The following is a 72,089-nucleotide window of genomic DNA, read 5'->3' as shown; positions in this document are numbered from 1 at the left end:
AAAGCAGTCCTCTGGGGGGGAAAAGAGAAAATAAAAGCTCAGTTAGCACACACTTGCATTTCGAATAAATAACAGCACCTAAATTGTTATAAAATATTTTGCTTTTAAGAGATGTTATAACTTACAGTAGTACCTAAGCTTATATGTTATTGATTCGCTAACAACAACAGTCTAAGCTTAGAAACTACATTCTAAAGCTATAAAACATACATTGTCATTCCATTATTTAGTAGCAAACATAAATAAATTCCTAGCTGAAAAAAAATGAATTGATTTCCTAGCTCATCATGGAAGTTAATTCTATGGTAGCATTCTATAATCTTCTCTCATTCTAAGTTGTGAACCTGCAATATGAACACAAAAGCACATAGCATTGAGTTATCAATGATGTACGACGTAAATGTCATTAGCAATGAACTTTAATATGAACCCATGAATTATCACAATTTTTTAACAGGGCTTTAACGTTTATACATGACTACAAACCTGCAGGGTAATATTTAAAACAAAACTTTTCAACTTTTTTATTTTTTTGATAATACCATCCCCCTTTTCAATTGCACACTATAGTAGAAGTCTGGTATGTAAAAGCTTTATATGACGTACGGTGGGTACTAAAGCATATATATACATACCTTTCATCCAAAGTTGTAACACTGCTGCAATGAAACTGAGCATCTTTATCACCATAATTTAGCAATTATCATCATAAGTTACCAATGAAGGTCAAATTTTTAACCAATTTTTAATATAAAACTTCATGACTTATGAATTGCCCCCTACTCTTGTTGCATAAATAAAAAAAGAAATACCAATGTTATTGTTATAGAAAATGTAATATCGACGAACTAATGAAGATAAAAAATCAACTGATGTCCTAAAATTTGTAAAGGAGAAAACAGAGAAGAAGATGCTTCCTTAAATTGATGAACAAAAAAATCAAATGTATATGTTGTTGTATGAAACATAAATTTAATCAATATATATCGAAGTTGTTGGTTATGAAAGAAACAACATTGGTGCATCAAGTAGTATTAGTATACAACACATGTAATAAAACTGATTGAGTGATCAATAGTGTGTACATTTTTAGTGATTGACCTAATTTAGAAGCCAACACATGTAAAACGAAGTGGTTTTTCAATGGTGTGATATATTAAAATTTTTGGTTGGACCGACTTCATGTGCACCAAAGATAGTATTTGTGCTAAAATCAATGAAATAAACCAACCAAAATGTAATACTGAGTATGTACCAACGAATGTGAGTTTTTCTATTTTGACTTAAAATATGTGTTTCACGGCATGTCAAGACAATGGTAGCAACCTATTGAGCAGTTTCATATGCAATGTCTAATAGAACTCTGATGATATGATGCAAGAGGGAAAATATAATATGGGTATCACATTCTATCTTCTATGAAGTACCTACCACCCTTCGGAGACAAAAGGGAAAGCGAATGATTATAGTTCAAATTATTAACACTATAACCCATACAGGTGCATACATGGTTAACTCTCACCCACTTCAACTTTAAATGTTGTATTTGTATTTGTCTGGGTTAAGTGGTAGAGAAGAAGATAGTTAAATAGGGTAATGAGGTAAGTAGTAGGAGAACAACACCTAAAATATGTAATTAGAAAGAGATAGTTTAAAAGAAAATATGAACATAAAACAGATATCATAATTGAGGCAATAATAGCAAATCAAACAGGGGAAGAATCTATATATTTGTTATTAGTCCATAGAGAATAGCTAGAAACTCAACCAATGTCACTAACTTGACCTTCAGAACCGCTCCTACACTTATACCAGAAACCACTTACAGAGCTATATTGATTGGTGTGTTGATAGTACTGCACTCACCTTGTATGCATGTCAGAGCTTGTCTCCTTACTTCATTCACTTGAACCAGCCGAACATTGATGCATGGCGGTGTTGGTATGATTTTGAAAGTTATCTGAAAATGGAAAAATTGAGTTAGAAACTTATAACTAAAGTAGTTATGCGGTTCCCCATTAAAAGAACAGAACAAAGAAGTTGATATTATCTATGCATTCATTTGTAGGTGCCAAATTACACTTATCAATGAGGTAGTTTGGTTCCTTATATCTTTGATGTAGGCCAAGGTAAACATGATTGACAATTTGAGGAATGCATCTATTGCTGGTATATAATACAAAAGTCAAATGGTACTTGTATCTAAGTAGGTTCTTCTCCTTGAAAGACTGAAAGATAAAAACATTTATGAAGGGCATACAGTAGTAAAAAATCGACATGAACATACCTGAACTTCTTCGTTTAGAAAAAATTGAAAGATGTTGCGTGAAAGAATTTCCTCTTTGAAGCCTGTAAATGAAGAGAACAATTTAGGCGGCCAATTATAGTACTATCATGTGAAAGGGCACCAGCGTGAAAAATCCCTAATCAAATTTTTTAAAAATAATAATAATAATAATAATAATAATAATAATAATAATAATAATAGTAATTGTTAAGAAAAATGAGAATGTAATCTAATCTATTTTATGCATATCAAAGCAATTTGTCGAAAGCACAAGAAGAATTTTTTGAGATGAAGAAAGATGGTTACCAAGATTTTTTTTGTTTGTTTGTTTGTTTTAACTTAAAATCCTCTTTTATTCATATAATTGGTACATTTATTTGGGAACTGTACCAAACTTAATAGTTGTAATCATACGTACACATACTGAAAAAACTGCCATTCTTAGTTCGATCGCTAATAAACCAATGAAAGTAAAAGGAAAATTAGAGAGCTTGAGAAGAGACAAAGGAAAATTTACCTGAATGATGAGGGCTTCATAACTTAAAAAAAGTTAATGATGAAGAGAGAGGAAGAAATTAGTTTTAAATAGAGGGGATAATAAGACACTGACTTTCGAGAGAGAAGCACAATATCTGAGCGTATTATAGACGAGACGAACTAATGTTGAGATTCGCGCGAGAGAGATAGAGATGAAGAAGAGGAACAATAGTTGTGAAGACCGAAATATTTTCTCTTTGTTCAGTTTCCATAATTAATATCTAATCCAACCGGCTGGGGAGAAGTAGCGAAAGTGAGAACCAAGGTTTGCACTATGAAGGGTTTTCACAATTAAGACCTTTAATTAATTCCTAATCCACATGGCCGAATGGTGGCCCTCGATTTATACCTCTGAAATCGAATCCCAGCCGGGAGTCAGAAAACAGTCATGTTTTGTTAAGTAGACTAGTTAATGCTCGTGCCTTCGGCACGGATTGCATAAAGTTATAATTGCATTTTAATAATTTACATTAGCATATGTGAAAAATAATTGTTGCTGTTATTTCTGTTTCCATATAAATCTGTTTCAACTTTCAAGTAAGATTAGCAAACGCATATTGACTAACAATCACAAAACTATTCTCAAAGGTAAGATGGTGATGATCGAGTTCAACATAATAAAAACAACCGAACGAAGGAGAAATATTCTTTTAGAAAATGTGCCTTTCGCAAGAAAAGTGAGCAATATTATAAATAATAATAATAAAATTGGTATCATAAAATTAACATCAAAAGCAGTACATCAGTAAAACATGTAGTATGGTATAAAAGGCCACTCCAAAGCTGTAACAAATTGAGCAGTAAAATTGATTCCCAAAATGTCCATGTGAGCCTCCATTCTGTTATTTGAGCATAAGGTCTTTGCCACCATGCTCAGAACTTCCAAGCCACATCTTGTTAGAAGCAAGCACCACTGCACTAATGTCAGTTTCTAACCTGTTTCTGTTTCAATTCTTGCTAGCTGCAACCACCAATGGTAATGTGACTATGGCATTATATCATGATACCAATTAAGTTAGCATCATGACCTATGCAGACTATCCTAGCACCTCCATGACCTGGGTTACCTAGAACTTTGATTTCAATTTGTTAAGGCGGATGCCATGAAAGTTCCATTGTTCTTTGAAGCATCCCAGTTCCACATGTTATACCAACACCATTCAAAGATTCACGTTCCGATGTTGAGCCCTGCAAATCTCCTGTCATAAGCTTACCTATGATTCACATATCGTTTATTACTATTACTCTGAGTTAGCTTGAACATAAACTGTCTTAAAAAACTGATAAGTTACTAACTTACCAAATATGCACCAAGAGGTAAAGAACTTTAGCGAACAAAAAAAACCATGAGGTTTTCTAGCTGAGCAGGCCGGCCTATTTGTACGAAAAATTTTAAGTTTTGGTCGCAGCTAGAATCTCTTGTACATTATAATTTATTAGTCCTCAGGATGCTAATTAAAAACCATTAAAGCAGTATCATGAAGGAATAGAAAAAAAGAGAATACCCAAGACAGTACATACAAGAAATTCATTAACACAGAACATTTCAAAAATGCTAATTTCATTAATGCAACACTAATAATGTCTGTTATACATAAAACCCACAAGAATGGTGTTTAATATTGACCGTTCAACTATAAAAAGTACAAATAATGGTAAGATAATACACAGATAGTCAAGGCTAACGGAGTAGCTCCTACATACCTTCAAATACTTCAAAGTTCAAACAGTTGCAATTGGAAGACTCACAAATTGGCTATATGGATGGCCCTTAACCACATCGTATAGACTCACAAATTGGTGATTAAATTTTTTGGAGAATATACCAACTGACATACAGTAGGTGGGATTGAGGATTGAATAGAATAGTGAATAAATCATCATCTCGAGATCAAAACTCCCTAAAGTAAATGGTAAAATAGAGAAGAGAGTAGAGTAGTCACGAAGAATATATTACTTGGGATTTGGTATTGCACAGGTTGTGATTGGTGAGCCACATAAAACTATGATCATTTCAAGAAGTAGCATAATCAATACTAAAAGAAGCAATGTGTTACATACGGTAACCATAATATTCAAAGCGGTACCCCATGATTCCATTAAAATAAAAAAATGAATGATAAAAATATGACAGTATTGTATCATTCTCTATCCATGTTCAATACCACCTCACCTGCCAAATAAGTTCTGAAAAATACCAAAGAGAAAAAAAATAAAGTAAGGAAAATTAACATTTAAGGATTCTAAAGCATTTTATTATCTTAACAAATCTCTAGGCAGTTTAAATAGATAATCACTTTTGTGAACTTTCAATTTCATGTTTAACTTGCGGTCTTGAGGGATGAACTTGTAGAACCAATCAACATTATTTTCAATTTTTATGATTCATCGCCCTAAGTCTGTAGGATAAATAAATTGATAAAAGAGCTAAGTCCAACAAACCTATCCCTATATGAGCAGCCTAAATTATACACCTTCACGACAATATTTACCTCCAAAACTTCTCCACAAAATTTTGTATGAATATTTGGTTGTGTATTGTAAGAAGGACAAACAATATTGGAGAGCATGAGGTTACATGTATCGATTTAGTGAGTGCCAGGGTTCTAAAGGAGTGCAAACCACATCAATGACTAGCATATTTTCAAAATGGAAGAGCAAATCTAGAAAAGGAAAGGGGGATAAGTGTAAGTATTAGGTATGTGATAACCCATAAAAACTCAACTAGATTACTCTAGTTTTATTCTTACGGTATCAATTATTTATTCCTACTCTCACATATAGATTTATGCAATGTATAGAGTATGAAATCGTTCCACTCCTAAACTACCAAGACATAATATAATCCAATTAATCAAACACAAGGAGACAATGGTGAGAGCAATATTTATAGAGGTAAATTTACACTATGAAACTAATTATATGAATTTAATTATAATAATTTAACTAAGCAATTGAATATGAATTGAATAAAATATGGAGAAGAGATTAGGGGGATTTGATTTCACTTAGATAAAATTCTAATATGCTAGTGTAAATTATTGCAATCTTAACCAATTAAGATTAAGTATTTGATCCCTAACTATTTATGACAATCTCTACCAACTAATAATTAACATGTGAGGAAGTTCAACCCATTCTCATGGCGAATCAACTAACCTACTAGAGTGAAACTCTTAACAAGTAATAATTCTAACTAACATATCAAGTCTTCATCAAATCCCTCTAATGGAGATTTAGCTAGAATTCATTAGACTATCATAAACATAATAATAAATAGAAGACATAATGAAGAACAATAACTTGACTTTTATTAATCTAATGGAGGCTACAAATTAAACTAATTAACTAAATCTAATTTAAACTAAAGAGGGAAAAAAAGAAAACCCTAATTTAAAACTAAACTAAAGAGGGGAGTAGCCAATCTCTGTTTTAGTCTTAACCCTCTTTATATAGGAGAGGGTTAGGTTACAATTTTGTGCATGGGCTTTTAGGCTAGGTTATGGACCCATGAATCAAGTCCAAAACCCAATTTGTTGAATCCAAGACTTCCAATTCTGGTCGTATTACTGTAGCACGAGTTTTCACCAAATTATACTGCTTTGATCGAATCAAGGTCTGGACCATTGGAAAGAGATTTCTAAACCGGTCATTTTGATATAAAATGGGCCCAAGTTCGAGGTCTTAACCCAAAGATATGGCCTTTTGAAGTTCTGTTGACTTTTCTTTAACTTTCTAATCTGGTTTGACTTTCACTTAGCAGCTTTAACTTGGGCTTTTTTTCTATAAAACTTGGGTTTTCTTCATAGAACTTTCATAGCAATCACTTTAGCTCCTTTTAGCGCCTAATTAGTAATGAATTTATATTTATTCAACTCTGAAGCTTGAAATACTCAAAAGCACGTAATTAGTGATAAACCTATATTATTAATAACATAATTGGCTAAATAGAAATACTATTAAAGGGTTTAAACTACAGTTTTGGGCTTTTATCAAACAACCCCCAAATAGCATTTTGCTTGTCCTCAAGAAAATATGTGGAATTAAAATAAGTGGCCAAAAATGTATTTTTAACTAGCCTCGTTTCACTGAGTGCGACTGCATTGACCATATGCAATAAGGCCTTAAACCACTAAGAATTCCCTAGTGGACGAGTTATGGCCTCCTGAGAGTTTTCTAGAGAAGGTACACACAAACTTCATTTATACTACAACAACTAAGAAATAAAAGTAATTGTTCCCTAATTTATCTCAGAATCTATATATCTTACTAGTATTTAAACAAGGATGATCATTCTAAAACTTAAACTAATACATGCATAATAATCAAATCATCTTAAGATAAACATCTATACAATGAACTATGATATGAAATGCAATGGCAAGTCCGTTTCTGAAATTTTTGGGTAGCGTGCCTAAGTAGGTTCTCACAAGGAATGTGTCAAAACACATAACACTCTAATTTTTCTACTCAAGTTTGCTAACTCCAATGTGCAATGGGCACACGTTTCCTCACAATCTCAATGACAATCCAAGGAAGCCGAGGTCGATCAAACACATCTACCACTTACTATCACACCAATCTTTTCCTAATTAAACTAGAGGTCTTTATTAGGTGATACGAGGCGTAGGTGTTGGTTAAAGAAGGAAGAAAATGGATATTCAAAAAGATGAGTCTGAGAAAATAAGATCTTCATATTATGTAACTAGAGAAAACCTTGTTCTTTTGCTTCCACACTTTGTTTCCATCCTTCGCCTTTTTATTTTTGCTTTTTGACTCATTTTATTCTATTTTTGGAGTTTTTATTTTATTTCTATTTCTATTTTTATTTTATTTTCTTTTCTTTGGATGAAAACTTCTTTTCTTTTTCTTTTATGAAGCAACTAACTAATTTTTGTTTACATAGGTTTTTCTCTTCTCTTTTCTTCACTTATCCTATTTCTCATACTTATCCAAATAAGTAGGCTTATTTTATTTTTTTATTTTGTTTTATTAAGTAAAAGATTTGTTATTTGTGAAAAGGCTAATGAAAGGCTCAGTGGGGCGACTAGGGGATAATAAATTTCATATCGGTGTGAATTTCTAGCTATATCGATCCAAAGAGGGCCTAAATTATCACTTAGGATATGGTATATATAGTAATCAAGCAAGTGGATATGTGATTTCTCTACTCGGAATTTACTTCTCCCTTGTGTCATCACTCAGATATTTCATTCTTATGAGGCTTTTAGGGTAGATGCTCACAGGATATGTATTAAGTACTCTAACCTAGGTCTCAGAAAAATACTGCCAAGTACAATCAAAGATGCTCATGCAAGATGTTCGTGAAAAGATGCAATGACTATTACCTATATATTAATCTAAATTTCAAAAATTAAATCCTAAGTCAAGTACTACATGAGATTTCTAGACTAATATCATCATGGAAAAAGGAACAATACCATTATCACTAAGTGTATAGCATAAACTATTTATTTATATTTTTAAAATTTTCTAATAATACTTCATATACAACCTAATATGTGCTTAAACATTTACAACGTGTTTCTATACCACCCCCAAACAATTTGGGAGAAGGGGGTTCATGAAACAATTCAATAACACAATTAAATTATGTAAATAACTAATTTTTATGATTTTTAATATTTTATAAATAAAAGTGTGTAATTTACATCCTAAAAGTGCCTAATTTTTGCAAATGTTTCTAACCTACCCCCAAACAATCGAACGTTTTGTCCTCAAAGTGTAAAGAGATAAGGAAAGAATTTACCATAGAAACGTGGTAAAAATTGGCAGTACCTGTAACAACAATATTATAAAGATAATATGATAACATGAATCACAATAAAACTGTTACGTACTAACTAACACAAATTCTACTGGAGTAAACATGACAGGCAAAGGGTGGCAAAAAGATTTGAAACGAAATACCAAAATACGTCACCCCCAAATAAAATTTGAAAACTCTATTTAAGTTTGAAAAAATTTGTGGCTTATACTCCATTAAGGTGGTATTTTACAAAAATTATATGGGTCTTTTAAAGTCAGATTCCCCTAAACTTAATATGGGGTCGTTTTAAGTCAGATTCCCCTAGACTGTGCACACCCCCAAACAAGCAAGAAACTAAGGTGGCACAAAATGGATGATGTGTGGTCAACTATAAACTAATAGTCGAAAGAGTTGGGGGTCTAGCCATAAAAACATGATACTAAATGCACCCCCAAACAGAATGAAGATGTATAATTAGAAGCAATCATATAGAAGAATGAAAGAAAACTTATGCAATCAATCAAAAAATATATGCAAACCATCTTGTTGCAGCTGTTTTAAAGAGTTAGAATGACCCAAAAGATGAATTAGTGATATTTTATGTGAGAAAGGAATGAAGTATGGATCTTGATGTCTTTCATGAGGCTTAGATGAGGAAAAATAAGACAAACTAGGTTTCTCACTACACTCGATCAAAGCTTGGCTCTCAACTAGAGGGATGGTGTACTCATGGGATTATGTACTAGGCAAACACTCTTCACCGTGAGGGTTGAAAAAATTATAGAGGGTCTCTGAGGCAATAGGCTCAAGTGCAAATTTGAGGTTCTTCTGAAATGGTGGGTGAATGGATGGCTTAGTTGTGGTAGATGGTTGGATTGTAAAAGGTGGTAACTCAGGTGGATGGTGGTCAGTTGATGGTTCATCAGTTGGTGGGTCCTCACATGCTCTTAAGAAATCATAGAAATATTTATCTAGCTTAGCTGAATCCAAAAAGTTGTGGTTCGTGGCTTTATCTTTAAGAAATTCATCTATTTCTTCCATTGTTATTTCCTCAGTTGCCAAACTAAATTTAGATTCACATTGTTCTAAAGATGTTACTTCCTCATTTTCTTGCACAGTAACTTGTTCATGCCTTAGATTAGAATTGTTAATCTCTATTACCTCACCCTCTTCCTCTTCCTCTAAAACACTATAAGTATCCTCAATGACATCATTCAAATGTGTCGAGGAATCGTCCAGCCGAGTGCGGTTAGCAAACACAAAGGCCTGCACATGCTCAACAGGAGGGTCCATACTAAGAGAATGCCAATAGTTATCAAATTCTTCCTTTGTCACACCTTTATAAATATCTTCTAATGTGACATCATTATATTCATCTTCAGATGGATCAGTGGGAGGTTCCTCGGAGGCATCTCCCAATTCTGAGTGGTCATCCAAAACAAGTCCTAAAGAGTCGTCTTCAATAATTTCCTCTTCCAGGAAGGGTGTGGAGTCAACATACTGGTTAATGGGAAGGTCATGGGAAGGTAATAATTCAGGGTAGGTCTTAACTAGGTGAAAAGGTGTGGTTATGGGAATAGGTTGTTCTATTTGTGTGTCGATCTCTGGCAAAGTTGAAAGTTCTGTGGTAGGTGAGGGGATCATGGAAATCATCTGGGCTATAAATTAAAACATAGTTAGGTTCTAAAGCATAGTTTAGGAAATTCAGTCTGGGAAGGGTGGCGAACTAGATGGTTAGATAATTTCTGGTATGGTGGAAGGGTCTGGCTGGTATGGTGTTTGATAGTCATAGTTATTTGCGTTTGAGTGACTCTAGGTGATATCGTACTGTGATGGGTTAGGTTGAGACTGAATAAATATGGGACATGAATGAGCGGTGTGGTCTGGATTTGAACAAATTGTGCACGAAAAAATGTTTGGTTCGTTGTACACACTCATTACGGAACTAGAAGTAGACGACACTGGATGACTAGAAAACTCTTGATTGTATGGCTCACTATAAAAAATTTAAAATTGAGGCTCATCATTATTATTATAACCTATAGTAGGCTCAAACTCTTGATAAGATGGGCAATGAGAAGCCCAATGGTAAGGACTACCACAACATGAACATGGTGAAGGGTTTTCATAATAATCACATGATTGCTCTTGATATGATAGGCAATGAGAAACCCAATGGTAAGGACTACCACAGCATGAACATGGTGAAGGGTGTGCATAAGAATCACATGATTGTTCATCTATATATTGATATGCCATATTGGTTTTAAAAATATATTCTAGGATAATTAATATACAAACAAAACTCTAACTATAAGTTTCTAGATAGGCGTGTGGTATTGCGTTTACAAAAAAAACAAGCCTGATTATACTAGAATTAAAACTCCTCTGACAGAAAAAACGAGGAGTGGAAGAAAAAGCACCTGAATGCCTCCTAACTACGCGTTTGAATAGTGTCTTGTATACGCGATCTCACTGTATTTAACAAGTTAGAAACACTGAATAACTTAAAGAAATAGAAGTTTGTACTAACCTGTGAAAATCGGGCTGTTCAAAAAAGGGTGCGGGGTGCACCCAGAAATTACCTAGGAAGGGTGCGGAGTGCGCTCTTGCCTGACTCTATGTCCAGGCACTTCAGTGCAGGGTGCGCTATGAATTTTCCTTGGAAGGGCGCAGGGTGCGCTCTTGTCTGACTCGATGTCCAGGCAATTTAGCTCAGGGTGCGCTCTGAATTTGCCTGTATAGGGCGTGGGGTGGCCGCTCCAAAAAATTTGAAATTTTTACAATAATTTTTTAAGACATCCAGTAATTCTCCTGTAAAATTTCAGATCAATCGGAGTTGTAGAATTCCTTCTAGTGCCCTGCAAAGTATGTGAAACAGTTTTCAGACACAACACAGACAACCGAATGGTTAACCAATCAAAACAGAGCCAAAAATCGCCAAAGGTTTATTGGAGAATCCTGACAGATCATGCATGTTCTTGTAAAAAATTTAGAGCAATTGAAGTTCTACAAACCCTCCTTAACAGTTGTTGTTCCAGAAATTAAGTGTTGCAAAAATGCAGAAATACACTCGAAACAATCCACTAGTTAGGTGGTCAAAACAAATAAAAAACTTGTCATATTTTTACTGGAAACTCCTAACTTATGATAGATACTCCTGTAAAAAATTTAGAATTTTTGGAACTGCCTAAGTAACCCTACTCGTCTGTTTGTCCAAAAACTTACGGTTTAGAAGCTGAAATGCAGCACTGTAAAGATCGTATTAATTCACTAGATAAAACAACTAGTAAAAATCTAAAACAATTACAGTAAATCAATAACACCTTAAGGATTACGCCTGTAAAGTTTTAGATTTTTTTGAAATTTACAAATACCTTTACTGCAGTGTTCTTCTCTGTGAATCCGCAGCCTCTATGCCTAAAATAGTGAACAGTACCGAAAATAAAAGAAATAAGAATGAAAAATTAAAATGGTGGGTGGGTTTAGAATGAGAGATTGCCACTTGGATTCAAGCAATTGAATTCTTGTCCTAAAAGAGTTTAAGATGGCAGTAACGCCATTTGATAACCCATAAAAACTCAACTAAATTACTATAGTTTTATTCTTACGGTATCAATTATTTATTTCCTACTCTCACATATAGATTTATGCAATATATAGAGTACGGAATCGTTCCACTCATAAACTACTAAGACATAATAGAATATAATTAATCAAATACAAGGAGACAATGGTGAGAGAAATATTTATAGAGGTAAATTTACACTATGAAACTAATTATATGAATTTACTTATAATAATTTAACTAAACAATTGAATATAAATTGAATAAAATATGGAGAAGAGATTAGGGGGATTTTATTTCACTTAGATAAAATTCTAATATGCTAGTGTAAATTATTGCAATCCTAACCAATTAAGATTAAATATTTGATCCCTAACTATTTATGACAATCTCTACCAACTAATAATTAGCATGTGAGGAAGTTCAACCCATTCACATGGCAAATCAACTAACCTACTAGAGTGAAACTCTTAACAAGCAATAATTCTAACTAACATCAAGCTTCATCAAATCCCTCTAATGGAGGTTTAGCTAGAATTCATTAGACTATCATAAACATAATAATAAATAGAAGACATAATAAAGAACAATAACTTGACTTTTATTAATCTAATGGAGGCTACAAATTAAACTAATTAACTAAACCTAATTTAAACTAAAGAGGGAAAGAGAGAAAACCCTAATTTAAAACTAAACTAAAGAGGGGAGTAGCCAATCTTTGTTTTAGTCTTAACCCTCTTTATATAGGAGAGGGTTAGGTTATAATTTCGTGCATGGGCTTTTAGGCTAGGTTATGGACCCATGAATCAAGTCCAAAACCCAATTTGTTGAATCCAAGACTTCCAATTCTGGTTGTATTACTGTACCAACTTATAGTGCTTTGATGGAGTCAAGGTCTGGACCATTAGAAAGAGCTTTCTGAGTCGGTCATTTAGATATAAAATTGGCCTAAATCCGAGGTCTGAGCCCAAAGATATGGCCTTTTGAAGTTCTGTTGACTTTTCTTCAGCTTTCTAATCCGGTTTAACTTTCACTTAACAGCTTTGACTTGGGCTTTTTAAGGGTTTTTTCTCCATGAAACTTGGGTTTTCTTTATAAAACTTTCATAGCAATCACTTTAGCTCTTTTTAGCGCCTAATTAGTAACGAATTTACATTTATTCAACTCCGAAGCCTGAAATACTCAAAAGCACATAATTAGTGATAAACCTATATTATTAATAACATAATTGGCTAAATATAAATACTATTAAAGGGTTTAAACTACAGTTTTGGGCTCTTATCAGTATGCTAGGGACAATAAGAAAGTATACAATACCACTATACGTATAATATATAAATGGGTCATCAATCTAATATTGACCTCAGTGGACTTTGCGCAAGCCCAATACCATCCTTAAATATCAAAAATTGACATGTTCAAATGTTCCAATCATGCCTTATTATGGGGTATTATTCAAATGTCAAGAGTTATTATTTGTCGCTCTGGAGAAATTATCAATGGACGTGGGCCTCTAGAAGGTATAAAAGAAGTGGACATATATTGACATCTGTAATAATGCACAAATGAATACTAACACATTACACACTACAATGATGCAATGAAGCTACACTATCCCAAATCAAAGGTCGGGATCATTCCCTCAAGCCAGCAAGTATAACATGATGTATCAATATGTGTGTCCATACCACGACATTAAATGGTAACATGCCTCAAAATGATAATTTTATCAAGTTAAAGCGGATTTAATACACTATATGATTTTTAAAGCAAACAAAGTCCAAAGTCCAAATCTTAGAGGAAGACCAATCCATATTTTTCTTTAGCAAAACATGCAAGCTGCTGAATACGAATGTTGCAAGACAGTGCATGCCAAACATTAATTTCAAACATAATTATTTGGCTAATTTAACTGCCATTTGGCATATGGCCACCAATAAGCTAGGGCAAAAATTAATTTTACAAAAAAAGTTAAGACATACAAGCAGTGGGAAAAACGAATTTGCCGAGAAAAGAATTATATGCATATCCCAACTTCCTTGACCATTTTATAGAGATGTTATTAAGGAAAAAGGAAGACGTACATACTTTAAGTTCATTTGAAATTTGTCTACATACTTTAAACAAAATCATATATATATATATATACCTCAGTTTCAGTCACCATTACTGCAGGATCGCTAAACTATTCAGTTTAATTTTTTTGTGTAGAAAAGTATATATATTACCTGGGTTTTTCTATCATAGTTTAAGCTCGAAGTTGCTCCCTCACCCTTGCTCGATGAATGTGTACATTGGACTGTTGTTACAAAAAAAAAATGGGTAGTTTATATAGGGCAGATGCCTCCTAAATAGTAAGGGAGATAAGACATGCTAGCATTGGAGTACATAAATTTTCCAAGATAAGAATAGTACGCATACCTCATCTTTAGAACGAATATGTTTGAAATTGTTTAAGGGACTTAACCAAATAAATAAAGAGCTCCATAAGACCATCCAAAACACTAACAATGAGCACCCATGAGAGAGGGGGCATTTAAGCAAAACATTATCTAACCGACTTTAATGTCGAATGCGATTCTAAAACAGAAAGGGAAGGTCTTGCAATTGCCTATGAAATTCAAATACTGATATCATCCAGTTTCTAAGCAATTGGAAGTTTCAAATATTCTTTAACAAAATACTAGTCAAAAGTTAGAACACAACTATAGTGATATGAAATGGTACTTGCTGAATGGTAAATACAATAGCATCCGAAAAGCAAATTCACATGGAGTAATACCGTTAAAACTAATTGAAGCACAACCCAACAATTTTCTTTGCGTGGAATTTCCAGTATAAGATCTCATTAGACCTGACATTTCTTTTCTCTGGCATAGTCACATAAAGAGCCTTCTCTTGCAAGAGCATTGGGATAGTAAACAATTCTTAGATTTGATAAAACTTAGAATTCAACAATCTAATCAATAAAAACCAAGTTTAATAATTTTCTATGATTACAACTATTCCAAAAGCCAACTGAAGTTTTGAAATTTAGAGAAGTAACGAACGAACAAAGACTATGAACATACCCATAGATTATGTGATTGAGAGCATGAAGTCTCCCTGGACTTGCTACTTGCTACATGAGTAGCATAAAAAACAATAATCATAACATTTGAAATTTAATATGTTTCTAGACTCTTCAATATACACGAATCAGATCGACCATAAAAAATTCCCAAAATTCTTTTATTCCAACTAAGATACCTACTCACTTGTATTTTATTTGGCAAGCTCACCTAGTCCCTTTGGAATTAAACCATTCATATGATTCTTTCCAAGATCTAGTGCGTCAATGCAATACAATCAGTAATCTCATCTTGTATCACCAATCACCCCTTCGAAAGAATTCGAACTCAACGATGATCCGAAAGTGAAGTGAGATTCCCAATCTCCTTGGGTAAGGTCCCATATAACTGATTGTTACTAAGAATAAGCCTCTGCAAGCTTATTGCATTACCAATATCAAGTGGAAAAGTACCTTCAAAACGATTATTAGCAGCGGAATATTCCATCAGATCAGTTGAACTCCATAGACTACAGTTATTTGAATCTATATCAAGCACCATGAGAGAAATCTCAAAGAAGTATGCTCAAGTTATTTAGCACCATTACGGCACGGAGTCACAAACTGCAAAACTCCGATTTTCTCCTTTCACAATCCTTTGTTAGAAGATAACAACCGATAATTGACCAATTGATCGAGACATCAACTGATCTTCCCTTGCGACAATCAAGGAAACAAAATAGTAGGGACTAACTTAAGTAACAGTTATGAAAAACTAATTTCATAGTTGTATATATAATTACGGGGAAAAAAAGAAACTTAGAGGAATTGATTGATGAGAGAAAAATAAGTACGAAGATATAAACAATTGACTGGAAATTAAAAATAAAAATAAACACCTCAATTGATGAAACCCATTTAGAGAAATTAGAAATTGACCTGCAAAAGCCCCGTTGTATCATGCACCATTTTTATTTTTTTTTTTTTTTTTTTTTTTTTTTTTGCCTTCGTTGAGAACTTCGAGCTTTGGAGAACGAAGGGTTTTTGTGAGCTTTGGAGAATGAAGGGTTATTTTGTTAATTTTCACAATTAAAGCTTTGGAGAACTTAACCGAAGGGTTCTTTTTTATTCAATTTCAGAATTAAAACTCTAATTAATTCCTAATCCACATGGCAGAATGGTAGGTCGCGCTCCATTTATACCCCCTGAAATCGAATCCCAGCCGCGAGTCACAAAACAACCCTGTTTTGTTAAGTAGATTTGCACCTTATGAATTGCAATTATTTCTTTTAGCTCTTGAAGAATACACACTTTTTGGTTCGACCACTTGTAAATGTTAAAAAAACATTGCCAACATAATCCTCTATGGGTCCTCCATAGCCATTTACTACACTTGATACTTCTCCATCCGCATTCAGCTTATAGTTGTGTTGTAGTGGTGCTCCCAAGCAAGCTGTTACAATATGTTGTTTGCTAGTGAATAGCATGGGATACTTATAAGTTCATCCAATGTATTGCAACAGAAATATTAATAATAAAAGTGATAATTACCTCAATGAAAGTATTCATCTCATCCATTAAATTGCTGAGTATAATCTACCGAGGAAAGCACTGACTTTCCTAAGATAAGGTTCATCATAAAATTATATATGCAAAAAGTAAAGTATAAATTTTTTACAACTACGACTGTGGTAACCCCAAAGATTGTAAATTTCAATCTTACGGCTTTCCTAAGATTATTATTTGAAACGCTCAACTAAAACTTAAAGCAATTAAAGTAAATAATGGTTTTCCTAAAGTTAGGTTCATCATAAATAAACTATTTGCAAAGACAACTACGACTATGACAACCCCCAACATTCTAAGTTTTCATCCCAAACTTTTACTTGTGTAATCCTTTTAAAGGTTGATCAACTAAACCTCAAACGTATTGCAGATCAACTAATTATGATAGCTTAGATGTTCTGTGTAAGTAAAATTAATTCACTCTAAACTTCCATTAACATGTTTCAATTTCAATATATTCATGCATTCGAAATCTCAATTATATTAAAACTGATAACACTTGAAAGCAATAAACAAAAGGAGCGGATAAACACAAACACTAATATAATAATAAAAGAAATAGCACGAATAAATTCTAGATCATACACCAAAACTTTATCGGTAACAGTTAAACATATACAATATATGTGTATCTTTTTATATATTATTTTTCTTTGCTGCTTGTGGTAATATATATTTTTTTAAGCAATGTTGAACATGAAAGAGACACGCCACGCCACATAATGCATATTACTGAAATCTTGACTTTTAATTATTTGTTTTGTAGATTTTGTAAGGGGGTTTTTGCATCTAAATTTTGTTTTGCACCAAATGAAATGATCCCACAAGCCTTCAGTTACTTTTGAAATGAAATGGGATTTTGCCATAAAGTAATGTTGCAAGTTTAGAAGTCTCTGGCACATTCACTTCAGAAGTGTTCTTCTTGATACTGAATTTTTGTGGAAAGTAATGTTACTATATATATTTGCCTGGCAAGTGGGAATTTTTATCAAGCAGGCCCTAAGTGATTATGAATTTCTATTTTTATTTTTTACTTATAAATAATTTTTATCAGTGAACAGGTTCCAGATCTAGTTAATACTTAAGCAGGGAAGCCAGTGGCCAAATTCATTATAAGTAAACAAAACATTCACAAATACATCAACTAATGAGTTAAAGATGTACTACAGATGCTTGAGAATGTAAAGATGCTCTAAACACATGCTATTTCCTTGCCTTCCCCACGAAAATCATCAAGGACAGCTAGTAATCTTCTGGCGAAATTCTTTTGACGAACGTCCTAAGACAACCACATCACGAAAAATGTCTTTCAACATATACTTACAGTCAGTATCCAACAAGCAATCCTCAGTACTCATCCTTAACAAAATTTCCATCGTCTCATTAATAATGGTCTGACAAGTTAGGCATCCTTCAATCAGGGCTTTGAGTGTGAAGCAGTTTGGACTGACACCATTCTCTTTCATGTTGTTGAGCAAAGACCAAGCTTCCTCTAACTTCCCAGTTTTAGAAAAGTCTTCAATTGCTATGTTATAGAACCTCTTGTCAAGGGGCATACCATCTACGATGAGAGAGTAAAAGAGACACCTTGCGGAACCTAGTTTACCAGCTTTCCTCAAAGCGACCATTACAGCATAGAACGTTTCAGTATCAGCCGGCGATCCATTAGTTTGCATTAAAAGTAATAGGTCTTTCGCCTGTTCATCCAAGTAGTGAAGATTGTATATGCCAAAAAGTGATTCACGGTACGTTATCAAAGGCGGGAGCCCATTGTCGAGTATGTCTTCGGAAAACATTTTTGAGGTCGAACGCCCGCCAACTCTGCGAGTTTCACGTAGAAGTGTAGTATAGGTAGGAGAGTCGGGTATCAATCCCTTGGAGCGTATGTTCAGGAAAAGTATGACAGCCTCATCCAATCTCCCAGCCAGGCAGTAGCCGTCAATCAAGATGCGATATGCAAGAGCGGTAGGTTTGTGATATCTAGCAACCATGAGATCAAAAATGGCTTTTGCCTCGTTCACTAGACCTTGTAAACAGAATCCACGCATCAACAGATGGAATGTGGCTTCAGTAGGACAAAAGCCTCTTTCAATAATCATATCAAATACTCCATGGGCGTCGGGTATCATCCCTCGGCTGCAAAGACCATCAATTAAAGCATCACAGAGGTTAGGGGGATCTGGCAATATCTTAACATCTAAATACTCAGCAAAAATTTCCTTCCACTGTCCTGAAATGCATAAGGAATGAAACAAGGACGTGTAGGTGAGGAGAGTTGGGTTTTTAATCCTTCGAGATATTTCTTCAACCAGATGAAGTGCTTCCTTGGCCCGTCCCCCATTTGTACAAATGGAATCGATCACTTCTGCTGCTTTTCTGACATGAACATTCCATTGTCCTGGATCCCCCTTCTGAAAGACCGCTGTAAGAAGGGTGCTCAAAGTAGCAACTTTTAAACCAATCCCACGTTTTAATGACATTCCAAAAACAGCAAACCCTAGATCCACGCCTGGATCAATAGAACAAGCACAATTTGTCAAGATGTTTACTGTAACAGGGCTAGGTTGGATTCCGAAGAATTGCATTGCCCTCCACAAGTAGAAAGCAGTAGGAAAGTTTCTCATCCTATATACGGTTCCCAAAAGTTGATCAAAGTGGTTAATGGAAACAGGCCTAGAAGGCGAATGGATAAACTTAATCAAAACATAAAATGACCCGAAGATCTCTTCAAGCCCAACGGTGTCTGATTGGCACCGATCTCTTACGTGCCCTAGGAAAGCCGAACGATTCCATTTCACGGAAGTAGTAGTAGTTTTCGAACGAGAGAGTGAAAGAAGAGAAGGGATGGAAGAGAGTGCAGTAATAGTACTAGTACTCACCAACTTTCTTTCACTGGAGATGCGGAAAAGAACCATTTGATGAAATCGGAAATGGAAGTAACTGCGTGATCAACACTTACTAGCTGCGGCGCGGCATATGTTCTTCCCAACTAGGTTAAAAGCTTTTCTGAATCGGTTGCACAAGTCCTTGATAGTCAAAAACTCAAAACAATCATCGAAACCCATTTTTTTTCAATGTGCATATCACCCAGTGGGCCCAATGTGCACAAATCTCTGCCAGCTATTTTTTTCAATCTGAAGGAAAAAAAACAAGAAATATTTCGATTCAAAACAACTCTTGAGTACATAGTTTTGTGATAATCACTCTCAAACCCATTTTCATCGTAGAAACAACTCTGGACCCAGTTTTTTTATTTTAATAACCCTCAAATACAAATTACAAATTATATTTGCCCAGTCCATTATAATTTTATTAAATACCACTTTTACCCTTTCATGTGTTAATATATAAATGAATTGAAAGATGTTTTCAAAATTAGAAATCAACAACGCGCTCTGGTTTTAGGAAGATTTCAATCGATTACTTCTTCTTCCTCAACTTAAAATCGAGTGATTTCCTCAGCTGAAGGTTTCAATCCATAGCGTATTTTTCTTCCCATCTAAAAAGGTTTATTCAAACTTTGTATTGATAAAAATGCTATTATGTGTATATAGCAATTTGAAATCTTATATTGATTTTGTTTTGAAATCATCTATTGACAGAGTTGTATGGTGATGCTGCTTTATCCTATAATGAACTTTTGTGGTATACGAAAGAGTTGAAGCGAAGAGATCCTGGGAATTGCATTGATCTTCAGGTGAATGAAGAGAGTGGGAAGTTTGAAAGGGTGTTTATTACTTTTGAATCGAGTATTAATGGTTTTAAATACTGTCGAGCAATAGTGTATTTAGATGGAACCTTCTTGAGATCGAGTATAAAAAGGGTCTTGTTGGTCGCTACTACCAAAAATGGAGATCAAGGTGTTCCCTTATTTTTTTTGCTTGTTTTATTGTTGAACATGTATTGTTCATATCTCCTAAAGGTATGAACAATGAGTGTTCATACTTTCTAATAGGCATGAACATTCATTGTTCATGTCTGCATTTGTCAGTTATGAACACTCATTGTTCATATCTGTTTTAATATGAACACTCATTGTTCATATTTGTTTAAAGGTATGAACAATTAGTGTTCATACTCCAATAAGTATGAACATTCATTGCTCATATCTATTTTGGGTATGAACACTCATTGTTCATATCTGTTTAAAGGTATGAACAATGTGTTTATATCTGTTTAAAGGTATGAACAATGAGTAATCATACTCCAATAGGTATGAACAATCATTGTTCATATCTGTTTTAGGTATGAACACGTATTGTTCATAACTTTATAGTTATCTCATATTTGGTTATTTTCTGTGGTTTTGTAGGATTATTCCCTCTTGTTGTTGGTGTTTAATAAGAATGGAATTGAACTAAGATTGATGAACAGTAGTAATATGATGTCGTGTGAATAGTAAATATATGGTGGAAAAACAGTAAATAATACTCTCTAAATCATGGAAGATAAAGGGGAGTAATTGTGTTCACCAAACTCTAATTCGTACCCTACTTGGATGCGAATCTAGGTTGCAATATGCTTCACTAACAAGAGTCAAAACAGTAAATATGAGATGAAAACAGTAAATTTATAGAATGAATAAAGCAATTAGAAGAGGTTTAATCCACCATGCAATTCGATTTACTATTGGTTAATATCGAATCGCTTTCATTGATCCCTAGTGAAGACCGGGTCCTCTCAGTTGAGATTTTACTAGTAAGAGAGTGTAGCTCCACGACAAATCTCTTTGGTAGTGGCTTTATACTCTAGTTCTCCATTATGAGGTCTATCTCTAGTTACTCATAACGAAGAACTTGACGTTCTTTTATGCAAAACAATAAAACTAATAGCTACTCATCCCTATATGGCTTCATAAACCTCCTCTAATGGAGGTTTTAGCCTTGTTTTTATTGGATTAATTAAAGTAAGACAATAATAAGAAGACATTAAGAATAAAGAACTTGTATTGAATTGAGAGTTAGAGGCTACAATTATAAACTACTTCTAACTTACAAAAGTAAACCTAATTAAAACTAAAACTAAACTACTTAGAGAATTATAACTAAAGGGTTAGAAGGGGAGCTTAAGTTTTAACTTAGCCTTCTTTATATAGGAGAGGGTTAGATTTATATTTTCGTGCATGGGCCAAAAAGGGGGACTTTGGGCCTCTAAAGTGAGCCCAAAGTCAAAAGAGGTCACAACTGCTGGATTTTACTTTTGTGCCCTGTTTGTCAACTTTTGCAGCTCTGATTGGGGCTAGACTGGGTCCATTGGAAAGTTTATTCCGAGCCGGTCAATTTGACATAAAGTAGGCCCAATTCCAAGGTGTGAGTCCAAAGATACACCTATTTGAAGTTATATTGACTTTTTTGTTCGTTTTATACCCGGATTGACTTTGACTTCCCATCTTTGACTGGGATTGAAAAAAGCTTTTCTCCACGATTCTTGGGCTTTAAAGGTAGAACTTCCTCAACAATCATATTGACTCGTTTCCCATGCAAAAGTGATGCTTTTAGTCACCTAATCAGCTTCAAGTCCTGAAATACATAAAAACATGTAAACAGTACTAACTCTTATTTATTATAAACATAATTGGCCTAAATATAATACTATTAAGGGGTTTAAACCTACACTTTTGGGTGTTTATCACACCACCCCAAACAGTATTTTGTTTGTCCTCAAGCAAAGATGAGAATTAAAAATAGATAAGTGGCAAAAAATGTGGTCCTAGCTAATCTCGTTTCACGAGAGGGATTGTATTGACCATATGCAATAAGGCCTTAAACCCACTAGGAATTCCCTAGTGGACGAGTTATAACCTCATGAGTGTTTTCCCAGAGAAAGTACTCACAAACTTTATTTATACTACAACGAATAAGAGATAAAAAAAAAAATTCCTAATTAATCTCAGATATCTATACATCTCTATAACAACATAATAAGAACAATGCTTTTGAAACCTAAGCTAATAAAGGCATAATAATCAAATAATCTAAAGGTAAACATGCATGTAATGAACTATGTTATGAAATGCAATGGCGTGTCCTTTTCTAAAATTTTGGAATAGCGTCCTTAAGTAGGTCCTCATAATTTGTCAAGACAAAAATACTCTAATTTTTCCACTCAAGTTTCACTCACTCCATTGTGTAGTGAGCACATGTTTCCTCACAATCACAATGACGTCCAAAGGAGCCGAGGTTGATCAATCACATCTACCACTTACTATCACACCAAATTAATCCTAATTGAGCTAGAGGTCTTTATTAGGTGATACGGGGCTGAGGTGATGGTTTAAGAAATGGAATGGATATTCAAATAAACAAGTATGAGATAATAGGGCCTTTAATTATATGTGACTAGAGAAAACCTTGTTTTTACTTTGCTTCTACACTTAGTTTCTATCCTTAGTCTTTTTGTTTTGGCCTTTTTTGACTCTTATTCTATTTTTTGGAGTTTTTGTTTAATTCTTTTTGTTTTTCTTTTCTTTTCTTTGGATGGAAGCTTTCTTCTTTTTTCTTTTCCCAAGCACTAACTAATTTTTGGTTTTCCACAGTGCTTCTCTTTATTTTTCTTTACGATCCTATTTCTCAAACTCATTCAAGATGGGTAGGCTTATTTATTATTTTTTTATTGGTTTTAAAGATGGGTAAAGGATTTATGGTTGTGAAAAGGCTAATGAGAAAAGCTTCGATTAGGGGCTGACTAGCGGATAATTACTTATAGGTGCAATTTTTTAGCTATATCGATCCAAAGAGGGCCTAAATTCTCATTTAGGATATGGTATGGTGATCAAGCAAGTGGATGTGTGATTTCTCTACTCATATTATATGTCTCCTTTGTGTCACCACTCAGATACTCACTCATATGAGACTTTTAGGCTAGAATCTCACAGAATATGTAAAATTAAGTAGTCTAACCTAGGTTTCAAAAAAAAACTGTCATGTACACTCATACATGCTCATGCAAGATGTTAATGAAAAGATGCAATGACTATTACCTACATATTAACCTAAGTTTCTAATAACTATGCTTAATTATATTGCTACTTGAGATTTGTAGACTAATATCATCATGGAAAAGGAAATAATGCCATTATCCTAAGTGCATAGTATAAACTATTTTTATGCTTTTTCTATTTTTCTACTATAAATATGACAACTAATACTAAATATATAACCTAATATGTAATTTGTTTAGACATTTACAATATGTTTCCATACCACCCCAAAACAGAATCATGCTTTGTCCCCAATGTATGGAATTAAAATAAAGGATAGAGAGTACCATAGAAGCGTGCTTGTAAATGGGAGAACCTGTAAAAAGAAAATTAAAACGATACAAATATAAAGAAATAAAATGCAGACCTTACTCTTTATATGAGTTCCATCCATTATGGAATAACAGAATTAAAAATCGCTTGGGACATAAAGCGGACATAACAGAAATATAAAAATTACCATATATATATCGTTCCTAATTATGCATTTTCCTTCGTTTGCTCCTCACTTGTGAAATGAGGCTCCTTTAAGTCTTGCATATCTATGACTACTTTCTAAGCCTTCATCCTGTTTTCATCTACCCTAGCCAACCTATTTAGTGCAATTTGGTCGGACCCGGGGTGTATGGGGCTACTAGGTGAGGTTGGATCGCCGGCCAACAAACCATATGCGTAAAAAATGGACTATAGCATTGGTGCGTGCGCATTGTATCAATCTTAACCCAATCGATTGAAAGCGTGTACAAAATTCGGAGAAAAAGAATAGCATAATACGTGGATCGTGGATGGCATAAGAAGGTACTTATGCCTTGCAGTCTGTGCTCTTGCGAGACCAACCACTATGGTTTTGGATATATCATAAAACCAACGCCCTTCGGCTAAAGCAAAGAAGGCGTTGCATGTGGTGGAATCCGCAAAAGTGAAGTGCCAATCTTCTAAGCTAGAACATTAAGCTTAAGGAAAAGCATTGTAAGGCCCGTATTGAGGGCCATGCTTCCTAAGGATACGTTACGTTGGCCTAGGTGTTATACTTTGAATATACAAGCACCATAGGCCTCGTGGAAATTTACCCAATTATAATGATTGTCATTATCATCTATATAGTTAAGCTCGGTATGTGGGACAGCGGTTTGAATTTCTAAGGCACATGCAATTAAGTACTTAGTCAGTAAACAAGGTTTGTCATCTAATGTCACTATGAGTCCATCTTCTCCAGGGGAGCATGTGTAGAATTCAACATGCTCATAAAAATATGTAGTAAGCGGAGAATAAATTTGATCGGGTTTTACCAATGGGGTTTCCCAATGGTGCTCCATAATCATATCATCAAAGTATGCACCCAACTTATCATTGAGAAATAGGTCCTCAAAAGACTGTTCCGGTATAATTTTTGGAATAGACATAGCAAACAAGTAATGAATTAAAGTACTGGAAGTTAGAAAATTGGAACCTGGTCATCCGAGCATGGAAGCTTTCGGTGAGGGCATGCACTCACTGTGAATATATACCTTTGGAGGGTGCGGTGCACGAAAAAGAATGCTGATATCAAGGGTTATACGAAGGAGGTGCGCGCTATATTTGCTCTTGTGTAAGGCGCGTGCGCGCTATAAGATGCAGCGATGTGTTTAGGGTTTTAAGTTATGAAACTACATGCTTAGATATTGATTTTATAGTGTTTGGTTGCTAAGTCTAAAGCCGGATTGTTGCTAAAATAAAAGATGTGCAAAAACATCTTTTTAGAATAGTTACCTACACATGAATTCTATTTTAGTTTTTGAAATTTCTATATATGATCAGCTTCAAAAATTCCCTGAAATTTTGAAATTTCACGAAATTTAAGGTTCCTAATTACATTATGGATCCCAATTGATGTTAACAAGCTCATGGGTTGTATATAAGGGGCTTTTCTATTAGATTAGCTTATAAAATTTCCGCGAAACTTTGAAATTCCTTGAAATATCAGGTACCTAATTACATTGTGGATCCCATGTTTATATATGAAGCCCAAGGAGTTTATATTTTGGCGCAAAACTGATATAAATGTGATTTAAGGCATGCAATTTCATACGTTAACATATATTAAAATATACCACCCTCAAACAATTTGAGAGGGGAGTTCATGACATTGATCGATGATCGATTAAATCACCTAAACATGTTGAATATCAACAGAAAAGCTATATGGTAAAATGAAAATACGCGATTAATCATGCTTTAATTTTAACAATACTGTAACAGGGCTAGGTTGGATTCCGAAGAATTGCATTGCCCTCCACAAGGAGAAAGCAGTAGGAAAGTTTCTCATCCTATATACGGTTCCCAAAAGTTGATCAAAGTGGTTAATGGAAACAGGGCCTAGAAGGCGAATGGATAAACTTAATCAAAACATAAAATGACCCAAAGATCTCTTCAAGCCGAGCGGTTATCCGATTGGCACCGATCTCTTACGTGCCCTAGGAAAGCCGAACGATTCCATTTCACGGAGGTAGTAGTAGTTTTCAAACGAGAGAGTGAAAGAAGAGAAGGGATGGAAGAGAGTGCGATAATAGTACTAGTACTCACCAACTTTCTTTCACGGAGATCACGGGAAAAGAACCATTTGATGAAATCGAAATGGAAGTAACTAGCGTGATCAACACTTACTAGCTCTGGTAGCGGCATATGTTCTCCCCAACTAGGTTAAAAGCTTTTCTGAATCGGTTGCACAAGTCCTTGATAGTCAAAACAATCATCGAAGCCCATTTTTCTTCAATGTGCATATCATCCAGTGTCCAGTGGCCCAATGTGCACAAATCTCTGCCAGCTATTTTTTCAATCTGAAGGAAAAAAAACAATAAACAACTCTAGAGTACAGGGTTTTGTGATAATCACTCTCAAACCCATTTTCATCGTAGAAACAACTCACGACCCAGTTTTTTTATTTTAATAACCCTCAAACACAAATTACAAATTATATCGACCCAGTCCATTATAATTTTATTAAATACCACTTTTACCCTTTCATGTGTTAATATATAAATGAATTGAAAGATGTTTTCAAAATTAGAAATCAACAACGCGCTCTGGTTTTAGGAAGATTTCAATCGATTACTTCTTCTTCCTCAACTTAAAATCGAGTGATTTCCTCAGCTGAAGGTTTCAATCCATAGCTTATTTTTCTTCCCGTCTAAAAAGGTTTATTCAAACTTTGTATTGATAAAAATGCTATTATGTGTATAGCAATTTGAAATCTTATATTGATTTTGTTTTGAAATCATCTATTGTTTATAGCAATGCTATTATGTGTTATAATGATGCTTAAAAATGTTAGTTTTTATATCATGTTTTGTTTATACATATTTAGATCAGATCTGTGATTTTGAGATATAATTTGTTTGTATCATGTTTTAGATCAAATCTGTGTTTTGAAAACGCTGTTTTATGTACTTTTCTTAATTGAACTTTAAGCTTTTTGCTATGAACAATTATTGTCCATACATATTTGTTGTATGAACAATCATTGTTTATACACAAACAGCTGTGAACAACCAATGTTCATAGTTGTTGTAAATACATTTGATGATGATGCATTTTTTACTATGATTTTGCAATTTATATGGATCATAGTGTGATTGGAGTTTTTTGCTACAATGGCGGTAGTCTTTCCATTCGTATTGGGTTGGATTCTTCTATTGATGGTATTGCACAAGAGGTACATGGAAAATGGCCTGAGTTGGGATTAAAATGCTATAATATGTGTTTCAACCGTGACGAGAAAGATAACTTGATTGAATCTAATGGGGAGTTGCATTCTTTGGCTTGTTATTGTTTTGCAAAGAAGATTGCAATTGTTGAGATCAGGGTAGCTGTTTGTGTGATTTTGTTGATTACCTCTAATGGTTCTATTTCTGCAACTTCATCAAGTTCTTCAATTGGTGGTGGTGGTGGTGTGGTTGTTGTTCGTAAACCTTACAAGTTTGATTTTTGGGCAAGAAACTTTGATGGTGGTGTTGGGCAACGATTTGCTTTAGGTGTACCTGAGTTTCACTGCAAATTGATAGAGTATTCGATTGTCAATGGTTACAAATAGGAATTAATCAAGAATGACGAGTTTATAATGATCTCGGTTTGTGATTATAAGAAGGAGGGAAATTGTGAATGGTGTATACACTTTTGTGATACATATGAAAGTTTTGAAATTAAGAAGATTAATCTCACACACACTTGTGGTTTTGCATTTAAAGACTACAACCATCCTCCTTTCACTTCTTATCTTGTAATGACTCATATTTTGGATTTTGCTAGAGATAAACCATTTTTGTCATTAGGAGATATTACTTTTTTTTTTTATAGTCGTGAGTGTGGGCTCAAGATTTCTAAACATATGAGTTATGCGGATAAGAAGTTGGCATTGACAGAGTTGTATGGTGATGCTGCTTTATCCTATAATGAACTTTTGTGGTATACGAAAGAGTTGAAGCGAAGAGATCTTGGGAATTGCATTGATATTCAGGTGAATGAAGAGAGTGGGAAGTTTGAAAGGGTGTTTGTTACTTTTGAATCGAGTATTAATGGTTTTAAATACTGTCGAGCAATGGTGTATTTAGATGGAACCTTCTTGAGATCAGAGTATAAAGGGTCTTGTTGGCTGCTACTACCAAAAATGGAGATCAAGGTGTTCCCTTATTTTTACTTGCTTGTTTTATTGTTGAACATGTATTGTTCATATCTGCCTAAAGGTATGAACAATGAGTGTTCATACTCTAATAGGCATGAACATTCATTGTTCATGTCTGTTGTGGTTACGAACACTCATTGTTCATATCTGTTTTGGGTATGAATACTCATTGTTCATATATGTTTAAAGGTATGAACAATTAGTGTTCATACTCCAATAGGTATGAACATTCATTGCTCATATCTATTTTGGGTATGAACACTCATTGTTCATATCTGTTTAAAGGTATGAACAATGAGTAATCATACTCCAATAGGTATGAACAATCATTGTTCATATCCGTTTTTGGTATGAACACGTATTGTTCATAACTTTACAGTTATCTCATATTTGGTTATTTTCTGTGGTTTTGTAGGATTATTCCCTCTTGCTGTTGGTGTTTAATAAGAATGGAATTGAACTAAGATTGATGAACAGTAGTAATATGATGTCGTGTGAATAGTAAATATATGGTGGAAAAACAGTAAATAATACTCTCTAAATCATAGAAGATAAAGGGGAGTAGTCGTGTTCACCAAACTCTAATTCGTACCCTACTTGGATGTGAATCTAGGTTGCAATATGCTTCACTAACAAGAGTCAAAACAGTAAATATGAGATGAAAACAGTAAATTTATAGAATGAATAAAGCAATTAGAAGAGGTTTAATCCACCATGCAATTCGATTTACTATTGGTTAATATCGAATCGCTTTCATTGATCCCTAGTGAAGACCAGGTCCTCTCAGATTGAGATTTTACTAGTAAGAGAGTGTAGCTCCACCACAAATCTCTTTGGTAGTGGCTCACATACTCTAGTTCTCCATTATGAGGTCTATCTCTAGTTACTTTCATAACTTGAAGAACTTGGCGTTCTTTTATGCAAAACAATAAAACTAATAGCTACTCATCCCTACATGGCTTCATAAACCTCCTCTAATGGAGGTTTTAGCCTTGTTTTATTGGATTAATTAAAGTAAGACAATAATAAGAAGACATTAAGAATAAAGAACTTGTATTGAATTGAGAGTTAGAGGCTACAATTATAAACTACTTCTAACTAAGAAAAGTAAACCTAATTAAAACTAAAACTAAACTACTTAGAGAATTATAACTAAAGGGTTAGAAGGGGAGCTTAAGTTTTAACTTAGCCATCTTTATATAGGAGAGGGTTAGGTTTATATTTTTGTGCATGGGCCAAAAAGGGGGACTTTGGACCTCTAAAGTGAGCCCAAAGTCAAAAGAGGTCCTGGCTAATTTGGATTTTATACATTGCCCTGTTTGTCAACTTTTGTAGCTCTGATTGGGGCAAGACTGGGTCCATTGGAAAGTTTATTCCGAGCCGGTCAATTTGACATAAAGTAGTCCCAATTCAAAGGTGTGAGTCCAAAGATACACCTATTTGAAGTTATATTGACTTTTTTGTTCGTTCTATACCCGGATTGACTTTGACTTCCCATCTTTGACTGGGCTTGAAAAAAGCTTTTCTCCACGATTCTTGGGCTTTAAAGGTAGAACTTCCTCAACAATCATATTGACTCGTTTCCCATGCAAAAGTGATGCTTTTAGTCACCTAATCAGCTTCAAGTCCTAAAATACACAAAAACATGTAAACAATACTAACTCTTATTTATTATAAACATAATTGGCCTAAATATAATACTATTAAGGGGTTTAAACTACACTTTTGGGTGTTTATCACACCACCCCCAAACAACATTTTGTTTGTCCTCAAGCAAAGATGAGAATTAAAAATAGATAAGTGGCAAAAAATGTGGTCCTAGCTAATCTCGTTTCACAGTGTGATTGCATTGACCATATGCAATAAGGCCTTAAACCACTAGGAATTCCCTAGTGGACGAGTTATAGCCTCATGAGAGTTTTCCAGAGAAAGTACTTACAAACTTCATTTATACTACAACGAATAAAAGAAAAAAAAAATTCCTAATTAATCTCAGATATCTATACATCTCTATAACAACATAATAAGAACAATTCTTTTGAAACCTAAGCTAATAAAGGCATAATAATCAAATAATCTAAAGGTAAACATGCATGTAATGAACTATGTTATGAAATGCAATGGCAGGTCCTTTTCTAAAACTTTTGGAATAGCGTCTTTAAGTAGGTCCTCATAATTTGTCAAGACAAAAATACTCTAATTTTTCCACTCAAGTTTCACTCACTCCATTGTGTAGTGGGCACATGTTTCCTCACAATCACAATGACGTCCAAAGGAGCCGAGATTGATCAATCACATCTACCACTTACTATCACACCAAATTAATCCTAATTGAGCTAGAGGTCTTTATTAGGTGATACGGGGCTGAGGTGATGGTTTAAGAAATGGAATGGATATTCAAATAAACAAGTATGAGATAATAGGGTCTTCAATTATATGTGACTAGAGAAAACCTTGTTTTTACTTTGCTTCTACACTTAGTTTCTATCCTTAGCCTTTTTGTTTTGGCCTTTTGACTCTTATTCTATTTTTGGAATTTTTGTTTTATTTCTATTTTTGTTTTTGTTTTCTTTTCTTTGGATGGAAGCTTTCTTCTTTTTCTTTTCTGAAGCACTAACTAATTTTTGGTTTTCCACAGGTCTTTTTCTTTATTTTCTTTACGCATCCTATTTCTCAAACTCATTCAAGATGGGTAGGCTTATTTATTATTTTTTTTATTGGTTTTAAAGATGGGTAAAGGATTTATGGTTGTGAAAAGGCTAATGAGAAAAAGCTTCGATTAGGCTTACTAGCGAGATAATTACTTATAGATGCAATTTTTTAGCTATATCGATCCAAAGAGGGCCTAAATTCTCATTTAGGATATAGTATGGTGATCAAGCAAGTGGATGTGTGATTTCTCTACTCAGATTATATGTCTCCTTTGTGTCACCACTCAGATACTCACTCATATGAGACTTTTAGGCTAGAATCTCACAGAATATGTAAAATTAAGTAGTCTAACCTAGGTTTCAAAAAAATACTGCCATGTACACTCATACATGCTCATGCAAGATGTTAATGAAAAGATGCAATGACTATTACCTACATATTAACCTAAGTTTCTAAGAACTATGTTTAATTATATTGCTACTTGAGATTTGTAGACTAATATCATCATGGAAAAGAAAATAATGCCATTATCCTAAGTGCATAGTATAAACTATTTTTATGCTTTTTCTATTTTTCTACTATAAATATGACAACTAATACTAAATATATAACCTAATATGTGTTTAGACATTTACAATATGTTTCTATACCACCCCCAAACAGAATCATGCTTTGTCCCCAATGTATGGAATTAAAATAAAGGATAGAGAGTACCATAAAAACGTGCTTGTAAATGGGAGCACCTGTAAAAGAAAAGTAAACGATACAAATATAAAGAAATAAAATGCAGACGCAACTCTTATATGAGTTCCATCCATTATGGAGATAACAGGAATTAAAAATTGCTTGGGACATAAGCGGACATAACAGAAATATAAAAATTACCATATATATCTATTTCTAATTACGCATTTTCCTTCGTTTGCTCCTCACTTGTGAAATGAGGCTCCTTTAAGTCTTGCATATCTATGACTACTTTCTAAGCCTTCATCCTGTTTTCATCTACCCTAGCCAACCTATTTAGTGCAATTTGGTCGGACGGGGTGTATGGGGCTACTAGGTGAGGTTGGATCGCCGGCCAGAATCAAACCATATGCGTAAAGAATGGACTATAGCATTGGTCGTCGCGCATTGTATCAATCTTAACCCAATCAGTGAAACATGTACAAAATTCAGAGAAAAAGAATAGCATAATACGTGTATTGGTGGCATAAGAAGGTACTTATGCCTTGCGATCTGTATCTCTTGAGACCAACCACTATGGTTTTGGATATATCATAAAACCAACGCCCTTCGGCTAAAGAAAAGAAGGCGTTGCATGTGGTGGAATCCGCAAAAGTGAAGTGCCAATCTTCTAAGCTAGAACATTAAGCTTAAGGAAAAGCATTGTAAGGCCCGTATTGAGGGCCATGCTTCCTAAGGATACGTTACATTGGCCTAGGTGTTATACTTGGAATATACCAGCACCATAGGTCTCGTGGAAATTTACCCAATTATAATGATTGTCATTATCATCTATATAGTTAAGCTCGGTATGTGGGACAAATGTTTTTGAATTTCTAAGGCACATGCAATTAAGTACTTAGTCGATAAACAAGGTTTGTCATCTAATGTCACTATGAGTCCATCTTCTCGAGGGGAGCATGTGTAGAATTCAACATGCTCATAAAAATATGTAGTAAAGCGGGAGAATAAATTTGATCAGGTTTTACCAGTAGGGTTTCCCAATGGTGCTCCATAATCATATCATCAAAGTATGCACCCTACTTATCATTGAGAAATAGGTCCTCAAAAGACTGTTCAGGTATAATTTTTGGAATAGACATAGCAAACAAGTAATGAATTAAAGTACTGAAAGTTAGAAAATTGGAACCTGGACATTCGAGCATGGAAGCTTTTGGTGAGGGCATGCACTCACTGTGAATATACCTTTGGAGGCGGTCTTGTGAATAAGAATGCTGATATATCTGGCGAAGTGATTGTCGCTATATTTGCTCTTGTGTAAAGCGTCGCGGCTTATAAGATCTGTGATGTGTTTAGGGTTTTAAGTTATGAAACTACATGCTTAGAGATTGATTTTATAGTATTTGGTTGCTAAGTCTAAAGCCGGATTGTTGCTAAAATAAAAGATGTGCAAAAACATATTTTTAGAATAGTTACCTACACATGAATACTATTTCAGTTTTTGAAATTTCTATATATGATCAGCTTCAAAAATTCCCTGAAATTTTGTCATTTCACGAAATTTAAGGTTCCTAATTACATTATGGATCCCAATTGATGTTAACAAGCTCATGGGTTGTATATAAGGGGCTTTTCTATTAGATTAGCTTATAAAATTTCACGAAACTTTGAAATTCCTTGAAATATCAGGTACCTAATTACATTGTGGATCCCATGTTTATATGTGAAACCCAAGGAGTTTATATTTTGGCGCAAAACTGATATAAATGTGATTTAAGGCATGCAATTTCATATGCGATTAATCATGCTTTAATTTTAACAGTACGTGCATAGATGAATAATCACATAAACAAAATATATTAACTACTTAACTACAGAAGGCGATAAACAAATAATTAAACTATGTTAATGAAATTAAAACAAGTACGGAAATTAAATAGTTATTACAAAACAAAAATAAATTCTAATCAATTTCATCACGACAAATCAAAAATAAAGAAGCTATCCATGGGAAGAAGATGGTCCAGAACCATCAGAAGGACGACGACGACAAAGGTCACGTCGAGAGTCAGAAGAAGAAGGTGAACCTCCTGGCTGGGGCAAACGGCTCAAGACGTCGACCTGAAAAGCTGTATGCGCCTCTTCCATGTTTTCTATAGTGTTAAGCATGTCAGCGTGGTTGTTGGCTATGGTTCTAATGTTATGCTCTATGTTGCATTGATCACATTGAATGGAACCCTGATGCTTCTGTATAGTCTCACAGAGCGTAGAAAGGGTTCGCTGATGATCGTAAAGCGTACGCATCCCGCTATGGAGTAGTGAAAAATGTGCAAAATAAGAATAAGCATGGTCCATATCGTTCTCAGCAAAACAAACTGGATATTCATTTTCATCCTCATCCTAATCTATCCCATCAGCTCTCTCTTCAGGCAATGTCTAATTCCTTTGGACACACTCACTATACGCCTTGGCATTTGAGTGAAACTTAATATGAGTCATATGTGACTCAGGCACGCAACCCTAAGATAACATAATCTTAGTTACTAAAGTAGGTAGGGGGTGCAGTGGTCAGGCCTACAGCCATAAGCTCATCACGCAGAAAATCAATGAGGCAAAAACCATACTTCCTATTCTGCAAAATCCAAAGAATGTACAAGAAAGACGAGATGATGTCACTCGGCTTTGAAGTGCTACAGACGTTCTTGCCTAGCCACTGCGTCACAGCCAGCTGGTTAATCCTAACTGGCTTTCTTGCACAAAGCACGATGAAACGATCATTGTATCGACCTTCAAGCAGCGTCTTTAGCATCAGCTGATGCACTCCATCAAACTGGGATCACTATAAGATCAGAGTGACCTGTTTTGCTGGTATCCCAGTGATGGTAGCGAGCAACTCATGAGTCACATCCCGGTGAACTCCTTCCAAATCCACAAATATTCTCCCTGAAGGAAGTATCCTCTTATTCCTATAAAACTTCAACACCAAATCCTTATGGTAGTACTCCTCAGTAGAGTACCACATTCTATCCCACCCTCTAGCACGCATCTCCGTACCGTAGAATGGCTGGAATATCTCCTCCTTAAATACGAATTCCAGTAAGATTTTTACTGGTCGGGCCATTTTATGGATAAAATTTGAACACGGATAGGGGTTTAAGTAGTGGATGTTGGTGGGAAGGTGCTGTAAAAATTTAGAGAAGTTCTATTTCGATGGAGGCGCGGTGCGCGTTTGGATTTAGTTGTTAGTAGGAGCGTTGCGCAGGTGGATCAATTTAGGTAAGATCTAATTTTGTTTGGGAAGATGAAGTGAATGGTCCGGTGTGCGAGGTTAAATGGGATGGTCGGTAGGGTGTAAATATCGTGGGTTGGATGGAAACATGAATTTTGGCCCAAGCCCAAATCTTTTCTAAAATACCGATCCTGTCCTGCTTCCTTGTAAACTTAAAACTAAAATTCCTGATTCGTTTGCGGTCCAATTTTTGCGAATGAGCTATATGAAAATGATTATCATGAAGAATGCTATCTAATAATCTAATAAAAACTCAAATATAACCGTGGGTGACATATGAAATGGTGGAAGAACGCCCCGGAATACGTAAATGGCATCAGTTATAAGGGCGTAGGGCAATCTAGAAAACTAGATTTTGTCACACGAATCTATACGACTTAAAGCAGCATATAAAAATAAATATTTATACTATTCATTTAGGATAATAGTATTATTTCCCTTTCTGTGATGATATTAGTCTAGAAATCTCAAGTAGCAATTGAATTAAGTGTAGTTCTTAGAAACTTAGGTTAATATGTATGTAATAGTCATTGCATCTTTTCATTAACATCTTGCATGAGCATGTATGAGTGTACTTAGCAGTACTTTTCTGAAACCTAGGTTAGACTACTTAATTCTACATATCCTGTGAGAATCTAGCCTAAAAGTCTCATATGAGAGAATATCTAAGTGATGACACAAAGGAGACATACAATCAGAGTAAAGCAATCACACATCCACTTTCTTGATCACCATACCATATCCTATGCCAGAATTTAGGCCATCTTTGGATCGATATAGCTAAAAATTCGTACCTATAAGTAATTATTCGCTAGTCACCCCACTAAGCCTTTTCATTAACCATTTCGCAACCACAAATCTTTTACCCATCTTTAAAACCAATAAAAATAAGCCTACCCATCTTGAATGAGTATGAGAAATAGGATGAGTAAAGAAAAGAAAGAGAAAGACATGTGGACAAACAAAAATTAGTTAGTTGCTTCAAAAGAAAAATAAGAAAAAAAAATCCATCTAAAGAAAAGAAAAGAAAAATAAAAATAGAAATAAAATAAAAACTTAAAAAAAAAAGAATCAAAAGAGTCAAAAGCCAAAACAAAAAGGCTAAGGATGGAAACTAAGTGTAGAATCAAAGTAAGAACAAGGTTTTCTCTAGTTACATATTTTAAAGACTATGTTATCTCAGACTTGTTTATTTGAATATCCATTCCATTTCTTCTTAAACCATCATCTCAGCCCCTTATCACATAATAAAGACCTCTAGCTTAATTAGGATTAATTTGGTGTGATAGTAAGTGGTATATGTGATTGATCGACCTCGGCTCCCTTGGACATCATTGAGATTGTGAGGAAATATGTGCCCACTGCACACTGGAGTGAAAGAAACTTGAGTAGAAAAATTAGAGTGTTTGTGTCTTGACACATTCCTTTTGAGGACCTACTTAGGGACGCTATCCAAAAGTTTCATAAATGGACCTACCATTGCATTTCATAACATAGTTCATTGCATGCAGGTGTATCTTTAGATGATTTGACTATTATGCATACATTAGATTAGTTTTCGAAAGAATTATTCTTATTATATTGTTTTTGAGATGTATAGATATCTAAGATTAATTAGGAAATATTACTTTTATCACTTAGTCGTTGTAGTATAAATGAAGTTTGTGAGTACCTTCTCTGGAAAAATCTCACGAGGCTATAACTCTTCCACTACAGAATTCCTAGTGGTTTAAGGCCTTATTGCGTATGGTCAATGCAATCGCACTCCGCGAAACGAGAATAGTTAGGACCACATTTTTGGCCATTTATCTGTTTTTATTTCTCATCTTTGCTTGAGCACAAGCAAAATGGTTTTTTGGGTGTGATAAGCACCTAAAAGTGTAGTTTAAACCCCTTAATAGTATTCTACTTAGGCTAATTATGTTTATAATAAATGAAAGTTAGTATTGTTTAATTACGTGTTTCTGTGTATTTTAGGTCTTGAAGTTGATTAATTAGGTGACTAAAGACACCATTTTTGCATGGAAAACGAGTCAAGATGATTGTTGAGAAAGTTCTATGGTTAAAACCTAAGAATCAAGAAGAAAAAACATTTTCAAGCCCAATCAATGCTGGGACGTCAAAGTCAATTCTCGTAGAAAAAAGACAAAAAGCCATCAGAACTTCAAAAGGGCGTACCTTTGGACTCGGGCCTCGAAATTGGGCCTACTTTATGTTAAAACGACCAACTCGAACCTTGCCCCAATAAGAACTGTAAAAATGGATGAAAAGGGTACTAAAGTAATTTCTAATAGTTGTGGGCTCTTTAGACTTAACCTAATGGACTTTGGGCTCACATTAGAGGCCCAAAGTCCCCTTTTTTTTACCCATACATGAAAATGTAACCCTAATCCTCTCATATATAAAGAGGTTAAGGCTAAACACGTACTAAAAGAGCTTCATCCCCTTAACCCTTTAGTAGTTTAGTTCTAATTAGGTTTTCTTTCTGTCTTTCTTTAGTTATGAATTAGTTTGTAGTGTAGCCACCATTAAACCTTATCAATAAAAGCTTTAGTTATTTAATTAAATTCTTGTCTTTTTACATTATGTCTTCTATTATTAATTTAGTTAAATTCAATTCGATGACACAAGGCTAAACCTCCATTAAAGGGGGTTTATGAAGCCACGTGAGGATGATTAGTCATTAGTTTTATTATTGTTTTGCATAAGAGTTTCAAGTTCTTCGTTGTGAGTTTCTAGAGATATAACTCATAACGGAGAACTAGAGATTCGATACCCCATCAAAGAGATTTGTGGGGGTGCTAATCTCTCATGCTAGTTAAACAGTGACTATAGAGATGTAGGTTGTTTACTAGGGATCAAGAAAAGCGATTCGATGAGGTGGATTAACCTCTCTCTAATCTCTTCTCATATCATCAAATCACTGTTTTTGACTCTTAAATCTATTGTTTTGGTGTCATAGTACTCTCATTAGTAAAATAGTTTAGTTAATCTAAATTTGCATTCAAGTAACGTACAAACTAGAGTGGATCGAACACGACTACTCCTCTATATCTCATGATTTATAAAGTATTCTATTTACTATTTAACCATCTTCTATTTACTGTCCTTCAATCTTATTCCAACACAATTCTTATGACCCCCCATCCTAACTAAATGCTCTCTTATCTCGTCTACACTACTAGCTAGGATGTCTACTGACCGTGTCAGTCCTGAAAGCGTATGGCTTGTTTGTGCTGCGCTAGTCCTTTGGTGGCCAAACATAATCTGCATCCCCCCTCTGCATATGTATCAATGCAGCCCTCATATTCTGATCCTCTAGAGCCTCATAGGGTGCTATGTTTCCAAAATCATACTCAGTAGGGTATGGTGCAAACAAGTGCAGGATATGTCGGTTGTCCCTGCACATCTACATACTCAGAGCTCCACTCCCCCTCGGTCTTCATAGCTAAAATGCTCTTAGGATCATAGCTCTCAAGTCTCATCCGAGCAGCTGATCTAAATCCTAAGCCTTCCATAATCTTTGTGGCTATAATCGGGAGTGCTATCTTCGTATGCTCCCCTTTCTTCCTCTTCATACTCCAAGCCTTCCGAGAATAAACCTACACATATAGATCCTTATATCCTTAGTCATCAACATCCAAAGTAAATGTAGGCCTGGTTGGTATAATGTGTTCTCGGACACCGTGCCTACAATGTTGTGACAAAGCCCTCTGTATGCTAGCTGCTGGTTCCTTTGCAGTGACGGGGTCTTTGTTTGACTTAGTTTGTTAGCCTCTGCATGTGGGCCAAGTCGTCCATGGTATTCCCTCAATCCTCCAAGTATATGTGTCTCATCCCCCTCGTATGTCGGAATATGAGTATACTCCTGGAGCATCTCCCTCGTCAACCTCAGCTCTCCTGTATCGAACCTTAGGACAAGCTCACTCGTCTCTAGGATGAAGCAATCTATAACGTTAAAGAACTGTCATACAAGACCCTCATCATACGAGTCGCTGTCGTCGTACAAAAATACATCCCAACTCAAAGTTAAGATGGCATTTCCAAAATGGGTTGAGAAACCCTCCCTTCCAAACAAATAGTTAAAACACATCTCTGGGTGTATCTCTCATAGTTGTGCCATGGTGATTGAGCTACACAAACGAACGATGGAATCACAATCTGTAAAAATTGTGTACTGCTGGATCAATGCGCCTGGATGCAAAGCTCAGTACAATCCAATGCTTCCCAGACACACAGGTCTATCACAAAATTTTGATTTTTGGTGGGATCAATTTTCTGATGGTTTCTTATGAAAATGGTAATGGTGGGATGATTGTGGGTGTGGTTTAAATGATATAAGTTAATATGGAATGAAATGGTGGTGTAAAAATCTAAAAATCAAATTTTTTTGGGTGGATGTGACTGGACACATGAGATAGTATAAATCGATGCGTCCCAGACGCACAGTCGAGAAGATTTTTTTTTAAAAAAAACTGGTGGGGTGATTTCTCAACTGTTTTTGGTGAAATCAATTATGGTGGCAAGGTGGTGGTGGTGATATGAGTAAAAAAATAACTACTTGCATTCTCGTGACCTGACAGATCTATGTTAGGGTTTTAATGGTGGTGTTTGTATTTGGAAGATGGGTTATTGGGCCAAAATTGTGAATTGTTTTGGCCCAAGCCCATATATCCAATTTTTTTTTGTTAATTTTTTATTTTTAGACTAAACTCTTTCTAAAAACATGGCCTTTATTAATCAACCAAAACAAACAACATACTAATAAAAAATAAACACACAACGGAAAGGAAATCCTAAACTAGACACTTATGCAAAACGGAAATCCTAATCTACGGCCATGAAAAACTCTTCCCTCAATCTAAGTCCTCCTTCTGTTGTTAGAAGATACTTCCTCCTCATCTTCCTCTTCATCATTGTACTCACTTGGATCATATGTTGGCGAATCCGAAACTTCAACTATATCACTTGATTCTTCTCTGATATATCTTTCCTTCATAAGCTTAATAGTTCCGTTGTTGGTCAAGATGGAGTAATAATCATCCATGAAATCCTCCTTTTCCTTTTCCCCCATTATGTTTTCACACAAGTCTTGAAGTACTCTCGATTAGGTGGTGTTACATTGACGAGTATCATAGCATGTTCATCTGCTATAAACAACTTCTTGGCTATCGTACTCACTAATAAAGGTAAAGGATATATGTCCTCTTCCCCTAACTTCGACGAAGCGATGGTTTCCCAAAGGATGCTTCCCATGTCAATATCATCTTCTTCATGCTAAAGCTTAAAAAAATCTCACAAAATTCCTTATGTATTGTCAAAGGCATGGGGTACGAAAAAGACATTGTTAGCTAGCCATGCCACTATAGCGCGCAACTTGATTCTTTTGCATGCTCCTAAATAAAATACCTCTATCGTATCCCATCTTCAAATTCTTTCCAAGTAAAGTAGTGTATTCAATCACAGTCCTTTTCTCCTTCTTTCTTCCATCTTCAACATCTCTTAATGAAAGAATCGATCTAATCATACTTAAGTTCGAATACCTTGCTTAGAGGTCTCACATAGATGGTCTTTGTCTTCAAGTCAATGACTTGCTTCCTAAAACAACTATAGAACTTACTCACAAAAGTGGGAATAAATTCTCCTCCAACACATAGAAGCTTTCTCCATCTCCTTCTTTCAAATTCCTTCATGAAACACTCCACGAATGATGGTTTGGAAAAGATGGCGCGAAAAGAAGTTTCACAATAATTATTTTGGACTTGATAAATGTTTGCTAAATTGGGTTCTCCTTCTCACACAATATGGATTGAATTGTGAAGAATGAAGTACCATACATATATAGGCAGCAGCTCAAGCGTCTGGGACGCATGGCTCGTGCGTCTGGACGCATGACCTTTTAGCAATTTCCCAATTAATTTTAGAAATACATCTTATTTTGATTGTCTTTGAATTTTTGACCAAACAAAATAGCAATGTGCTCCCAAAAACGAATCTAGATGATTTAGAGAGAGTTTTTAGAGTTTAGAAACCTATAAAAATAGAATATAAATGAAAAGAAAATTTCCTAATCGAATTTTACCACAAACCCAAGTTTAAAAAGACAAAAATAACCTTGTTGTAAAAACACTTGGATTTTGATGAAATTTTTACTCAAGACTAAAGAGACCATTTCAAAAGCAATGGCTAAAGTTGAATTTTGAAATTCATTTTGAAAACTATCCGACCATAAAGCATGACTTCCAAATCAAAATTTCGGGATATTTCAAAATTTCTGACACGAGGTGACAATTTTTTTTGAAATAGATGAGACACGAAATGAAGGGTCTGGAATTACGAAAGCGAAAGTTTTTCAAAAGAATGATCAGGAGTTAGGTCTTTTTACGTCAGATCCCCAAGACGTAATATGAGTATTTTAAAGTTAGATCCTCGAGACTTTTGAGTCCTTTATAGTCAGATCATCAAGACTATCTATTCCCATCCACTAGGTTTCAATTTGTAGGAATTCTTCCGATCTCTCTTAACATGTGATTGGCAAAATTAAACCTTATACCAACAATTGTCTCTTAATGGCTGTAATCCAAGACAAGTTTTAAAATGACAATTATTACACCATCCTAGCTTACGTACTCTCCTTTTACACGTGAAAGAACTTTTACCTAACCTTACATAAGCGATAGAAATAATCTTCCTTTGAAGTTCAAAGGGAGTAAATCCGACAAACTAACAGGTGGTGAACATTTAGGTTTCCATCTCAAAATTGTTCTTTCAACAACACGCTTGCTTTTTGTAAACATTTAATAAACTAAATAAGTTATGAGACTTTGACTCCGACGCTTGCAACTCTTCTCAGTAAAGGATAAAGTTATAAAAATCTGAGAGCCCGGCTATCGGTGGCAATTATACTAATGAGATCCTAAGGAGTCAAGCTTATGACACTTGGCTTCCTCATGCAAGAAACTTAAACTAGACAGAATAACAGGTTCAACAAGACATAGAATGTAATCTTTAAGAAGTGTAAGTAATTTACCCCAATTTTCCACTTCAATATTGGTTTGATACACCGGATCCTTGAGAAAAATTGCTTCCACATATCCAGTAGGCAACTCCAAAAAAGGCTTTAGTCTATGAGTGTTGACTTCGGAACGAGTCATTCTCTTCAAGTCTTCTACTTCAATTGCTCCAAAATGTGTCACATCCATCTAGATCTCAACTTTCCAGGAAAAATTTCGAGATGAGAGTTGTAGACCAGAACCTTCTATCCAGGTTCAAATTCTCTTTTCAGAATTCTTCTGTCATTCTGTCATGTAATGCTTTAGTCATATCCTTGTAAATCCTTGACTTCTCATAAACATCACTTCTCACTTCTTCTAATTCACTGATATGAAGCTTCCTCCTTTCTCCTGCTTGATCTAGGCTGAAATTCATCTCTTTCATGGCCCAATAAGCTTTATGTTCTAACTCAATAGGTAGATGACAGGCCTTTCCATATACCAAATGATAGGGTGATTTCCATATACCAAACGATATGGTGACATTCCTATGGGTGTTTTGAATGTTGTTCTGTACGCCCATAGTGCATCTTGGAGTTTAAGAGACCAATCTTTCCTTAAGGGATTGACTGCTTCTCCAGAATACTATTGATTTCCCTATTTGAAACTTCTGCTTGACCATTTGTCTGAGGATGATATGGCAGAGCTAGCTTGTGGATTATTACTCAATATTGTGCCAAAACATTCCCAAATATATGGTTACCGAAGTGAGAACCGTTATCACTGATGATGGCTCTCGATGCTCCAAACCTTGGTAGGATATTTTCTTCAAAAAGTCCACGATGACTTTATGATCGGTAGTTTTTGTAAGAACTGCTTCAACCCACTTCGAAACATAGTCTATAGCTAGTAGAATGTAGGTGTAACCAAAATAAGGTGGAAATGGTGCCATAAAATCGATATCCCATACATCAAAGATTTATGAGATAAGGATTGGTTATTGAGGCCATCCGAGCCTTTTCGAGGTCTTACCCAAAAATTTGCATCTTGGACATGCTTTGCAATAAACATTTGCTTCTTTAAGAAGAGTAGGCCAATAAAATCCAGCTTGTAATAACTTGTGTGTAGTATGTTGGGGACCAAAGTGTCCTCCACAAGGCTGATTGTGGCAAAATGATAGAATGGATTCCTATTCCGATTATAGGATGCATCTTCGAATGATCGGATCGGAACACTTCTTGAATAAGTATGGATCATCCCAAAAATAATATATGGCCTTTGAAAAGAATACCTCTTTTTCTTGTTTGCTCCAATGGAATGGTACCTTGTTGGTCACAAGATAGTTTACGATGTGGCTGTACCATGGTACTTCTGATATACTTAATAACTGTTCATCAGGAAAAGTCTCACAGATTTGTAAGTTGTCTTCTGCATTCTCCACTAGCAATCTTGAAAGATGATCAGCAACGACATTCTCTGTTCCCTTTTAATCACGTATCTCCAAATCAAATTCTTGTAAAGTAGTATCCACCGGATCAATCTTGGCTTTGCATCCCGCTTAGCTTAGCGAGCAAATGACGTAAAAGCAAACATGGTCAAGATATAGACTATTACCTTTGAACCTATCAGATATTGATGGAATTTGTTAAGAGAATATACGATGGCCAAAGGCTCCTTCTCTGTGGTGGAATTTGATGCCCCTGTTACTTGCTTATCCCTTAAGGATTCTATTAGCTTATCAACCTTATTTTAACTTCTAAGAGTAGTTATCTTGAAATCTATAGGTTTGTTTCTTAAAATCTATAGCTTGTCTTGAAAGAATTACCTTTCCAGCTCACATATGTTATTCACTTATTTGACTTGCTTTCTTCAATTCTTAATCTAGCTAGTTTATCATTTCATATCGTTTGGAATTGTGGAAATCAAAGATAAGTAGAAAGTCGTAACAATTTTGAAATTTTATTCCTCTACTTTGAGCCCCGAGGTGAAATTTGAACCAAAGCTGTTCCTTCCTCTAGTTAGCTTGAATTTGTCGATATTTGATTCGAGGGTTGGTTACTTGACTTAACCGCACTAGTCGAGATGGTTAAGTAGCCTGGTTCTACTTAATCGATATATCTTTTAGTAGTTGGGTGTAGTTTTATTGGATTTCCAAGTTATGACAGGATTTAAGTTTATGAAATGTTGAAAATACAGAGGAAATTCTGCTGAAATTTTTGTAGGATTTTTTTGATTCGAGGATTGGTTACTTGACTTAACTGGCACTAGTCGAGATGGTTAAGTAGTCGGTTCTGCGAATCAGTATTTCTTTTAGTAGTTGGGTGTAGTTTTATTGGATTTGAAGGTTATGACAGGATTTAAATTTATGAAATGTCGAAAATACAGAGGAAACTCTGCCGAAATTTTTGTAGGATTTTTCTGTCTCTGTGTAGTTTAGGTTTTGCTTAGTTGGTCTATATCACGTCCTGAGTTTTGTAATAATTAAAGATGTCATGTGTCTTTGGTATTCAGTGACTGTTTTATTGTTATCTTCGTTCTCTTATCTCTTATCTCTTTGGAAATGCTAGGGCTAGTTATTCTTGTGTGTGCGCATCTATGCTGAAGATTCATACGTGAAGGAATCATCATAAGAAAAGATGATGAAATTAGTCTTAACAGAAAAGATGATGAAATCGGTCTCAGCAGAAAACGTCTCTGAAATCAATGAGAGTTATATTGATAAAAGCATGGGAATAATGATGGTCAATGGTCCGAACGAGACGATGGGTAAGGTTCTAGAGTTCTTGCAAGAGGCAAAGGATCATGATCATAGAAAAGGAGAGGATCTTCTTGATTCAGTGTTGTTTGTTGGGAAGTACTTGGCGGAATCACCCTTTGCTTGCATGCTAAAGGCTCTGGATCTTCTCGAGTACCTTCTTTCCATCAAGGGTGAGGACGAACCAAGACCATTCTATTCTGTTTTATTTATGCTTCCCCTATTGTCCCAAATAACAACCTCCATTGAAGGATGTAAAATCCTCGGCTTCAACCAAAGGGCTGCAATATGTTGTAGATTGCCCGATCAAGATGATGGATGCGGTTTATGGCGTTGATGGGGGGAGGATACTAGTGGGAGCATAGTTTTGGCAAGTGATGTAATTGAACACGCCATATTACATGGCCCGATGAAGTGGATTGGAGTTGTGTTGGTCGTCTCCTCAAGAGGCGTTAGAGTGTTGGATAGACTCTATAGGTGAGGCATCTATGGACATCGGGGTTACTGGGCTTCACGCTCTCATCATGGATTCAATCACAAATGAAGATCTAATAGATCGCTATATGATTGAACGCTCAGTGCAAGTGCAACAAGTATTGTAATATGTAGAAAAAAATTCAAGATTCATTGTTAAAGAATGAAAAGTCAATGTAATATGTAGGAATTATGAGGTGTATTTTTGAGTATTAGAGAGTAATTTATATTAAAAGTATGATTGTGAGGGAATAATATATTTATATATATTATGCATGTGTCCAACACGAATCAGGAAAACTCATGGAAGATCGTTATAACATAGCACCTTGTCTAGAACGAGGTGATAACCTCCACGACTCATGATAGATCATTACAACATAACACCTCGTCCAGAACGAGGTGACAACCCTGCACATGCACGCGAACGGGCAACAACCAACGAAGGCCGTGTTAGTTAAAGTCGTGAAGCATCGGTCGCTTATAAATACAATCGCCTAAAAGCTCATTTATTCTCATCAAGACAGGGACTTGAGCTGACAGAGGAAAGGGGGGAACAATGTCTGACTTGATTCAAGTTCATCACAAAATCTTGATATGTAGGCAGCTCGTCCCAAAGCGAGTTCAGTCAAAACTCGACCTATCACAATCTTCTCCATTATTCACACTTGTAAGGACTGATCAAATTCAACCTTTATAATGACCACATTCAAAGAAAATATAGATATTTGTCGATATTTGTCGATATATCGCGATATATCCACGATATTTGCAGTCATAAATACCTACACATAGTCTGTGGATATTTGTCGATATTTATCGATATATCTCGATATATCCACGATATTTACAGATCCCCAAATGTAATATATCCCCACACAGGGGGATATATCCACGATACATATCCATAAATCAGAGGTCGATATTTTGTCATATCCCGATATTTTGTACTATGCCCAAAAGTATAGTTTAAACCCTTTAATAATATTCTATTTAGGCCAATTATGTTTATAATAAATAAGAGTTAATAATGTTTATATATTTTTGTATATTTCAGGTCTTAAAGTTGTTTACGTGCTTAAAGATGCAATTTTGCATGGAAAACGAGTCAAGATGATTGCTGAGGAAGTTCTATATTTAAAGCCCAAGAATTATGAAAAAAAACCTTTTTCAAGCCCAGTCAAAGTCAATTCGGGTAGAAAAAGAATGAAAAGCCATTAGAACTTCAAATGGGCGTATCTTTGGACTCGGGCCTCGGAATTGGGCCTACTTTATGTCAAAACGACCGGCTTAGAATAAGTTTTCCAATGGACCTAGTCTTGCCCCAATCAGAGCTGTTAAAGTGGATGAAAAGGGCACTGAAGTAATTTCTAGCATATATGGCCTCTTTAGACTTAACCTAATGGACTTTGGGCTCACATTAGAAGCCCGAAGTCCCCCCTTTTGGCCCATGCACGAAAATGTAACCCTAACTCTCTCCTATATAAAGAGAGTTAAGACTAAACAAAACTTCGCTACTCTCACATTAGTTTAGCTGTAATTAGGGTTCTCTCTCTCTCCCTCTTTAGTTTAGTTTAGGGTTAGAATTAGTTTTGTAGTGTAGCCTCCATTAATTCCTCATCAATAAAAGCTTTAGTATTTATTCAATTCTTATTTACATTATGTCTTTATTCTATTGTTTACTTAGTTTCAATCCAATAATATTAAGCTAATCTCCCTATTAGGAGGAGTGATTATGAAGCCTAATGAGAAATAGATTGCTTAATAAAATTATTTAATCAATACAACAAAAAAGGCTTTATATCACTGTTAAAAACAGTGACAAAAAGTCTTTTATCACTGTTATTTTTTTTTCCAAAACCGTGACGGAGTGGGGGTCATTTTTTTCTACAAAACCGTCACAAATATTTGTTCCAGACTATCCTATCTCCACCATATAAAACGGTAACAAAAAAACCGTATCTTTTGTGACAGTTCTAGCAAAATCGTGATAAATGTTATAATTGTTTTTTTTTTTTTAAAAAAAATTGTATATATTTGAAAACAGACATTTCACATTGAATTGGACTTGCAACAAATATACACCTAAAATATAAGAATAAACTACTGTTTTAACCCTTGTACTCTTCGTCAACTAACATTCTGCCCTTTGTACAAATTTAACAGCTTAAAACACATTATACTCTTGGTCAACTAACATTCTCCCCTTGTACAAATTTAACAGCTTAAAACGCATTGTACTCTTAGTTAACTAACGTTCTCACCCTTGTACTGTTTGTTTTTTTTTTTTGTTTTTTTTTAAACGCTAAATATCCTAGTCATCAGGTTATGCCCACGTGTACAAGGGTGAGAATATTAGTTGACCAAGAGTACAATGTATTTTAAGTTGTTAAATTTGTACAAGGGGGAGAATGTTAATTGACCAAGAGTACAAGGGTTAAAACAGCAGTTTATCCAAAATATAATCCATTAAAATTCAAATAGCATTCATAAATGCTAACTCTATTAAACATTCCAGTAGCAAAAATAATCGTAAGACTTAGATAATCAATAAATATTTAATAATATACAAATGAATGGATTAAGAAAGAATTGTGACCAAGTCACATTCACGTCAAACACTCATGATTAGTCTTCATCATAGTTTGAAAGACATTCTTAGAGACACTGAACAAGCTATGAGCTTTGACACCTATTCGAGGTGGAAGTCTTTTTGCTGGCCAGAAATTTTCTTGATCTGCAAAAGTTAAAAATATAAGAAATAAAAAATAAAAACTAAGAGCATCTTTAGGAGTGATATCAACCTAGTACCATACACCAAATTTCCAACAATTTGGTGTTTTTTCAACATCAGGAGAGCTACATGTTGATGAAAACACAAAAAAAACACCAAACCAAACACCAAATCGACCAATATTTGGTTCCAGGTTTGATGTTGTATCAAATCACTCACGCGGTTTTCCCACGTGGGCTTGGGCTGCTAAATGGGCTTCTATGGTGTGGTTTTGGCAAAACCGCGTGGGCTTGGGCTTCTATGGGCGCGGTGTTGACAAAACCGCACGGTTTTTCTAAAACCGCGTGGCTCAATTACTACAACGGGCAAAAAACGGCTATATCTTTCTAACCCTATAAATTGAAACACTCACCCCATAGTTTTACACTCACTTCTTTTCTCTACTCTCTACTCTCTACTCTTAAAACAACAATGAGTCAAAAACCAAAATCAAAATCTAGAGGGGCTTCATGGATACAAGAAGAAGATATTGCTCTCACCAATAGTTGGCTACAAGTTAGTCAAGATGGTGTAGTAGGAAATGAGCAAAAGTCGAACGATTTTTGGGCTAGAATTCTAAATGCATTTCATGCAAATTTAGGAAGAATGACCGAACGCAACTTGATAGGTATGAAACACCGTTGGACTCTCATTCAAGCTAATATCAACAAGTTTCATGCTATTGTTTCTAAGATTCAAACATCTCCTCCAAGTGGCTATAATGACAATATGATTGTAAGTATTTACTTTTTATTTGTTATTTTGATTCACAAATATATTTTTCAATTCTAATTTAGTTTTTGCTTAATTGTTAGGTTGAGGAAGCAATAAGTGCATATGTGATGCATAATGGGGTTTGGAAATGGATGCAATGCTATAATATGGTGAAATACTCACCCCAAATGGAAGAGGCTACAGTTGAGAAATGATTTGCATCCCACCAAAAAGTCAAAGTCAAACAATGGGGAAAGAGGTTCATCAATTCCAATATCAACTGCGACAACTCAACCAATGGATTATGATCTACACCAAGTTCATGGGCTTAAGGATAGGCCTCTTGGAAAGAAAGAAGACAAGAAAAGAAAGCAAAAAGATAAAGAAGAAAGTTATTCTAAAGTAGAGGAATCCGCTAAAAAACTTGATGATTTTCTGGTGGAACTTTCTAAAACCACCAAAGAATGCTATGAATTAGAAGCTCAAAGACAGTTGAAGAAAGATGAGATGGAATTTGAAAAACTTCAATTGAAGAAACGTTCGATGGATTAGAAGCTCCAAATCCAAAAAGAAAAACTTCAATTGAAGAAAGATGCGCTCCGAGTTCGAGAAGATGAAAATGATGCGAAAATACTATGAATGAAATTAGAAGGATTACCCGAAGACGAGCGCGAAATTTGGCAACTCAAAATAGCAGAAATTTTACAAAAAACGAAGAATCGACTTGGCAAATGGCAATATCACTGGTAGTAGTCAAAATAGTGCATAGTCTAAATTTAAGTTTGTATGTCTTTTAATTTGAGTATTTTAATTTGTCTTTTAATTAATGACGTACTTTAATTTGAGTTTGTATTTTGATTTTAATTAGAATGTACTTTAATCTTTAATTAAATATTTTATTATAATTTAAAGTTGATACTTTTTATCATTCTAAAAAAAATTCGGCAGAGTCTACTTTGTATTTTCAAAATTCTCATATACACAAATCCTTTCATAAAACCATAAATACATAGAAATAAATTTGGAACACAAATACATAGAAATTAAAACGATAAATAAACACAAAGTCCAAATGAAGTGCAAATAGAAATAGAAATCAAGTCTGACCACGCCGCTCACGCCTACTCCACAAATGCTCGACCAAGTCATTTTTCTATCTATCATGAACAACTTTTGAACGACCCCTCTCGACGCCAAATGCCCAACGAGATAAAACAAAATGGCGTTGATCTTCAGATGCACCTTCTCTACTTGGTATTTCCAAATCAGGAATATACTGCAGGATATCCGTTTCGCGTTCATCTTCCACAATCATAGTGTAAAATGATGCAAGCCCTCATAACAGTAGCCATGCTTTCCAAATACCATAACCTGCACGGATTCACTAAAATAGCCCAACGCGATTGTAATATACCAAACGCCCGCTCTGTCTTTTCTAGCATCTTCTTGCTTCTTTACAAAAATGTTTGTTTTATGCAATTGTCGGTTTAGCAATCGTTTGAATCAATGTGGCATAATTAGGATAAATACCGTCAGCCAAGTAATAGCCCATATCATAATGATGGTCATTCACAGATAGTTACAAGGAATAGCTTCATCATTGACTATATCATCAAATATTGGTGAGCGGTCAAGCACATTAAGATCATTGTGAGAACCCAATCATTCCAAAAAAATATGCCAAATCCATGCGTCACGATCGGCAACCGCCTCCAAAATCATTGTTGGTTTATGCTTATGGCCGTGTGAGACCCTTTGCCACGCTGGATGGGCAATTCTTCCATTGCCGATGCATGCAATCAATGCTTCCTAGCATTCCGTGCCATCCGCGTTCCTCAAACTCTTTAAGCAAACGATGAATATATACAAAGATTTGGTTTGCACAAGTATTCACCTCCAAAAATTCTAATAATTCCATCACGTAAATAGCGATTCATTCATAAACAAATCATCTACTAGATCAATTGAAATCATGTAACATATCATCTACTATAGATCAAAATTCGCGAAATTCCGAATGTAATAGGTAAGTAAACATTTCAGATAGCAACTATGGTTGCGATCCATAAGCAAGAATTACTTTCATTTTTGGGTTAATTCCCAAACTTACCCGCACAATTAACTTTTTGTTGAAAATATGGTACATTATGATTAAGATGATTGAAAATACGAGTAAATAATGGCTGACCCATAGAAAATCGGCGTCGAAAGTCGTGCTCACGAAATATAGGATTTGCGCCGAAGTAATTAGCATTTACACGAGCCAGTGTTGCCTCATACTGACGATTCTTACATTTTCTTCCTTTCTTCGAACCACCATGCGGTCTATAAGAAGATTCCGCTTCTTGCTGACGCAATAAACTCAGACGATATCGAACCAAAAGTAGAGCAATAGCCACTAATTTACGAGTTTTAACTGCAGTGTTATCATTTGAAGAGCTCGAGCTCGATGAAGAATCAGATGAAGATGAATCAGAAGAAGATGAATGATCTATTGAAAAATCGTCAAGAGTTTTGGTAGTGTTTTTTTTTTTTGTTCAAAGTGATGAGTTTAGATGGGAGTGAACATGAAAAATGAAGAGAACATCGCATGACCAAGAAGGTTAAATGGATATAGCACGCGGTGTTCTGAACACCTCGTGGTTTTCAGAAAACCGCAAAGGCTTGAGCCTGTCAGTTGGGCTTTAGTGGCGCGGTTTTGGGAAAACCGCATGGGCTATATGGCGCGATTTTGGTTGCTTGGTGAAAATTTGATGTTGCTCCTAAAGTTGTTTGGTGTTTTTTTGGTTTGGTGTTTTTTTGGTAGTTCTCTTAAAGATGCTCTAAGGAACTAAAATATCAAAACAAGGCTTGGGCAGCTACCACACTACAATACCAGGCCATCTTCATCGAATACCTAGCGACCATTGTTGATCCCACCAAATCTTTAAAATGCTAAAGATAATCTTAATGACAAAAAAATCATTTACCTGGCTTTAATGATTATTCCAGTAAAGAGAACTGCAAAACAAATAAAATCCATATAACAAGTGCTTCTAAGCTTTAGTGAATAAAAAATAAGATTGTACAAAGTCAGATAGCAACACGTGTTTAGCATGTAAGTTAATTACTGAAATTGTATTTAGAATAATAATGAAGAAATTATATCCACGCATAGAAAGAACATGAAATGCATCTGGAATACTTATTCTAGTCATAGCTAGAGATAAACCAACATTCCCATATTCAAGGCCATACTTTTAACTCTAAAACGAGTCTGGAATCATTTAAAGTGTGAAGGGAGTTACTAGTATAATCCATTCAAACTTTTTCATAACCTTGTGTGAACAACTAAACCATACATATCACTACACATGCATGGGATTAGACTTACAAATAAAGGGAAATTCAAAACCTAATACTCACTTAAAATACAAAAACTAAGTCACGAAGTTATAGGATTGCAATTAAAACTTCTCAATCATAAAGATCTCTTTGGACCGCCTACCATATATGGAATAAAAAAGTATCATGGCAAGATGATATCAACATATTGGCACACTAGTTCAAGAAAAAATTAACCAAGTCTAAGGTCATACATACAACTAACCTATTTAAAATATAGCAGGAACATCAAAACTAAACAAATGGAGTAATGGGAGTTGTCAAAGACTGCCACAAATAGTCCATTTAATTTACAGATATATCTTCAATTTTGATCATTTGAAGTTCATCCTTCTGAATATGTATTGGTGTACTACATGTGGTGTACTACATGTGGCAGTCCACAAAACCCCAATTGACCCACAAACCACATAATAGCTCATTAATTGTACATGTCAAGGACCTCCCTTTGCCATCTTCTGTAACCATAAACATTACTTTATACGTGTACATAAATCCACTCTTTCACAATGAAATACGGAACCCATAACATATATGACACATATACAGTTCCTAAGTTTAAGTGACAATATATAATACCTCCAAAGAGCTAAAACAACTGTAGGAAATCCTCAAAACCCCCAATACCAGCAAACAGATAATTGACAACTAAGACAATAACAAAGTCATCATACACATACATATGAATTGTGCATACTACACCCTACAACGAGAAGTCCAACATCTTTATAATAGGTAATTTTTGTCCGCATTGTTTCTTCAACACTGCCTAAAAGAGATGAACTAGCCAATCACAAGACATTTATATTAAATCCTTATTAATGCATACCTTCAAAGAACAAAAAAAGTAGATTGAAACATTTGAGGTGCCTCCTTAGAAAACATAGATTGACAAGAACTTGCTAGTTAGACAGGTACAAAAAGACAAAGCTTAAGACTAAGGTATTTGTACATGGAATTAATAATGGATACTACTCTATATAAGCACTATTACGAATGGTGTCGAGAAAAAAAAAAAAGAAAAAAAAAATGGGGTTGAATAATCACACCTCTGCTTAACCATCCCTAAGGCAACTGATAAATCATTCCATCGTTTAAAGATAAAAAATCCAGGCAACAAAAGCATGAAATTAAAGAAAACCATAAGCCAAAAAACACACACTCGGAAGCAAGCAAGAATATTCTTCAAAGTCTCGCATTTCTTCATTCAATAATTTTGATTTTTTGTTTTTGCTAAAGAATAATTCTGATTCAAACGATGTTCATCCCATAAGAAAAGGTGAAGGACTTGATGAATTGGTGTAATAAAGACTAACATTAATGGAAAAAGAGATGATGGCTTCATTTCTTATGGTTAATTATCTTTTTCCACCCACTAACAACCATTTACACTAATTATCATAATACGGTCATCAGCAGTCATATTTAGAGCCGTGATCAATAAAAAAAAAACTTGAATCATGCAAAATGTAAAACTACATACCTCAATGTTTAACCCCTAATCTGAACCAATCAGCATATCACTAAGCTAGTTGCCCCTCGACACAAGCTGCAGTAGTATTAGCCATACTTATCCCCTTCTCTTTCCTTCACCAATATTACTTCCCATAAACCAATTGATCATAATCATGAATTAGTCAAAAGGGTAGATCTTGGTACAAAAACACAAGCTAGTAAGCACTACTTATCAATTAATCTGTCAAATTTGTCTCAAAATCCAATAATTTGAAAGACACCAAAGTCACCAGTTCAGCTAAAAGCATAATAGCCTAGAGGACATTACTTGAGATGTAATTTACCAAAATATAAAGTAATGATACACTACAATAGCATACATTTACTGAAATCCATTATTCAACTATTAGCCTCTTTGGTCTAATATAAACTTTTATTTGCAATACTAAATAAGTAAAAGAATAAATAGTAACTCATATTCCCTCAGTTCCAAAGAACTGAACAAAATACTTCCTAGGATCCAGTGTATGGTCCCAATCTTCAGGACGACTAACCTGCACGTGAAAGGCAAGTTTATGCAAACCAAAACCCCAACTCGTCAACCCATTGATATGAGTATTAAATAGCAAAATTGAAGAAAACCCTACCTTGTAAATTAAAACAAGAGTGTAAAATGTTGTTGATTATTTGAATAGAATAAAAAAGAAGAAAGTGAATAGTAAAAAGTACCTAATAAAGAAGAATAAGAAGATAGAATAATTGAAAAAGGAAAGTGGGAAAAAGAAGAAGGGCAGACCTTGGCAGGCCAAGCAGGGAAGCCTTTAACCTTAACAAGAACGAGATCCCCCAAGACCAATTGATTCTTTGTCTTGCCTCCTCGGTTCGCTCTTCTTTTATTACGCCCGGGAGCCATGGCGATATCGAATTTATTGATCGAATCAGTAACTGAACTACATTTCAACGGTGGAGATTCAAAGACCAATGGGGGTGAGAGAAAGATTTATATTTTCCGACTTTCGAGGAGGAGAGGTTTTAAGCCGTACATCGAGTTCACGGTTATTGGAAACCCTAACGGCCTGAGTGAAGATAGAGTCGTAGGAGATCGAGCGTTTTTTTTTTTTTTTTTAAAGCACTTGTTTCTGGAAATGACTGAATGTGGAAAGGCCGCCGAAAGGGGAGACCGAACGTGGGTTGTATTTCTATGTAGTTTAATTTTTAGTGGGCTCTTGAAGCAGCGGGCCGAGAAATACTTAGTCTTCAATGACTGTCACATAAAATCGGGTAATATGTATATGTTTTTTTAGAGTAGTCATAAATAATACGCCACACATGTACGATCCCTTTCCTTTAAAAAACATTTGTGACATTTTTAAAAATGACCCGGTCACAAAAAACATTTTAAAACAATCACAAAAATTATTTTCTGCCATTTGTGACTGTTTTTGTTTTGAAAACAACAGTCACAAATAACCTTTTACAACAGTTACAAAAACCATTTTTTTTTAGTAGTGGATTGTATATGTGTTTCAATGAGTTTAGTTTATTGTATGATTTCCAAAATAAACATATAGTAAATTAAACTATGGATTGTTATGATTAAGTCGAGAGATTTGGTTGTAGTAATCATACATGCTAGTAATAATGACTATAGAGATGTAGGTTGTTGCTAGAGATGATAAAGTTTGATGATTTAGGTTTGATCATTGCGTGAAAACCTAAAGACAATCTCTTTTCAATAAATAATTTGATTCTTGCATGAAACTAATAATTAGGTAGATTTATTACTCTCTCTATATCCTTTTTCTCATCATTATAACCACTGTTTTAGCTATTTTATCTATTTTTTCATATTTCATATTACTCTCTCATTAGTGAATCGTTTGTTTAATCTAAATTCGTGTTAAATACGTGCAAGCAAGAGTAGATCAAACACGATTACTCTCCTCTTCAACACATGATTTAGAGAGTTTTATATATTGATAAGTACTATTTTCCCATCTCTAATCTACTATTTTTAGCTATCAAAAATTAATTATCAAAGAGCAAGAGCGGTTCATCCCTTTGACTGCTAACGACCCTTTTGGAAAACATTGTCTGCTTCTCCCAATGTGTCAGTGGGTGTTGGTCCAGATGTTAGTCCTTCGATGGACTTGTTCAAGAAAAGGTTTGCAATGGTTTCTGAATAAGAGCAGAGGGTTATGATTAGGAAGCTTATGGAAATTGTCGTACCAAAAAGTACATGGCTAGTACTGCCTCGTGAGGAAGCAAAAACCAAAGGTTGGCTAAAAGGTAGCTGCAAGAGAAATCTTTCAATTGGAGATGAGAACTCTTCAAAGCAAGATCCATCTTGTTTTGAATATTCTCAACGTGACCATGAGGAGTGGGTATCATCACAACAAAACACTAAGCCCACCCAAAACACCCACACCACACTAAGAAAGAAGGCTTCTCCAAAAACAACCACCCAAAATACCCACACCACACCAAGAAAGAAGGTTTCTCCAAAAACACTAACCCAAAACACCCACACCACACCACACCAAGAAAAAAGGCTTCTCCAAAAACACCAACCCAAAACACCCACACCACATCAAGAAAGAAAGCTTCTCCAAAAATAACCACCCAAAACACCCACACCACGCCAAAAAATAAGGCTTCTCCAAAAACAACCACACCACAAAATGTGAAAGATGGGGTAGACTTTGGAAAGATTATGGGTCCTAAATATTACAGGTTGGATATTCCTGAAGAAATGCACAAATACATTGTTAGAGTCAATGAACCCTGTTGGCGATGGCAACTGCGGGTATAAAGCTTTCTGTATTGCAATAGGAAGAAGTCAAGAAGGTTGGCCGCAGATGAGAAAGGAGTTGTACCAATTCAAGAGCTTATTGACCACCTCCCCTTTTATTGTACTTTGTATAGTCAAAATGAGGTTGTTTTTGTGAAGAAAACAATCCCACATGAAGAAGATTACACACCCTTAAATAAGTGGATGAGCATGCATTTTGTTGGATATATATTTGCTTCAAGATTTAATGTTGTCCTCCTGTATTTAAGACGTCATTAGTGCTTTCTTATCATGTCGGTGAGAACCTAAGCAAATCATGAGAGAGTGAAAAAAGTGTTAGGTAGCGCACATATTGGTGGAAATCATTTTGTCTATGTTGAACTTGTTGAAAATTGTCCGATTCATCTAGTAATACGCCAATGTCTTAAAGCTCGATATGATATTGCTGAAAGTTGGAATTTGGCATTCACAACAAGGCAATTGCAATTTATGGCATTGAACATTCCAAATCTAATTTGGGAAGACGAGCCTATTGAAGACCTAATAGTACATGTTATCGACTAAGTTGTTCAATGTTGTCATGTAATTTGGAACAAATGTAATTTGATTTTATGATATTTTAGAAGACGAGCCCATTGGTATGATATTTTGATGTAATTTGGAACAAGTGTAATTTGATTTTATTTTGATGTTATTTGGAAATAATGTTTGGCATGGTATTTTGATGTAATTTGGAACAAGTGTAATTTGATTTTATTTTGATATTATTGTGAAATAATGTTTGACAAGTTATTTTGATATAATTTGGAACAAGTGTAATTTGATTTTATTTTGATATAATTTGGAACAAGTTTAATTTGGCATTTTTTTACCCCAAACGATATTGTCAAGTCGTTTAGGCTTCAAACCAAGCAATTTGAACTTGTCGTTTGAGATCCCAAACGATACACTGAAGTCATTTGAACTTTGAACCAAGCGGTGTGGTGGTGTCATTTGAGATAGAGCTCTCGGGTTGTTTCATGGAACGATCTAAAGGGGTCGTTTGGATAGTCTCCAGACCGACATGGCTGGGTCATTTGGGCACTCGAGGGAAGATATGGCTGGGTCGTTTGGACAAAAAATTTGGAATTTTATTTTGTTTTTACAACACTTTCATATCCTAAACACATACAAATTCCACTTTCAAAACATCAAATTCATTTCACTTCAAAACATAAAATTCATATACATCATATCAAATTCATTTCCACATCCACTTTCATTTCAAATACATCAAACTTTTCCACATCAAATTCAATTCCAATACATCAAATTCTTTTCCACATCAAATTCAATTCCAATACATCAAATTCCACTTCAAAATACATCAAATTGAAAAATACATCAACTACATCAAAATTGGAAGTCGCGTTCAAAAATATACTTTGACTATTGTACTGCCCACCACTGTACTTGCACCTAGTCAAGTTGTACGCCTCCTGGAACTCGGACCTTGCTTCCTCGGGAATATTATTCCCACCCAATTGCAGACCTCTCTCTAGCAAATGACTTGTTTCATCGATGACGTTGTTCTGTCAAAATAAGAATACAAAACAATTATTAATTACCGTTTTAAAAGAGTGTAAACAAAACACAATTAGAAAATCACAATACTCACAATCGGTGCACAAGTGGGAAGTGTCTATAGGGAGAAATGGATAGGAAGCCGCTCAGGATTTACCAATCAAATGTGAGAATGTCTCACATACCACTCCATATAGTTTGGATGACACTCCCATGGATAAGTAGAAATGGGTCCTCGACTGTTGGGTTGGATCACGTGATTCTGCCATGACTCCCAATATACAAGTCCAACAGTCGTCCATGTCCATCTCACGTCATACCCGCATCCAACTATAGTCCTGGTCATCCAATTTGGTGTTGGAGGAGCTGCGGGTATAAACTGCACATAATCCAACTGACGCACGACCCTTGCAATAGCGTAAACCTCCACAATGTCAAAAAAGCATATCACTCCCTCAAAAAAGGCAATGTCATCGACTGGGTGTGTAGCTCTGAAATTATCGTATGGATGCCAATCAACCTTAAAGAAAATAAAATGTGTCATTAATCACATACTCCAATTATCAATTACTAAAAAAAAAATTGAAACAAACTGAAATACTTACATTGAACACCGTCATATCATCAAGTATCGCTCGATAATACTGCAATGCATGACATGTATCCTCATAGTGCAAAGCGGTAACTGTGTATCTAAGAACACGCGACTCAGACAACTTGTACTCCAAGTTTGGGATTGGCCTGAATAACAGGAAGTACTCATAGATCTACACCTAGATATATACACACACAGTTAGCATACTAATAGAATAATATAATTAACATTAAAAAAAATCTACAAAATATTTAAGTTTTACCTATAGAAAAGTCAAGAAGCCTGAAACACCTTTCACTTTTGCACACGTGGCAGTCCCAAGTCCTTTCTACAAAAAGGCCAAAATTGTTGCACCCCACGCATAGTCTCTAATCTCACTGAATTTCAGCAACAATTTCAAATAATAAACAGACACTCCACTCCCAGACTTGTTAGTGAAGAGGGTACATCCAAAGAAAAATAGTAGATAAGCTCTTATAGCCCGCTATACCTCCGTCAAAGTCTACACCTTCCTCTTTGCCTTCCCAACAAACTGGCTCCACATAAATTCTAGCCTTACCTTTAAAATGAACCGGTTAGCTTTTATCTCTGCCTTAATCAGAGGCAGCGAGATACCATACCCAGAGCACGATCTAGGAGATTCTCCGATTGTTCACGGCTCAACTTTGTGTTCCCTCGCACTGCTCTGCCTCTAATTGCGATGCCTAGGATTTGGGAGACATCATCCAAAGTCACAGTCATCTCTCCAAATGGCATATGGAAGGTGTTGGTCTCTGGATGCCACCTCTCCACAAACGCAGAGACCAACGGCGGATTGTGATGCTTGTATACCCAAATACGAGATCATAAAACCCAGTCCTCTTAAGCTCTCTTTCAAATCTGGGAGAGTTTTTGAACTCGTTTATCACATCCCATTGGCTTAACTTGGATAGATGCGAAACACACTTCAACACTCCGCGCTCCCCTGCTGAAGCAACAAAGACTCAATAAGGATAAGCACATAAGGCAGAGGTGCCCACTCCCCTTATTCTCTTCTTCTCCTTCTTCATCACCTATATTAGTACGATCAATATCATTAACTTTTCTATCACCTCTACGGATTGAAACCGATGTATTCAACCCCTAACTCTCTTCTTCTCAAACTCAAGCGCGTCACCGCGACCCGAAAAAGAACCGCCGCCACCAAAAAACTTTTGTACACCCTTGAATGTAGATTTAGCTATATTCTTGATATTATTTGATCGAGGACACATTGCTACAAAGAAAAATAAAATAAGTATTAGTAACTATAATAAGTTTAATCAAATCTAAATCATATTTTGATTTTTTAACACTACTATTACAGTTCCAAAACTTCCAAAAATTCCAACAAGAATTACTTTGCAACGAAACAAATGCCATAATTGGTATAGCACTGAGATTATTAAAAGAAAAATCAAACATCATTAAATTCAAACAATTTCCAATAGATAATGGAATTGAACCAGATAAATTGCTATGTTTAATACAAAATAACCTAGTCTTAAAATAATGCTTGAACAATGCACAAAGTATACTTCCATAAAATTCATTTCTTGACAAATCAAGTAACCAAAGATTCTAAAATTAACCAACAAAATTACTACATTCTAAAACTAACCAACATTGCATTACAACTCAAATTAAGCTTCCATATATTCACCATTCCAGTGTATTCGACCAGGTACATTGCCCATAAATCGGTTCCTATACAATGATAAGATTCTTAATGACTTTAAACACGGTAAACACAGCATTACATGGTCATTACAAATATTACTTGATTATCAACCATATGCACAAAATGTGTTTCTAAGGGTTAACTATAATAACAAGAGTTGAATGCTTTCAAACATCATGAGTAATAAGGAACATACAAATGATTAGTTAGAAACAAACCTGTAGTGGTGATGTGATTCACTTTCTTCATAATAAAAATGGTTTGCTTTGGTTCGATTTATTCGCAATGAGAATGATTATCAGAGTTTAACAATGGCGTGTTGGCAATTGGATGAGAGAATACTTCACTTTCTTAAGACAGACGAGAGAAAACTTAATTTTTATTTTTTTTGCATTTTTGGGTACAGACTCGTGAGAGAGATGAAACTGGCTAGAACGGTTATGGCTATTGGGTAACCGGTGTGCGTTTCTTCGGGGGTATTGGGCTATTATGGCTATTGGGCTTCTGGTTGGGCTTGGGCTGGAGGCTGCCCAATCAAGTTGGTTGCCCAATACAGGACCCAAAATTATCTATCATCTATCGTAAAATTCGGTAAACGTACATCTCAAGGACCTGCGCAACGGATTCAGAAAAGCTTTTAACCTAGTTGGGAAAACCATATGTCGCAGTGCAGCTAGTAAGTATTTATCCCGCCATTTCCGTTTTCATCAAATGGCTCTTTTCCGCATCTCCAGTGAAAGAAAGTTGGTGAGTACTAGTACTATTACTGCACTCTCTTCCATCCCTTCTCTTCTTTCACTCTTTCGTTCGAAAACTACTACTACCTCCGTGAAATGGAATCGTTCGGCTTTCCTACGGTACGTAAGTGATCGGTGCCAGTCTGACTCCGTTAGGCTTGAAGAGATTTATGGGTCATTTTATATTTTGATTAAGTCCATCCATTCGCCTTACAGGCCTGTTTCCATTAACCACTTTGATCAACTTTTGGAAGCCGTTTATAGGACGAGAATCTTTCCTTCTACTGTTTTCTCCTTGTGGAGGGTAATGCAATTCTTCAGAATCCAACCTAGCCCTGTTACAGTAAACATCTTGACAAATTGTGCTTGTTCTATTGATCCAGGCGTGGATCGAGGGTTTGCTGTTTTTGGAATGTCATTAAAACGTGGGATTGGTTTAAAGGTTGCTACTTTGAGCACCCTTCTTACTATGGTCTTTCGGAAGGGGGATCCAGGACAATGGAATGTTCATGTCAGAAAAGCAGCAGCAGAGAAGAAGAGTCGTGCTTCCCCTTCCGATGATGAGGAGGTGATCAATTCCATTTGTACGAATGGGCGGACCAAGGAAGCACTTCATTTGGTTGAAGAAATATCTCAAAGCATAAAAAACCCGACTCTCTTCACCTACACTTCCTTGTTTCATTCCTTGTGCATTTCAAGACGGTGGAAGAAACTTTTTGCCGAGTCTTTAGATCTTGAGATATTGCCAGATCCCCCTAAGCTCTGTGATGCTTTAATTGATAGTCTTTGCAGAGAAGGGATGATACCCGAGGCCAGTGGAGTATTTGATTTGATGATTGAGAGAGGCTTTCGTCCTACGGAAGCTGCATTCCATCTGTTGATGCGTGGATTCTGTTTAAACGGACTAGTGAAAAAGGCAAAGAGTGTTTTCAATCTTATGGTTGCTAAATATCACAAACCTACTGCTCTTACCTATCGCATCTTGATTGACGGCTACTTTCGGGATGGAAGATTGGATAAGGCTGTCCTACTGTTTAAGAAGATACGGTCCGAGGGATTGACACCGGACACTCCTACCTACACTACACTCATGCGTTCCGTCATTAGGAACTCAGAAGCCTTTTCGAAAGACTTAAAGATCCCAAGTTTGTCCAAGCATTGTAAATTAGTTCTCGATCAATCCACTACCAACCGTGTGGAAGAAGCAGCCAAAGAATTATTGATTTTCATGCAAGCTAATGGATTGGAGGTTTGTACTGAAATTTGCACTGCCATTTTTATGGGCATGCTATGCTGGAAAATTCAAGGAAGCAAGGGACTTCCTCTTCTCCATCTCTATGAATGACAAGATCATGGAGACTGTATTGTATAACCTTACTATTCGTGGCTTTTATTCGCAGTGGATGTTTGATGAAGCTTGGGATATGTTCCAGAAAATGGAGGAGAAGGGTTTGCACCCTAACCTTGTGACGTATGGGTTGACTATTTGTGGCTGTGTAATGAAGGGGGAAATGTCAGCTGGACCTCGGAATTTGGTCAAAATGATGGAAGAGAATGGTATTACTCTTGATCATAGTACTTTAGAAGTCCTGCTTAATGATTGCTTATACCATCAGGCTACTATAAACAAGACAATCCAACTTATCAGTCACGAGATGGGGGACTTTTCTGCAGATGAAGAATGTTCTCTCAAGATGGCCGCTTTGCTTGATCAGACTGCTTCACATGGATCAATGCTTGCAGAAGTTGGCCGCAAACATAATGTTAGTATGGTAAATTAAATATCCGAGTTTCATCCCTTTTATCTTAGGAATATCGGTTTATGAGCAAGTTTGCGTTCTAAAGCATGTCTGTAATTTTGAATGTTTCGTTATGAAGTACATTGATGGCAGTAATGAATGGTTAACTTTTGAGTAATGAATGGTCAACTTTTAAATTAGTAGTTAATTGATAAAAGGGACCATAAAACTTTTAAATGGTCAACCCATGGTTTTTGAGCGCCTTTACCTTCTTTAGCATCTCTATTACTTTTAAATGTTTCAGTTTCAATAATGAATGGTTAACTTTTAAATTAGTAGTTAATTAATGAAAAATAGCGCGACTGTGTGTGTTCCCAATGGCTTTTAGCTAGATTTCTAGTATCAAGCGTGCTGGGCTGCAATAGGAAACAGAATAGATAGTGAATAACTGAATATTGGGCAGATGTGATCACTTATGGGCTACACCTCCATATGGACATATGGTTAATCATTTCAAGCGAATAATTTTTTTTTTTTATGATTACACAAAAAAAAAGGCTTTCTGTTAAACGGTCATCTGTTTATGGACATGTTATACAGTGTCTTGAGCAGTTTATACTAGTCTTCCACAGCTTATAATTGTATTATATATATAAATTAAAAAATTGTTTAAGACACTATATAAACTGTTTCAAAACATTACAAGTTGCCCCAGGAACATGTCCGTTAATGGACTAGTCCGTTTAAGAGAGTTTGTACAAAAGAAAGGTGGCATTAGCAGCTCTGCACCTTTAGCACAAGAGAGAAGCCACCATTATTTGGAGGAAATTCATTGTAGCCCTTCATAAAGAGTCCCGAGGATTATACTCGCAGCCAACCACCAGTGATTCTCATTCAGATGAAGTCCTTTTGTATTTGTTTGTTTACGGATTGAAGGATTACATTCATTGCACTGTTAGTTTTGAAGTCTCATCCTACAACATTTGCCCAAGCAATTCACCTTGCCTGATTGCGAGAGGACAAGATTTCTAAGAATTGGAAGATTTTACCAAGGCCCAATTTTTCGATTTCGACCGATATATCAAACCTCCCAAAAACCGAACTATATTGATATATATCGATAGATCAGTGATTTTAATGTTTTGGTGAAAAAAGCAAAATATCAATATATATCATAAATATCACTGATATATAATGATATATATAAGAAATATCGGTCAATAGTCAACAAAATTGGTCAAAGTTTGGTCAAAGTCAACAAAGTCAATGATATATATCGAATAATATCATATATATCAATAGATATATAGGAAAATCCAATATATATCGGTATGAAATTGTGTCAATATATCTAACCGATATATCAAAAATATATTTATATCGGATACCCAAATACCAATATATATCACCGATATATTGATATATTGGTCGATATTTTTCGCCCCTGGATTTTACAACAGGATGCCGGTGAATTTGCTAGTAAGGTTCTTACTGGTATAGTGGTATTGGTTTAGCTACTTTGGTTGTGCTTGCAATTCTTGGATGGTGCTAAATTATGTTTGGTAAGGGCATCACCAATGGGGCCTCTATACGGACTTTTATCTTGAAATTTGGCATACCTTTAAAAAACAGCCACCAACGCAGCTTCTAAACAAGCCTCCAATTTTATCATCTTGATTTATGTCTTCATTCTTTATTAGACTTTTTAAAGTAGCCCTAGCCCAAGCCTTTTAGAGAATTCTGCACATGACTAATGACCTTATACTTAAAAACTCACGTGATATCCGAGCCTACCTGCATTAATATCCATTCTCTTAGGATACTCATAGTGAGCCACATCAGCAAAGTTTTTAAAATAGTCTCTATTTGAAAAATAATTACTCTTCTTCTTACCAAACTAACCCTGAATTTGGCATGCTCTCTAATTTAAAATAAGTCAAAATTGTTTTCTCATGTGTTATGTTAAAAAAAAAACAAAGCTATGCCATTATTTCAAATGTACGCATGGGCTATTTTCGCAATTAACAAATAAAAAAATGGTAAAACAATATACATAACACAACCCTTCCTTAAGCATATAAAAAAATACATAAGCTAACCGCACATCAAAACAAATTCTAAAAACTTAAACTTAAATCTTTAATATATAGAAAAATGAGGGGTCGAGTGAATAGTGAATGTGCGTGGACGTAGGGGCATTTTGGTAATTTTATATTTTATTATTATTTTTTAACTTTTTAGGGGCAAAATAGTAATTTAACGTTTAGAAGTTTAAAAAAAAAAAGTTTGTAGATCCCACGTGGGTACCACATGCACAATAGCTAGTAAAAACTTAAAACCCTTTCCTTCTATATTTCTCACACTCCAATCAAAAACAAAAAAAAAGTTTGTGACTAATCAGCAGCAACTAAAGAGTTTGATCTCACTACTCCAAGGTCAAACATGTTCTTCTCTTGATTTCATGTTCAGTAGCAACTATCATTTTATTTGAAGAATTATCCTTTTCCTCCAATCTTCCTTTCAACAGCCTTTAAGGTTTAAGGTAAAATATGTTCTTCTCTTGACTTCATGTTCAGCAGCAACTATCATCTGATTTGAAGAATTTTCCTTTTTCTCCAATCTTCTTTTCAACAACCTTTAAGGTTCAAGGTCAAATATGTTCTTCTCTTGACTTCATGTTTAGCAGCAACTATCATCCGATTTCAAGAATTTTCCTTTTCCTCGAATCTTCATTTCAACAACCTTTAAGGTAATGATCAATAAATTTGACAGAGTGTAATATATAATCTTATTAGATGATAAGTTACCTAACCCCGTATTTAGCCTCTCCCAAAAGAAGCAATCATCTGCAGTTCATATTTTCAATCATCTGCCATTCATAAGAAGACCACCAATAAATTTGACGAGTGTGTAATATATAATCTTAGTAGATGATAAGTTACCTAACCCCCTATTTAGCCTCTTCCAAAAGAAGCAATCATCTGCAATTCATATTTTCAGTATAAAAACTACATATCCAGTAAATGGAATAAGAAGGCCAAATAAGAAGACCATCAATAAATTTGACAGAGTGTATAATATATAATCTTAGTAGATGATAAGTTACCTAACCCCCTATTTTGCCTCTTCCAAAATAAGCAATCATCTGCAATTCATATTTTTTGTAGAAAAACCACATATCCAATAAATGGAATAAGAATGCCACAAATAGAGAGTCCAGATTGTGTAATATATGACCTAACTAGATGATAATTTACCTGCCTCAGAAAATACGATTGTAGGGAACCATGTATTTACTTGTGAGTTTGAACTAAGATAAGTCCTTTTTACCACGTGTTTGTTTTTTTTATTCAGGCATTTGCTTCATCTAAATGGAGTCAAACAAGTCATGCCACAAATAGAGAGTCAACATTGTGTAATATATGACCTAAGAGCATCTCTAGGTGGTGGTAGTATACTTTTCATATTTGAAGAAAAAATTTGAAGAAGTTGGTCGCAAATTTCAACTAACTCTAGTTGGTCGCAAATTTCGCGAGCAAATTCACTTGACGGGCCCACCTTGCGCGACATTAGTACTGGCGTGCGCCTCTATCACTGTCGCGCGATAGTGGTATTGGCGCGCGCCAGTACTAATGTTGCGTGCTATGTTTAATATAATGTCGTGCGACAGTCGGACTTTTGACATTTTACAAATTTTTTTTCAACTTAGTCACTCTAGTTCTAGGAAAAAAATGAGTTCCGACGACGAATACGTCTATAATAACCAAACACGATGGGGTGGTGACGGTGAGGAAGAAGAAAACAGTGGTAATAGTGCATACGTTTGGAACAATCCCATTGGTGATCTAGATGATGAACCAACCACTTCTGGAGCTGGAAATCAGGGAGCTGAGGCTGACGATCCATTGCTACTTCAATATCAGCAAGTCGATTTTGAATTTCATGCGGAGGCTATTGATTTCAACCATCTTAGGCCGGTGTCTAAGAGGTTTCATGATAGGCATGTCTCAAGAGTTGTTCTTGAACAACAGGTATGTATTTTAATTTCATAAATTAGTAGTAGTAGTAGTTAATTTTAGTAGTTCAATACGTACATTTTTTTTTTTTTTTTTTAATTTTAGTTTCATTTTGTGTACATCAGAGATGTGTTATGTATCGGGTTCGGTGCACTCCACGTGCGCTTAAGACGTGGTGGGATGATATTAAGAAAGTCGGTGCACTTGACCATGTTAGAGATGCAATTTTAGCGACTCCCTTTGCTCATCTAGTTGACATCCCTTACAATAAGACTGACATTCAGGGAGTTATTAATGGTTTAGTTGAGAGATGGTGGGATAGTACACATACTTTTCACTTCCCTCCACATCCTCCCCTTACATAATGAGAGTTGGGCTTCACTCAATTAGATTTTTGCATGATATCTGGTTTGAGTATAGGATTAGGTAATCCGTTGAGATGTAGCAATCAATTCGAGTTGTGCCCAAATGATGACTTTCTTCCCTTGTCGAATCGGGAGTCATATGACGATCTTTGTGTTAGGATTTCGGTATCAAGGTCGTCATACATTACACCATTGACTACTAATTCGGATTGCAGTTTTTGATAGATTATTTGTCACTTGATTCTTTCGATGATGGTCAAGCACATGTTGATGAGTATGTAAGAGCTTTCTGTATGTATTTGATGGGTGTCTTCTTTTTTCCTTCTAGCCATTCCACGATTAACTTGGGATATCTAGCCAACTTTGAACACTTGCATGGGTTGGGCGGTATTGATTTTGGTGGAGCCATATACTGTCATTTGTTGCGTTGTTTAGATAGGGCTTCTGTTCAATGCGACCGGTGTTGTCAGTAGTCCCCAGATGGGAGGGTTTGTCATTCTCTTAGAGGTATGGTTTTATGAGTATTTTCGTGCTGCAAATTCTATCCTCACAAAGTATACCGATGAGAGGCCTAGGCTCAGGGCTTGACACGGACCTCATCGAGCTCATCTGACTAGTGAGATCAGTCATAACATAACTTCTGTCCTGACCCAGATCGAACTTAGCACACAGGCTTCTATTGTTTGGAGGCCTTGGAGGACATCTCTAGGCACATCAACGAATGAACCACACACATAGATATATGCATTGTTCATTTCTCATAGGACAATGGTATTCACTTATGGGAGTGATATGGAGTGGTATTTAGGGGATAGATGTTACAGACAGCTCACACCATACTTTGGTATCTCCCCTGATCCGCCTACCCATGTATCAGAGGCTAAGGACATGACTTTAGAGCAAGTCATCGAGAACAATAAAATATATACGCATTGGACTTGGCTACCAAAGCTTCCCAACCCTAGTTACATTGTAGACTTATAAATAAATAAATACGTATTTTAAATCACACCGTTCTTGGTTTAGGGTGTCTATTGGTCATTTGCTCCCAACTGAACACTTGTAACTAAACTCGCATTGCAACATTCATACAGTTAGCAATTTGGGTGTCGACGTTTATGAATTCCAGATTGGTATATCGGAGAGCCCGGACCTCATCGAGCTCATCGACGTTTCACCGACTGGACCCATGTCGAACACATTTGTTCCAAGGACATCTGCCCCCTTGTTCCCCTCGGAGTGGTATTTTGGATGTTAAACATAGTGGCCTTGGGTTTCAGTTTGAGCGATTATCCGAGTGGCGACGATTTACCGACCCATTTCTTCTATTAATGACACTTTAGAGCAAGTCATCGCATGGACTTAGAGCCCCCTTGGACATCTATCTCTGGTAATTATTTTTATTGGTTTTGGTTTATTATTTTTGTTTATTATGAAAATGTCATAAATTATTAATGAATAATTATTTTAGGATGACCTAAGAAATTGACCTAATAATTATTTCAGGATGACCTAAGTAGATGATAATTTATTTACCTGCCTTAGAAAGTACAATTGTAGAGAACCATGTATTTACTTATGTGTTTGAACTAAGATGAGTCCTTTTTACCACGTGTTTGTTTTTTTACTCAAGCATTTGCTTCATCTAAATGGAGTCAAGCAAGTCATCTGATGCTAAATTGGCACGATTAAGAAGATATAGTATATTAGCCCACAAGAAATATAACAAAAAACATAGAAGTTAGAGTTATAACAACATTTTTATATATTTGCTTTTAGAATAATAAAATTTACAAATGTAAATAATTTTTTTGTAGTACCTCTGAATGTTCCACCAAATATTGATTCAATGCATCATGAAAGGATCTCAGCATCAAAAAATTCAACTAACAAACGTAGATAGAATCAGTTACGAAGATATCGTCACAATATTGACTTGCGACTAAATTCTTATATTGATAGTAAAGGTACCCATTTTAATCAAGTTTATTCTTTATGGAATGACAATATACTGATAAACTTTATTTTTATAGGTACTAATTACTTTGGATCCCCAAATAAAGAATGTTCATATTGTGGAGCAATAGTTTGGGAAGAGGAAAGAAACAACAAAGGACATAAAGGTGTACCTACCTTTTCAATTTGTTGTCAAAATGGAAAAGTTCAGCTACCTTTATTAGAGTTTGCACCTCCTTTGTTAACAAAACTTATGGACTTGCAAGGAGGATCTAGATCTATCGCTTTCAGAGAGAATATGCTAGTGTACAATTGTATGCTTCAGTTTACTTCTACAGGACTTTAAATAGACAAGACTTTAAGTAATGGGGGTGGTCCGTACACATACAGAATTAGTGGTCAGAATCATCATAAAATTGGGTCGCTTTTTCTTTTAGAAAATCAGTCCCCTCAATTTGCTCAATTGTATATCTATGATATTGAACATGAACGTCAAAATAGAATGAATGTTGTTCTTAAAGAAGAAGGAACTGCAGATCCATTAATTGTTGACCAATTGATAAAGATGTTTGATGAAAACAATGTGATTGTTGAGTGGTCTAGATTGGCAAGAGACAGGTTTCAAGAAGATGATGTCCTTCCTGTTCATTTAAGACTCATTAATAATCGCATCACTGATGGAAGGTTATACAATTTTCCAACTTCATCTAAAGTTGCAGCTTTGATAGTAGGAGATGATTTAGAAATTACTGGTCATAGGGACATAATTGTTGAGACTCAAGGAGGTGCTCTACTTAGAATAAACGAGTTATATCCTAAATTTATGGCAGTGCAATACCCTATATTATTCCCACGTGGAAAAATAGTTATAGAACTGTGATTTTGCTAAGAGGAGTTGATATAAACAATGTGCAAAATAGTCAAAAGAGGTGTACCATTACCATGAGACAATTTTATGCTTTTTCGTTTGCAGAGAAGAATTAGAGAAAGTCCAACATTGTGGATAGGTGGTCATCTTCATCTAACTTATGTTGTTGATGGTTATACATGTATTCAACATTCTAGGTTACAATGGTATCTTTCAAATCAAGCTACCATTAGATCTGGTCTATATAACCATTTAAGGGATGCAGTTGTTGCAGGTATTATAAATATTATATTATATTTTAGATGCCATTTATCTTTTGTATTTGTATAATAGAAAATTTCAATATGATAAACTCGAGAAATATTTACCTTTATAGGAGATTCCTCGACATCATCGATTGGAAAGCGTTTGATCCTTCCATCATCATTTACAGGAGGACATAGATATATGGTGCAGACTTACCAAGATGCTATTGCCATATGTAGATGGGCAAGACCCCCTGATATTTTCATAACTGTAACTTGCAATCCACATTGGGAAGAAATAAAGAGTTTTTTAAAGTATAACCCTGGATTAAAATCGGAGGACGTACCAGATGTTGGATGTCGGGCTTTCAAAATAAAGTTGGATTGCATAATGAAAAGACTCTATTATGGGAATCATTTTGGTAGAGTCATTGCAGGTACATACTATTTAAAATGACCTTTTTATTTTACATATATAAATCTAAGTAATGAATAATTGGTAACTATATGCAATGACATTATTAATTCCACAAATATTTTACTAATATCTAATTATTATTATTTTCATAGTGTTGTATGTTATTGAATTTCATAAAAGTGGTTTGCCACATGCTCACATTTTGCTAATTTTGCATCCGGAAGACAAACCTAAAACTGGATCCAACATAGACAAGCTTATTTCAGTAGAATTACCTGACAAAGATACATATCTAATACTTTATGAAACTATAGTCAGTACAATGATTCATGGTCCGTGTGGTGAAAAGAAAAAGGGTTCTCCTTGCATGAAAGAGAATAGATGTTCTAGACATTTCCCTAAAGATTTTTGCAGTGACACTAAATTGGACGAAAATGGTTTTGTTGTATACAGAAGAAGAAACAACAAGTGCACTGCAATGGTTGGTCACTATAAACCAGTTGAGATTGACAATAGATGGGTTGTTCCTTACAATCCTAAACTCAGCAAGGAATTTCAGTGTCACATTAATGTTGAGCATTGCAATCGTACACGAATGATTAAATACTTATTCAAGTGTATTACCAAAGGTCCAGATCAAGCTACATGCATTATTGAGGAGAATTATAAGTACGAAAAAAAATACAAGAAAACGTACCATTCATGAAGTTGATGAAATCAAACATTATCTGGACTTTCAATATATATCTGCATCCGAAGCAAGCTGGAGAGTCTTTGATTTTGACATTCAGTTTCGAGATCCATCTGTTGAGAGAATGAATTATCATCTTGAGAATCAACAAAATGTTGTATTTCGTGATAATTCTAATACATTTCAGGTTGTACAATGTGATAAGGCTAAGAGAACAATGTTCATAGAATGGATGCTTACTAATCAGAAAAGTAAAAAAGCTCGACATTTAACTTATGTTGACTTCCCATTAGAATTTGTGTGGCACAAAGAAACAAAGGTATGAATTATAAGTTTGATAGATCGGAAACAAAAATTAAATTAATCTTTAACATTGTCATATTTTTTTGCAGATCTTGGACAAAAAGAGCTCACAATGGCACCAAGATTGGCAGGATATATTTTGCACAACCAACGCAAGGTGAAAGGTTTTACTTGCATATGATTCTCAATATAGTAAAAGGTCCACAAAGTTTTGAAAATATAATAAGGACTGTGAATGGTAAAACTTATGCAGACTTCAAATCAGCATGTCATGCACGAGGATTGCTACAAGGTGACAGTGAATGGCACTCAACGATTAAAGAAGCAGGAAAATGGTCTAACAGTAGATCATTACGCCAATTATTTGTTACGATTTTACTGTTTTGTCAAGTATCTGACACAGTTGGATTGTGGGATCAACATTGGGAGATGCTTTCGGACGACATATTGGGTATGAAATGATTAAAAGTTGGAAACAATCAACTACAATTAACGAATGAGGAACTAAAAAAATGTAC

At 35.2% G+C, this 72,089-nt stretch overlaps 2 long non-coding RNA genes across 4 annotated transcripts; one reads left to right on the top strand and one right to left on the bottom strand.

Moving 5' to 3' along the window:
- Positions 1-47,708: 47,708 nt before the first annotated feature.
- LOC147485192 (uncharacterized) lies at positions 47,709-54,833 on the bottom strand. 3 transcript variants are annotated; one of them, XR_015201692.1, is made up of 4 exons: positions 54,382-54,833; positions 53,614-54,139; positions 51,716-52,588; positions 47,709-47,996 (listed from the first exon to the last, which is right to left on the bottom strand). It is a non-coding gene; the product is annotated as an uncharacterized LOC147485192 (long non-coding RNA). The 3 variants fall into 3 exon arrangements; XR_015201690.1 differs by having other exon boundaries at positions 51,716-51,746; XR_015201691.1 differs by lacking the exon at positions 47,709-47,996 and having other exon boundaries at positions 50,815-52,588.
- LOC147485193 (uncharacterized) lies at positions 47,994-50,120 on the top strand. The gene is made up of 2 exons (XR_015201693.1): positions 47,994-48,767; positions 48,848-50,120. It is a non-coding gene; the product is annotated as an uncharacterized LOC147485193 (long non-coding RNA).
- Positions 54,834-72,089: the final 17,256 nt, after the last annotated feature.

This window comes from Coptis chinensis, chromosome 7 (assembly GCF_015680905.1).
Source record: "Coptis chinensis isolate HL-2020 chromosome 7, ASM1568090v1, whole genome shotgun sequence".
NCBI classification, from domain to species: Eukaryota; Viridiplantae; Streptophyta; class Magnoliopsida; order Ranunculales; family Ranunculaceae; genus Coptis; species Coptis chinensis.
Note: the sequence above shows the minus strand (reverse complement) of the source record. Positions and strands in the feature narration are given on the sequence as shown.